Below are 72089 nucleotides of genomic sequence, written 5' to 3' on the forward strand. Positions count from 1 at the left end.
TATGTATGTATGCACGTATGTAGTCTATGTATGTATGTATGTATGTATGTATGTATGTATGTATGTATGTATGTATGTATGTATGTATGTATGTATGTATGTATGTATGTATGTATGTAAATGTATGTATGTATGTATGTATGTATGTATGTATGTATGTATGTAAATGTATGTATGTATGTATGTATGTATGTATGTAAATGTATGTATGTATGTAAATGTATGTATGTAAATGTATGTATGTATGTAAATGTATGTATGTATGTAAATGTATGTATGTATGTATGTATGTATGTAAATGTATGTATGTAAATGTATGTATGTATGTAAATGTATGTATGTATGTAAATGTATGTATGTAAGTACGTACGTATGTAGGCTATGTATGTATTTGTGTTTGAGTGTGCGTAGACCACACACTCTTAATAAATCATCTCAAGTGCTGGTTATGTGTGTGTAAAAGTTTGTGTTTCTTTTGTGTTTGAATGTTTGTAGTTGCATCTTTATTGTTCTAGTAAATAGGCTGAGGTGGACAATTCTAATCAAATTGAATTTCCATTTGTTTGGGGAAAAAAACAACTATCTTATCTTATTTTATCTTATCTTACGATTGGCTATTTCCTCAATTTCTAAGCGCTAAATGTCCGGGGGGGGGGGGGGGTAGAATCAACTGGTCACTGACAATTTATCACTAAAGTTCTAACATAAAGGTTTGAGGATTTAGTCCTAGCAATGTCAAAATTAAACAAATTCCAAGATGCTTCTAGAAATCACAAAGTGTCATATCTTTGAGTAAACGCGGTGTTTAACTGCGTTGAGAAACGACAATGGGGCGACTTCAAAAGAGAAAGTGCTAATCTGATTAGAAGACCCAACAAATCGATAGGTCAAGGTAGTCCACCGTCCACAAATGTGACAACGAACATTTCATGGTCAGGAAAGTCAACTACCTGATAGGTAACATCAAAGAAGTCGGTGTAACAAGGAACACACAGGTAGGTTAGAGGAGGGGGAGGGCGGCTTGAACGAGAAAAGTGCGCACTTGAAATTGTGGAGGGTTAATTAAGACGAGCAGACGAGAGAGAGAGAGAGAGAGAGAGACAGAGAAAGAGGGGAAGAGAAAGGAGAAGAGATGAATAGTGGATTATTTTATTTTGTTGTTGAAAGGGAGCTAATTAGTAGTGAAGTGTGTCATGCGGCTGATAAGACACGAGTAGACTCAAAGAAGTCTTGATCAATGGGAGGGTTGGCTATTTGGGTCTTCGTTTGATACTTGAGAACCTTCGCACTGCTAATCTCTGTGTGGTGTGTCATGAAAAGATGTAATACGTGCTAGAAGCGTGACACGTTAAAGTCATGTGTCAGAAAATAGGCCTTGATAGAGATTCTTAATCCTCTGACTGAAATGCGAAAAAGTTTTAAATGAAAAGTTTGATGTATATATCTTTCCAATGGAAGTAATTGAACTTCATTCTGTCTTTTTCTGCAACAAGCAAAAGCTTAGAGACCACCTAGCAAGCAATAGCAACATTATATACTTTTAAAACGTGTATTCAACCTCACCGGATAGTCGTCATGAGGTATACATAGACTTACACAGAGACCTTGTGCTAATCAGCAGCGAAGGCTTGATAATTATTACGAAATGTAATAGCTCCCCCTTAGGATGCCGCCCTTGGAATAGTGGCTTAGCAAGAGAGTTTGGGGACCCTGGGAGGGGTGGCCTCTTTAGAGGCACCTGTATTTTGACAGTTGACATCATGGCATGAGATAATGTACTTAATAAATATATTTGTCTAATGTGTGGAATACATGCAACGTGGTCACTGTTTCAAATCACAACATGAATAGCAAGATAATATGGCACTGGCATAATATTTATTGCAAAAGAAATTCGGACACTCGTTCGGACGCCCCCCTAATCAAGTGTGGGCCCGGGGGATTTTTTAAAATTTGGACCCCCTCCACCCACCCTTTCTACAACACTGCCTTGGAGGTAGATTAGGATGATTAATGTGAGCCAATCAATTTCTCACAGAGCTCAATAATTGCATTATTCAGGTATAAGAACAGGAATGGGCATATAAGTAAACTCGTCAGCCTCGAAGCTTTCTGCGGTCGCACACTTTGTACAATTCTTAAGCGAAGCCTGGCGGGAGAAGTCACAGACGTTAATGGCACAGATTGTACTGTACCATTCAGCATTGTCTAGAATCGTAAAACCAACCCACGCCTAATGAGCTTGCAACTAGTAGGCTTTACCGTGGACTCAACTCAAAGAAAAACAAGGTTACATAGTTTGTGTGGAAACGCAAACTCCTAATAGGCCCCCAAAGTGGTCCATTCAGGCCGGTAAAAAAGGGCAGGTTTCAATATTGTCAGCATGAATACCAGAAGCTAAGAACTACAACCACCACAACTCTGTCTCAGCCAATACAAAAAGAAAAGAACAGACGTGTACGTAGCGATAGTGTAGCCAATACAAAAAGAAAAGAACAGACGTGTACGTAGCGATAGTGTAGCCGATACAAAAAGAAAAGAACAGACGTGTACGTAGCGATAGTGTAGCCGATACAAAAAGAAAAGAACAGACGTGTACGTAGCGATAGTGTAGCCAATACAAAAAGAAAAGAACAGACGTGTACGTAGCGATAGTGTAGCCAATACAAAAAGAAAAGAACAGACGTGTACGTAGCGATAGTGTAGCCAATACAAAAAGAAAAGAACAGACGTGTACGTAGCGATAGTGTAGCCAATACAAAAAGAAAAGAACAGACGTGTACGTAGCGATAGTGTAGCCAATACAAAAAGAAAAGAACAGACGTGTACGTAGCGATAGTGTAGCCAATACAAAAAGAAAAGAACAGACGTGTACGTAGCGATAGTGTAGCCAATACAAAAAGAAAAGAACAGACGTGTACGTAGCGATAGTGTAGCCAATACTATTGTATAATTAGGCCGACGGACGCCATGATACCACAGGATACGGAGATTTATTAGTGTTATTATTATTATTATTACATTGATAGTGACTGCTGGTGTTTTGGACTTGCCTTTTCGCAGGGTTTTTGTCTAGAGAGGGTTTGAGCCCCTCGGGCCTCACATGGAGTTTGACGACAACTTTGGGTGTGCCTTTTTAATAAATGTAACATTTAGGCGAATTCAGTTGCTCTGCGCACACATGTGTAATATCGTTCTTAAAGTGTTACTATTTAAAAAGAGATCTTATCATTAGTAATATTTTTATTAGAGTTGACGGGCGGATTGGGAAAGAGGGGGGGGGAAGAAGTGAAACAAAGATGATTGTGTTCATGTGTATGTGTATGTGTGTGTGTGTGCATTTCGTCTAGGAGTTGAAGCTTAACAAGGTAGCGTTTATTCGAAAGAAATACCATAGTTAAGTATAGTCTAGTAAAAGCATTATTAAATATCTGATAGTATATCTAGTATATACTGAGTGGGCACCCCTCAAATCCCCCACTTTTTGGAGTCGCCTCATTTTAAACACGTTCTAAGCGCCTTGTAACTATTGGTAATTAATGTTTGAATAGATCATTAAGTCTAGTTGAAAACAGCAATTTAAAGAAAAATTAATTCTGAACATTTGTAAGAGTCAGACTTTAGGCAATGTAACAAAGCGTCAGAGGCAAAAAGTCCCACCCACCCACCTTTTTATACTATCTTTCTCTTCTTAACACATGTATACAAAGAAAAAGGCCCCCCTTACAATTCATTAGTTACCATTGAGTTGGGTAATTGAAGTCATTGGTAGGTCGACAAGATGGTGCTTCATGTTCAAAGACATGGCGTTATGTAAAGTGGGTGTCTGGGGACGGGACGGATGGGGGGGGGGGGAAACGTCCTTAAAATAAAAGGGATGGGGCAAGTAATTGGGCAAGTCGAAAGATGTTTTAGGTAGAAAGTGGAATGGGATGAGACGGAAGGTCTATGTATGGAATGGGATGGTGGGGGGGGGGGGGGAATAGGTATTTTGAAGAGAGGAATGCATTTTGTTTTTAATTTTCTTTTTGTAGCCGCAACATACGACTTTTTATTCTTTTCATAATACAGTATTAACAAAATACTTTATCTAGGCCAATTAACTTCCATTTACGTATTTATGGCCTGCTACACAATGAAAGTATATACAGACATTAGACTCAATTGTTTCATATTAACAAAATACCTTATCTAGGCCAATTAACTTCCATTTACGTATTTATGGCCTGCTACACAATGAAAGTATATACAGACATTAGACTCAATCGTTTCATACAAACATTTCTTGCCGCCAACGTTTCAATTCAATCCAACTTTTCATTTTGGATTTCAGAAAATTGGTTCATGCTGCATCTGTGTTGGGGGACCTTGTGGTCAGAGAGCAAAACTACTCTGCTTGTGACACGCCCATTAACGTGGTAGATATGGTATTAAATCTACAACATTTGTGTGTAAAGGGGGGGGTGAGGGGGGGAGTAGGTTAAATGAGCTAATTAACTGTGAGTCTCATTGTGAAAGGGGGTGGTCAACTCACATAGAATAATGACGAAGTCAGAATGAGCAAGGCGGACAACTGGACAACAACAAGGTGTAAAGGACATTTGAAATGTAAGCTTTGATCTTAATGATGGCGAGCTTCGAGCGAGTGCTGTTGTCATGGTTACACGAGAGTAACCTGCTCCAGCACACAAACAAGCCTCTTTTCTTAGGGCCAGGTGCCATAAGAGGTCATTGAGCGAACCAGTCCTGAGTACAGGTAGACAGCTAAGTTTTAGTGAAAGGAATCCAACTGTATGCTCAACATATAAAGGTCTAGATCTGTTGTGCATACACCTGTGATAGTGGGTCCCAGGTGAGAAGAAAGAAAGTACAAGTTCTTGTCGAAAGTTTTAGAGAAGTATCGTCTCTCTCTTCCTTCTACTCAGACAGATGTTGTTTTTTTATGTAATCTCTTTCCATTAAGATCGAAGGCCACCGATTATTTGTAGAGTTTCACCAACTCTGGCTACCATTAAAATTACTTAAGCTATTATTTTGTGTTAGGTATTTAGAATCACTGTCCCTATTTACCAAAACAAAAGGGCTAAGAAGAAACGCAATATTTGGAACCTAAGACAAGGGACATAACCGAATTTAAAAAAAAAAGGAAAAAAAAGGGACAAGGGACTTGACCAAAGTAATACTATAATAGCGTAGGAATGTAAAGAAAAAAAAAAGAACATATTCTATTTTTTTTTCATATCAGTCACAATGATATATAATTAGAAGCTTGAATAGTTTATTTAATCCGGACATTACGTGAATTCGGACACTTGCTGTTTTTGTGATCATTAAATCTTTATTTTGATATTTAATATAAAACTAGAGCTCTGTTTAATGTGCTTGTCCATTTTCCAATGATTCTAATCCTTCCATTTACATTTCTTTTTATGTAAAAAAAAGAATTTCAAATTTGCAAGTAAGACTGTTATTATTTTCCTATGTTAACCGGATGACTTTACCTCTTCCTAGGGTGAAGGCTATATATTTTGGTTGGGGTTAGGGTTAGGGTCTATACTAATGAGCCCGACAATATTTATTCTGGTTTTGAAGCTGATTCATAAGCTATGTTGTTTGATTCCATACACAGAAAAAAAAATAATAGGGTGTTTTTATTAAATTACGATTTTCTTACCAAAATTTATTTCGGACAGAGAGTTTTGGACATCAATGTTAATGATCTTATATATATATTATAGAGAATAAATGGGCAAATGTTTGGAGTGAGCTTGGTACATTGACACCTAGATCTAGACTATTCTAGACCTACTAGATAGATCTAGATTATTATAGAGAGAATATAGAGGATTCAGTTAGGCAAGAATAGCTATCCTAACCTGTACTATACTACAAAAGATCATCTGTATTAGACATTTATTAAATTAATAAACAAAAAACACAAACATCCAACACACATCTAATCATGCAAACATAAATAAGTCTAAAAGTCTGTAAAAGTCACTATGCCAGTGACCTAATTTTGGTAGCATAAGTGTGTTCATATTTTTATTTTTTGTGTTTGTATTTATGCGTAATTAAAAGACATCTTAATGATTTCATGTGAGGGGCCAAGCCTGGGGATCTTAAAATTTAGTTAATGTCAATATAAAATTAAAATCTAAGTTTAATGATGCCTAAATATAGAGACTGTCTGAAATAAATTATGGTGTCCGGAATCAAATAATGTGGGTCAAATTTGTCTGAATTAAATGAAAACACATGGCCTCTTTGACCTTAAATTTAATAACAAATATAGGTTAGGGGTACAGTACAGATATAAGTAGTCATCCTTATTCTCCTTAAACTAAAGAAGATTTTGATACTTCATTTTCTTTTCTATGTCGAACCATTGATTTGTAACCATTGTTAAATAATACGCTGTCAAAGTCAAACTATAGGTGTCCGAATAGCATAAACTACTCTACAATTTTTATACATTGTATAAAAAATAATAGTTGTTTGTTGTTGTTTTTTAGCCCATAACACTGTATTATATGAAGTAGGCATACCTTTAGTGATTAATCACAAAAAAGATGTAGTAATCAAATGTCAAATGTAGGAACTTTGTGTAGATGAATATTTCATGAGCGTTAATGGAAAACTAATTCATCGATATTTTTTTTTAACTGAACAGCAAATCAGTTTAATTACCATTAAACAGAATCGTCCATGTGTATATGTCAAACAAGGTCACTTTAATTACCGATAGATAGATTTGTATATGTTTTAAAATTCAAAGTCTCTAGATGAGTGCCTACACGCGAAAGAGTCTTTATACATGTGTCATGAAAGAAGCGTTTGTGTGATGAATCTATATTTTATAATGAAATGAGAGAATAGCTAAAACAATTTGTCAAGTTATGACCAAATAACTCCTCGGGCATTTACACACACACACACACTCACGATGGGTTTAGACAGTTGGTGAGCAAGACAGGAGGTTTATAAATTCCTAGATGGCCAGACAGTCCCAGACTACACCATGCTGCCGTGTTTCTTGTCAAGTTTTCTAAAGCGTGGATTGAAATCTTGTATAAAATCTCTTCTAGTCTTGGCTTCATATTTTAAATTCCTAAACAAAAGCTGCACGCATTTGCTCTAAAGTTTATTTATAAATAAATTGAAGATCCGAGTTGAGTTTGGAGCTACAAGTTGTACTCAATATGGCGCAAAGTGTTTAGTTTAAATTCTTGGTTAAAATTATTTTGTGTTTTTAAAGTCTTGGTTGAACTATATGTGTTTAAAGTTTTGATTTAATTATGTGTTCAGTTTAAAGTCTTGGCTGTATTATGTGTGTTTAGCTTAACATCTGTGTTTTAATTTTATATCCTCTAAAATCTCGCTCTTGAGAATCTCTCATCAAGAAATACAACCAAGCTACTCTTTTGCCTAAGTGATATGTGGCTGAATACAGGGCTATATAGGCTAGTTTGAGGACCACCTCGTGTAAAGCCACACCCACTTTGAGGACTGACACCAAAGCCAAGAATATCTTTACGTAATACATGGAGCTGGAGTTCAAAGAAAGGGTGCTTGACATCTAAACCTCTCTACTCAAGGTGAGGGGTGCTTGACATCTAAACCTCTCTACTCAAGGTGAGGGGTGCGTGACATCATGATTTCTCTACTCAAGGTGAGGGGTGCTGGACATCATGACCTCTCTACTCAAGGAGATGGGTGCGTGACATCATGATTTCTCTACTCAAGAAGAGGGGTGCGTGACATCATGATTTCTCTACTCAAGGAGAAGGGTGCGTGACATCATGATTTCGCTACTCAAAGTGAGGGGTGCTTGTCACCATGACTCCACTACTCAAGGTGAAAGTTGGACAACAATGATATAGGAAAGAATTAATTCAATGTCGTAATTTTATATTTTTTTTTAAAGAGAGATTCTACCTAGCTCCTCAATCGCATATTCCATTTTAGGCAGTGTGGTGTTAGAGTGGTAAATCGTTTGATTTCCTAACCGACGGGTCTCAGTTAAAATCCTGGTGAAGACTAGGAGCTGGACTACGGGATTCTGAGGACGACCCTGAGCCCACCCAACACAATTGGTACCTGACACATATAGTCTTTTTGTTGGCCACGTGACACCCTCGTTAACCTTTGGCCATAGAAACAAATGAGCTTTGAATCTCTCAGAGATAGCAAGGTCTGAAAGGGTTACCTTGACCTCTTGACCTTAAGCAGCCTCTGGATATAGACATTGCATTTACTGACATAGATGTGTCGAACAAGACAGCGCTCTCTCTCTCTCTCTCTCACACACACACACACACACAAATAAAGAACTATCGCTAACCATTTGTCTACATTAATTTTATTCAATGCTCTCTGGGCATTAAGTCATCCACAATACTTTAGACCTTTAATAAAAAAAAAAAGGGTCATCAAGACATTCAACTGACAACATAAATATTCACATACGCGACATTTCAGTAGAGGTGCAATGCATATTACTTTAAAAAAAACATTCATATTTTTCAAAAAATACAAAAATATATAAATCACCAATAAACATCATTGATGCCTTGAAAATGTATCACAAAGTTATGGAGGTTTTATATGCAATTTGAGGAAACGGGAGTAATTCTCCAACAAACATTAGACTTCTGCTAAACCAATTTCCGACTGTTCGGAAATGTAAGGAAAAGCTTTTCTAGTAATGCTCTCCCCTTCTTGTCATTGCTTTTTATAGTAAAATTGCTTTGCGGTTACATGAAACATACAGTATTGAGTTGCACAGAGGGGAAATAACTTATTTTTTACTTCAGTCAAAACAGAGTTACAAGCTAACTGCTTTCATTGAGGATATACGTTGATATATACAATGGACAGGCCTACTATTTTGCCGGTTTCCGTATAGTACTGGAACATTTTTGTCGATCTAAAAATAGAACTGACCTTGCGTCTCATCACCACCAAGAGGCTAGAAAGACGAAAAAGATCTTGATATAAGTTGTATGAGGCAAGCGGTTGAAACCCAGTGCAATATATAGCCATCGCTACAGAACAGGACAGACCTTTTAGGTATTTCTTTAATATAGGCCTACTTGTGAATTATTTGTATTCAATCTTTTGATGGTATATAATTCTTTTTTTTTTTACTTATTTTAATTTTATATAAACTATAACGCAATTTGAATAAACAAGCTTATAACTATGTGCTTTACAGCACCTGATTTAAATATATCGTCTGGATTAAGTTACAACGTAACTGGATTGTGTGATATGGGCTATATACAAAGTAATGCCCTTATACAATAAATACTCCCTAGGGACATTTAAAAATGACACTGAATTAATTTTTTAAAATATACAATGAACACTCCCTAACACATAAACAGCTGAGCCTGAACGAGTAAGTGAAAAAAGACCTAGATCTAGATATTATTTATACCCATAGGACACTAGGACAGGGGATGTGGTATATAGAACAATGAATTCAGTGATAATTATATACACATAATAGTCTATATTATAAATGTACTTTGTCTGCCTAAGACACATTAAACGTTTGTTGAGCAATAAAATAGATACTTTGTTTAATGAGGTTATTCAAAAGTTTTAAAAAATATATAAAATCAGGGAGTGAGAGATGCTTAGAGAGGGAAAGAAAGAGAAAGAGGGGTAGGGTGAGGGAGAGTAAGAGATGGGGAGGGAGGAGGTAGAGAGAGTGAAAAAGACAAGGAGGTAGAAAGTAGAGAGAGAGAGTGAGTGAGAGAAGGAGATTGGGATGGAGAGAGAGAGAGTGTGTGTGTGTATATGAGTGTGAAAACCAATCGAAGATATTTATGTTTCCTTAAAAAAAATGTTTTGTGAAAAAAGAGAGAAGGAAGAAAGAAGAGAGAGGCAAGATAAAAGAGAGAGGGAAAGGAAAAGAGAGAAGGAAGACAGGAGAAGGGAAGTGAACTATATTTGTATGTAAGTGCAGATATTATGCATTGCTGGACATTAAAAAAAAAAAAAAAAACTGCTGATAAGTAGATTCATAAACTGCATCAGATGCGAGCCACGAGTTATAAATATTTAAAGTTCAACTCGATCCTCAAAGTCAACGTAGAAGACTGGCTCTTTTATAAGTTACTGCTGGGGTTTCAAACAAAAAATGTTTCTTATAATGTTTTACAAAAAAAGAAAGTTTTTTTTTAAATGTTTATTCCAGGAGGTGCTTTTTTTTTAAACTATAAGAAAGTTTTTTATTTAAAAAATAAACATAAACTTTGTTTCATCTCACCCAATACATAAAATTAGAAAAATAATATAATCCATTACTGTTCAGCACATTAGAGATTTCAGCACACCGTCCCCCTTTTTTTTTCTATTCATATTTTATTATGTCATTAGTGAACTAGGTTGGGTCACTATAACTTTCTATTGCCTGGTGTGACGACACACAGATCTAAACGCGGAAGTCTAGACTACGCAAGTGAAAACATGGCGTACATCCCCGATACTGAGCACAACGATCTGATCATTCAGACAAAAGTTGAATGATGCCATCATGCTGAGTCTCTGGGCCTGGCAGCATCCGACCACCACTGAAAGTCCATGTCCTCGTCCTCCCCGCCTTCTGGTCTGGGCATGTGCTTCTGAAAGGTGAAGGCGAACCCTTTCCTGCTGATGGTATCGTCCGACCGAAACCTGATCAGCACAGACGAGCCCCTGGTGACTATGGGCTCTGGAAGCTCTGCGTGGCACAGCTTTTTATGAATGCCGTCAGTGTCTCGCGGGCCCTCGAAGATGATGAGGTAGTCGTATCGGCACTCGTTCTCGGACTCCAAGCTGAAGGAAGTGAAGGTTATAAGGATATTCTGGCCGTCCTTGGCCTCAATCAGCCAATCGCATTCTTCCTTATTGCGGTAGTTGTGGTCTCCGAAAGCTGCGTGGGAGACAATCGTCTGCGGCGAGGTCGTGGCTTCCAGCGTGGCCCCGCAAACGGAATCGTGGGCTACCTCGAAGCCTTTCCGCTGCACGGAGGCGTCAGAGAAGAAAACCATGAACATATTGTTACCGCTGGAGATGACCGGATCAAGTAGAACAGCTCCGCAGAAAATGCCGAGCTTGGGAGCGTTTCTGTCCTCGCCATCGAAAACGGCGACGTGGTCGTACGTGCACTCCTGGTGGGGCTCGACCTCAAACGATCGAAATATGAGCCGTATCCTGTGACCAAGGACGGTGCTGAACTTCCAAACGCAGTCCGACTTGCTGGGATAATACTCGGGATAATTCGGGCTGACGATGGTTCCGTTCAGAGCTTTGATGTCAAACTGGCAGCCACCTTCTTTGCATCCGTGCAAGTCTTCGTGAAGGGAAAACCCGCTGTGACACGCACAATGGTAGCTCCCAATGGTGTTCTTGCAGATATGCTGGCACCCCCCATTGTTAACAATGCACTCGTCTTTGTCGGTCATGAAGGTGGCGGTGAAGCCAGACTTCTGAACAGAGTTGTCCGACTTGAACTCTATCCTCAGCGTGTTGTGCTCGGAAGTGACAGGAGCTGGGATGATACTCCCACAGAAGACCTCGTGGACTTTACTGTTGCTGTTGTCGCCTCGGTCCACGCTGAGTGAGTCGTACTCGCAACCCTGATTGTGCCCTTCTATGTCAAAATGAGTAAAATTGAGGTTGATCTTATGATCGTTGGGGGCTACAATCTTCCACACGCAGTGCTTGTTGGGAGGATACGGCTCTGGGTAAGACGGAGATGTTATGGTTCCGTTCTCAGCGTAGATGTAGCCGCCGCAAGCCTTTTCGCACCTTTTGCCGTCGGAGTGCAGCTCGTAGCCAATTTTGCACTCGCACCTGTAGCTGCCCAACGTGTTGATACACGTGTGGTCGCAGCCGTGATCAGAGCCTTCACACTCGTCCAGCTCCTTCACAAACCGCGCAAAAAACCCAGCTTTTGTCACAGAGACGTCGCTAAAGAATTTCACATACATATGCCTACCGGTAGATCGTATATCTTCTGGGATCTTAAAGCCACAATATTTACCGATAAGAGGGGAGCTCTCGGTTTGTCCGTCTCTCACCTCGAGATAGTCGTACAGGCAATCGTCGTGGTTTTCAATCTCAAAAGACTGAAACTTGAGGGCGACGCTGAGACCCTCGGAGACGGTGATCTTCCACACGCATGCTTTCATTGGCCGATAGTCCTCGGGATAGTTGGGGCTCGATAAAAAGCCTTCGTCTTTGACGATGTCACCTCCGCATATGGCTTCATACTGGGCTTCGAACCCGTTTCCTAATCCAGAACGTGATTTGTACTCTATCCACATGCGAGTGCCGGAAGTGAGTGTCTCTGGAACACTGTCCCCACAGAACCTGCCCAGCAGTGGCGATTTTATATAATGTCCGTCTCGCACTTCCAAGTAATCGTTTTCGCAGCTGTAAGATTTCGGTATATCCAGTTTCGTGATGTTGAGTACAATTTTTTCTCCATGGGTGGCGGAGATTCGCCACTGGCAAGTCTCACTCTGGCCTGGTCTCGGGGCGTGACTAAACTTATCCTTAGACTCCTGCAGCGTCCTTCCACAGCTGGGGCAGTTGTACAATTTGTTAGCTTGTCGTATATCGCCTGGGCTGAGTCGGACACGTTGACCGATCTCTGGTCGAACAGTTACTCCTGGCTTTTTTGTAGGTAAGATCGTATCCAGGTATGTGCTGCGGCCAAACGTGTTTCTGGCGTAGTGCATGATGCTGCCGTAGTCGTATGTTTCTCCGAGGGAGTTCACGTCTGCTGATGTCAGCTTCTTGAAATTGTAATCCTGACCCTGCATGACATTTTTGTATAGAATCTGCACGTGCTGGTCCCTGTCAGGTCTGGTGTGCTCGTGCCAGAACCCAACAGCGTGGCCCAGCTCGTGGACGACAATGCCAAACTTGTCGCAGTTCTTTCCGATGGAGATCCCCTGAGCGCCATTGCCTCTCCTGCCCACGAAAGAGCAGCATCCGCAAGACCTCTCTGTAAAGACGATGTAGTTCTCATCCTCCGGCTCTTTATCTTTGAAAGTGATGCAGGTGTAGTTCTCCCAGTGCCTCATGGCGAGCTGGAACAAAGCTTTGTTAGCAGCCGAGAAGTTGGACTCAATAAGGAAAGGAATCACTCCATAGTCCCAGAGTCTGTCTTTCTTAGCAGTGGCAGCTCTTCGCGCTCTTGACGCCTTGGACGTTTTCTTTGCGCTGTGTTTCTTTTTCCTTTCATCCGACAACTTTTGCAAAGCTGAAATGGACATCTCACTATTGACTGATCGTTTCTTTTGGAGCTTGTTTATCTGTTTCTTTAGCTGCTTAAGCTTGCTTCTCGTCTCTTTGATCTTCCCTCTGAGCTCAGCCCTATACGTTTTACAGTCTTTCTTTGTTTTCAATGGGCATTTACCTTTCAGCTCGGCCCGCTTTTTGTGCAGGCTGTTTTTCAGAGAGCGCATGTCGTCCTCGAGTTCTTTCAGCTCGTTCTTGTCGCCAGTGTTGGTTTTTATTTCTCCAGTGTGAATTACTGGGTCCTCAACTTGAAGGTCGTGATCGGATTCGTTGGAGCTTTTCAAGAGCAGCCCTAACACGCTTCTGTACTCCTCGTCTGACATGGCTATATCACCCAGGTAGCCGGACGCCTTGCAGGGGTCCAAAAACTGTTCGTTATAGAAACCACGACACATAGTGGCAGACAGGAAAACTACTAATGTGACGGCTATACATGTCACAAAAGAATTTGACCGAGACATTTCTCGTTGTTGGTGATGCTTTCCCTTGAACTAGTTCACACAACTTTGCGTCTCAGTTACTGTTCTTTGTGTAGGCTTTCAGGCTTATTATTCAGCGCAGTCAAAATTCATTTCAAGTCTTCACCTTGATCTTCGGGAATGTTCTCGACTCAATTTGAACTGTTGAATACAAAATGTAAAAAAAGATATTAATTAAACAATCAACTATAATCAAAGAAAATAACAGCTTTACAACTAAAACTTGACTAAACATTGATGAAGGCATTTTGTGGAAGCACAAAGCTTCAGTATAAATACACTTAATATTATTAATACAAACTTGCCAGATGGATGAGTTCCTAAAAACATTCCCTTTGTTGAGCTTGAGATGTGAGTAAGACCTAAGGACTGCCCAAGACTAACCTACAGCGATGCCTGCAAGCGAGACAACTCCAGGCATCCATGAAAGTATGTGGAAGGAAATAGCTCAAGACAGGACAGCATGAAGACAGTGTTTTGTGCTGGTACGAACCTCGCCGAGAGCAAAAGAAACGAAGCGCACTTAGAAAAGAGAAGAAAAAAAAAAGCTGCCCTATCAACTAGCCCTAAAACAGAGACATTCACATGCACGAACTGTGGCAAAATTTGCCGCTCCAGAATTGGCTTGACTAGCCATACCAGATTCTGCCCCGTCTCAAGAAGAAACTAAAACCAGTGACTCAACAGGGCGCATCCATTGTCTTCACAGAAGGAGCCATATGTCACTAAATCTAAAAGCATGTCATAAGTCTGAAGAGAGAAAGAGTCCTTGTAAATTTATCTCCATTTTTCTTCTTTTTTTTTCCCACCCTATATTTTGTTACTAAAAAAAATTTCCTAAGTGTCGAGCCCCACCCCTCCCTCCCACCTTCCATCTAAGGCTTAGACCATAAGTCACTGCACGGTCTTGCTCTGACTAAATGCTGCATTGGGTGTACATATGTTTGACGTACTTTGAATCATCTGTATCTAAAATGACAGACAACTAACACAAACATCAAGACAGTTTGTATATAATGACGTCATAACTTTTATATTTTTTAAAGACGATCATTAGGAGGAAAAAAAAAAGATTTTTAAAAGTAAGCGTGTCCTCGTGTGTATTGTGTCCTCTACTTCTGAGTCCATTGTTTTTGTGTGACTAGTTTAGCAAATGGAAAGAGAAGCTGAGCTTACATGTGCTGTTGGCTTACATGTGCTGTTTGCTTACACGTGCTGTTTGCTTACACGTGCTGTTGGCTTACATGTGCTGTTGGCTTACACGTGCTGTTTGTATAGACTAAACACGTTGACATCAGCGACATGATATTTTTCTTTTTTATGTACAGGCTTAGAAGGCGATATGAGATCTTCAATCGACCACCGGCAGACAACGGTTTTGTTTGTGTTTGGTGGTAACAAAATATATGAATCATGTCTTCGTCTACTGTACAAGACTATACTCCTCTGTCATAGTCGAACAAGCCTTTTATGTTGTTTTTTTTTAAATGTTCCGATGAACTATACAAGCATTTGAATAAATATTATTGGTCAACTATAATAAAAAGAGATCCTGGCGATATAAATCTAACTCGCACAATTCTATTTCCTATGTTCTTAAAACGCAGTGAGCACATGCCGGTGTCAACATAGACAGTTCAGTGAGAACAAAATACACACACATGTGGTTGTGAAGTCTGTAATAGTGTAGGATAACACGAGAAAAAAAATGCGGTGTGATTTTCTGTCGTATCACCGCCACACAAACCACAAGATTGTAATTCTGTTCTATTCCGTGAACAGGTTGATATTTATATCCAGCCCGCAGACGTCACAGCTAGGCCTAGTAAGACATGAGTACGTTGAGTGAAATAAAATATGGATATCTGGCGTCATGATACGTCTGCTTCTGCTTCGTTAGTACAGCCACCTTGTTCCCCCCCCCCCACCCACCCTCAAAACCAAAACCAATGCAACCATCCTTGAGATGTAGCCTTGATGTTGTACGCTCTCTCTCTTACGCACACACACACAATCACTGACACACACATGTAGACGATATATCCTGTTCACATTAAGTCGTGTGTTTATTATATTCCAGAGATCGTGGTTCCACCAATGCCAGCAGACTTTAGGGTAGGTGAGCCATCAAATGGAGAGAGAAAATCTGGGGGGGGGGAGCTATTTAGGGAGGGAGGGGGGAGTAATGGTGAGTCTCAACTCACCATGTAAAAAAATTATCAGAGAGAGAAGAAAGGAAGAAAGATGAAAGAATCCTGAGGGTGATAAAGGGAGACCAACGCCTCTGCCAGAACGATCAGTAGCTCAGCGCTAAATGGGTTGTTTCCCTTGTCTCTGACACCCTGGTATGTCAGAGGCTAGACTAACATAGTGGCATATATTTGGTTCATACACACTCTTACAAACGCGCACCCAAATACACAGGTTGCACAAGAGTTGACACGTCTGTTACCCCAGAATGTGCTTTTCAGGCAAAGTGCGCAGGTATTTTGTTCTCAGGTCTAACCCAGGTACCCAGCCGAATGCACCTATTTAGTTAATTATCTTTCTCGTATTTTAAGCTGGTTTTAAGTGAGTTCTAGCTTAACATAACCTTGAACATGTTTTAAAAAGTCCACGAAGTTGCAACGTAAATACTGTCGGTTACTACATTGAACTTTGTAATTGCCAAATGGTTAAAGTATAACATTGTTGTATCAATTTTTATAATAAATCAGAATATAGTGTACCATGTAATAGGGCATGTAATATACATTGTAAGCATGGGTTGGTAACAAAGAAGGCCTACAACTTATTTACAAAGGCCTTAGAAACCAGTGTCGTTACCGGTCGTTGACGCTTACAACCAAACTGCAGGTAGACAATTAAACCGTTGTAGGCATAGTATATCTAAACTAATAAAACTTCAAATAACTTGAAGAACATAAACTAAAGGACAGTTTATTTATAACCTAAACAAAATCAAGTTGATGAGAAAGAAAATACATGTAACTAGACATAAGTAATAATATCATTACACAAAATCTAACTCAATAGAATAACGCAACTTTCCAGTTTCACGTTCTAGAGTCGCCTCCTCTAACTAAATCCAAATGACGATGGTGCCAATGCTTCCTCCCTTGTAAATCTTTCCTCTAAATAAAGTCCTGATAGAGTTTATTTCTGGTCGAATACTTCGCGCCTATTAAGGAATATCGAGATAATGAATTTGAGTTGATTCCTTGTCAGAAGCCTTGTTTACAAGACGTGTAAATAATCTAGCCTCGAATGAAATATTTAAATTATATTTTATAGTCTTGCCGTATCTCCAAGTACTGCTAAGAAAAGTTCAAGTCGTGGACATCTACGAGCAGGACCGGCCTTAGACAACTGGAGGCCCTAGGCGAAAAATAAGCAATAAACTAAAAACCTTCCTGTACCTATACGTAAATCCAAAATAAGTTAAAGTTATAGAGCGCCGATAGCACCAACATGCTTCATGGAAGATTCATAATCACATGACTCAAATAGCGTTTCGACATTTCACCAAAAGGAAAAAACAAGGGTCCTCTAACATATATAGTCTGACAAGTAGATTTAAAGATTCGTGAATAAACCTTGAATTATAGTACAGACTCACAGCGAGGCTGGTATCTATAGAGTACTGCTATGTTTGAGGCTGGTATCCATCGAGTACTGCTATGTTTGAGGCTGGTATCCATCGAGTACTGCTATGTTTGAGGCTGGTATCCATCGAGTACTGCTATGTTTGAGGCTGGTATCCATCGAGTACTGCTATGTTTGAGGCTGGTATCCATCGAGTACTGCTATGTTTGAGGCTGGTATCCATCGAGTACTGCTATGTTTGAGGCTGGTATCCATCGAGTACTGCTATGTTTGAGGCTGGTATCCATCGAGTACTGCTATGTTTGAGGCTGGTATCCATCGAGTACTGCAATGTTGGAGATCTGATCCATGATCTACATTTGTTCTCTAAAAAATATTCTCTTTTCCTGTGCGAGAGAGAGAGAGAGAGAGAGAGACATAAATGGGGGAGTGGGAGAAAAAGGCAGAGAGTGAGAAAGAGAAAGAGGGAGGGAGAGAGAGAGAGAAAGTAAAAGAGAGTGAGAAATCGAGAGCGCGAGAGAAAAAGATAGAGAGATAGAGAAAGTGAGAGAGCGCGAGAGAGAAAGTGAGAGAGGAGTAGCTGAGAAGAGGTGCATGGTTCAGTGAACCCCAGAAGACGATGTGACCTTGATATTCAGATCACTGTGAACTTGGTGCTGCTTGTAATTAAACACAGAAATAAAATTAAAAGTTTGGCCGTGTCCAGTATATAACTTCTGCGCCCAATCAGTTTCGTCATGTCTGCATGGATGAGTTTGATGTCGATGTTACTATGTTTACACATGTATGAATAAAACGTTAAAAAAAAAAACTATTTGTGGCTGCTAGCGACGGAGAGTAGTGTTGATGCATTGAAAGATTTTAAAAATGTTTTAAAATATTGTAGGAACAGCACTCCGCCTAGGAACCAAGGAAGCGAGATGGAATAATCGCTATTCAGGTTTTTCCTTAGTTCCTAGGTCGTCATGGCTCCCTCTGTTGTCAAGCGGTTTGTGCGGATCACATCATTCACATGGCAGTTGAAGCATAACCAGGTAATCTGTGACCTCTGCACCTGCCCTATAGATCGTCATTTATCGAATGTAAAACGTTGTCTCTTGACAAGTTAGTATCTCTTCGTTTCAGTAACGTGATACATGGATAATAAGGCTTGTCTTCGAGTCCGAAAATTAATGAGGTATGCAGTATTTCCCGTGGCTACGCAGCCCCAGCTGTGACCTACATATTTTGTCACATCCAGGGCTATCATAAACATTGTCCACCGTGGTCGATAAATATTTTCTTTTCGCCGTCTGCGTCTGTCCTCGGCAGCGGATTTTCTTTTCACCGTCAGCGTCTGTCCTCGGCAGCGGATTTTCTTTTGGTCTCAAATGTGTATCCCGCGGCCTTCGTGAGTGACCTCCAGCTGTCTCGTTCTGAAGCCGCATGCCACCATGTGCTCTCCTCTATGTCAGCTAAGGCAAGTTGGCGTCTGGTCTTTAAAGAGTTTCCATGGGGCACCTCTGTTACGTCGACCACCTTTTAGCTCACCAAAAAAGAGTGCCTTTGGCACACGTTCGTTCACCATACGGGATACGTGCCCTACCCTACTGTCGGATCATAAGAAGTCCCTCTATATTGTCCATACCGGCGTTCGCAAGGACATCGCTGTTTGTAGTGCGGTCTTGCCACCGTATATCCCTGATGGAAGGAGAGCAAGCATCTTTGGTGAAAGCGTTTAAGTCGTCTTAGTTGCTCAGACTGGAGGCAATAGAGTCTCTATGCGTGCAGTCAAGATGTAAGAGAGATTCAGCAGAGGCAAGTCATTGTACAGTACATTTCTAGATTGTTTTTACTATAGATAGAGTAGAGATTATTAAATAATTTCCCATTGCCCGATCATCGATCTCACTGTGTAGACACTTTAGAACAGTGTTATTGTTCGTAATTCAATTCTCTTCTGTCTGAGTGTGTGTGTGTGTGAGAGAGAGAGAGAGGGGTGGGATGGAGAGAGAGAGAGAGAGAGAGTAAAAGTTTTCTTTTAGTCTATGGATCTCTCATCATTTCCTTTATTAGAAATTTCTCTAATGGACAACTATCTAACTTTCACTTAGTGACTTCTTGGACCTAGGGTAATATAACGGCAGAATTAGAGACGAGGACCCTAGCCACGGAATGGAGTTGCTACAGAAGGATTACAGGTACCACCTACCAAGACCGCATCACAAAGTGACCATTGGGCCCCACGATGAGCTTCTGACCAATGTCAAAACTAGCGAGCTACGACTGTACAGCCATATCACAAGTTCCACAGGGCTCTTGAGGACCTTCCAGCAGGAAATTGTTCTTGGGAAAAGAATGAAAGTCGGTGGGTAGACAGCACCAAGGCCTGGCTATGAACGTGACGCTAATGCTGGAAAAGAACAGAGAGGAATGAAGGAAAGTGGTCAACAGATTATGACCCAAAAGACTAAGGTACAGGAAAGGTGAATCTGGGATAACACCTACAAATCTGTGTAAAAAAAAAATCTTATTTTTTCGCTTGAAGCTTGAAGCCAACTAGTACCTGATTTCTGCGTTTCCTTTTTAAAGTAATCTATCGACATTTCATATAATTCAATAGGACACTGATATCTTATCTTAAAAAAAAAACAGACGTTACTTTTAAAAAAAAAGACGATGGTTAAGTCCTACGCGCTTCACTAGGTCCTAGGTTAATGCATGTTAATCAAGTCAGCAAAGTCGTTGGTTTTTCTGTCTGACTCAGGCAACCCATTCCATGCTCTAATAGCACTCGTGAAGAAGGAGTTTATCGTTGCTACATATATTAGGCTACACGAATAAAAAAAAAGGTTCCCAGCTAACAATTACAACCTAATCCCGCACTTAGCTTTACGTCATTAGCAGGCGATGTTGTTTTTGTCTCCTTAAGATGGTCCCCCGCTGTTTTATCACCATGGGAACCCAGTTGTTTTCGAGACTTTAGCCTCGTTCTCGTGTGTTATGTGGGGGATTAGTAAGTTTAAGTTAAAAGAGTTGCAAGAAGAAATTTGTAAGCCAGGCTTAGTTTAGGTATTAAGTGTAGCGCCAGGCCTCCTGGGCACTCAACAAATGCATAAAAGTTATTTTATTATCAGTTAATCTCTCTAACATTTCTTATCGTATCTATCTATCTATCTATCTATCTATCTATCTATCTATCTATCTATCTATCTGTTCCTCTGTCTGTCTGTCTATCTATCTATCTCTGTCTGTCCGTCTGTTCCTCTGTCTGTCTGTCTGTCTGTCTATCTATCTATCTATCTATCTATCTATCTATCTATCTATCTATCTATCTATCTATCTATCTATCTATCTATCTGTCTATCTGTCTGTTCCTCTGTCTGTCTGTCTGTCTGTCTGTCTGTCTGTCTGTCTGTCTATCTATCTATCTATCTATCTATCTATCTATCTATCTATCTATCTATCTGTTCCTCTGTCTGTCTGTCTGTCTGTCTATCTATCTATCTATCTATCTATCTATCTATCTATCTATCTATCTATCTATCTATCTATCTGTCTGTCTGTTCCTCTGTCTGTCTATCTATCTATCTATCTATCTATCTATCTATCTATCTATCTATCTATCTATCTATCTATCTATCTGTCTGTCTGTCTATCTATCTATCTATCTGTCTGTCTGTCTTCCTGTCTACCTACCATATCACTTTTGAGATTATGTAACATACTATTAAGCTACAGAAAGCAATGGCAATAGACTCTTAGGGTAAAAAGACGAGCCTTAAACACTAGTGAAAGACTATAAAGTTCTAGACTATCGTTTCTCGGCCTTTTGGCTAAGGTCAAAGTGTAGACTATCGTTTAGAAACGTAGACGACCACGTCCTGGACCCAACCTAGGACGGCAGAGGGGGACGACGTGGTGATATCGAACTTATGAAAAAAGTAACTGGTCATTTTATCCTCTGACCTTATTTGTATTTACATGACAAAAGTTTCTTGGAACAAATCAAACTTGTATGATTTCAAATTGGAAAATTAGACGATTACTCTCTTTCAAAAAGAGTTCTGTTTGGTTTTTCGCTATCAATCCATGACAGACAATTGGATATTCTATCTTCAGATTTAACATGTGGACATGACCAAGACATATTCACCGGTGAACACCAAACCATTGTGACTCAAGGTTTCATTGTACTTCACAGGTGTCGCCATTGTGACTCAAGGTTTCATTGTACTTCACAGGTGTCGCCATTGTGACTCAAGGTTTCATTGTACTTCACAGGTGTCGCTATTGCTTCTTCTCGCTTCCTTGCTGTACGGCGCTGAGTTGCTGCCTGAATCTGGTCACGAAGAGATGTCCCTGAGGTCGCAATGTTCTGCTGCAAATTTAGTATTGTGAGAATATGTCCGAGTCAATTATTGAGATAAGTGTAGAAATCAACAGACACACACGCGAGCGCGCAGAGATAACATTGACGAGAACACAGCTAGCTGATAAAGGCTTGAACGTCATAGATACTTTGAGGTCTTACAAAAACAAATGTGGACCATAAGTGACGTCATAGCTCGAGACATTGAGCTTGTAGCATAAGAAAGAAATAAAAACTAAAACAACAAAAAAAAAATATTTTGTTTAAAATACAATACTTATAAGAGCGATACTTTTTCTCTTAAAAATATTTTGTTTAAAATACAATACTTATAAGAGCGATAATTTTTCTCTTAAAAATATTTTATTTAAAATACAATACTTATTAGAGCGATAATTTTTCTCTTAATAGCTAATGAATGTTAGATCTAACTAAAAACAAATGGATTTTATACCCCGCCCTATTGTTTCTGACGGTTGTTGACTTACAGCAGCAAAGTTCTGGTAGACAACTAACCCGTAAGGAATAAAAAAAAAAAGCTCTTAATTTGCAGACCTTAGACCTTGTGATCAACGTAGACCAGTGATAATGTCAATATGGCGACGCAGTATACTAGATGAAGCCGACAGGACTGGAAAGAGCTTGGAAGCCATAAAAAAAAACTAGCAAGAGACCGTGGAGAGTGGCGTGTTTTTGCTGAGGCCTTATGTTCCATGAGGAACGCAAAGGAATGATGATGATGATGATGATAGTGTCCACAATAGTCCAGAACTAAACAATTCTCAATTACGTAAATAGATGAACGTGTAATACTGGACTTTAGCTAACTTATCTTCACAAGTCGATTTGATGCTTTCATAGACAGAATGAAATCGATTAAGTTAGCAAAGTGTTACTTATGAAATTTTAATTCTGGAAACATTAAAATGAGGTTAGCAGAATGAAGTCAATAGAATGAGGTCAATAGAATGGAATTAAAATCAGCCAATAGAATGAAGTCAATTTGAGCATGTCCATAGAATGAAGCAGCTAGAAAGAAGACAATAAAGCGGAGTCCATACAAACAAGAAACATTTTTTAAGCTACTTTTTTTTAAACGAAGCTTATTTAAAGTGTAATTGTATCAATTAGTTTGGAGAAAGAACGTGTATATGTGTGAAGGTTGCCGTGATCGATTTTTAAATGTATTTTTTTTTAAATTAAAAATGTACGACTTGAATTCGAACTCGAGGGCTCAAACTTCCTCAAGCCAATACACTAACCACTATGCCAGCGAAGTGCTTATGAAAACTGAAGGTTTCTTAGCTATCTGTTGTTAGTTTAAAACGTTTAAGCAGCAAAGTATAAAGGGCACTAATTCAACTTATACAGCCACATAGGCCAAGTACAATTTCTTTCCCTTCTTCAAGACCAAACAAAATAATAAATTACCAATAATTAATAAACTAATTATTTTTTTTACTGATCATTGTTTTGTCAGGTAAAAAAAAATAATTCTGCAAAATTTTAACTTGATCGAGAATGGGTGTGGGAGAAATTACGTTTATCAGACAGACAGACAGAGGGATTTATTAGCTTTGTAAAAAGTCAATAGAATCTTTGTCGAGATGAAAGTTAAGCATGAGATTTTAGGGAGGCGCGGTGGCTAAGCGGTAAAGTGCTAGGCTTTCGAACCGAGGCCCAGGGTTCGAATCCTTGTGACGACTGGGATTTTTAATTTCGTCATCTTAGGGTGCCTCTGAGTCCACCCAGCTCTAATGGGTACCTGACATTAGTTGGCGAAAAGTAAAGGCGGTTGGTCGCTATGCTGCCCACCAGACCACCCTCGTTAACCGCGGGCCACAGAAACAGACGATCTTTACATCATCTACCCTATAGATCGCAGAGTCTGAAATTTTCTTTTTTTTTTCTAAGATTGTAGGCAGCAGAAACGACGTTCCTAACTCTTGTATTTACCACCAAACCTTTAACAGTGTCCTTCGTATGCACGCCGATCCTGCTTGAACTAGGAACTTTGACCAGACCTTGGTCTTTCGCCTGTTTATCAACAAATAGTACCGGGATAGAAGAACATTTAAAAAAAAAGGAATCTGGGGAATAGTTTGGGGGAGGGGGGTAGAAGACATTGGACAAGACTCTAAAGCCGCTCCTTCCATAAAGAACCAGAAGGCTAAGGTCGGCTCCTAACAGGACACAAGACGAGGGTACAGTGTTGTTCCAGCCTGCTGGAAGTTTATTTACAAAAGCAAGACGTGAAATGTGAAACACGAAAGGGGGGAGGAGATATATGTTTACCGCGGGAGTGAATGTAGGGGGAATATAAAACAATGGAGAAACAGTTAGCTGTATGAAGCGGGGGAAACGGGAGCACTCCCTGTTTTTTTTTCTGGCACCCACACCGTGAGTATGTTATGTGTTTGGGCATTATTGACCTGCGAACTAGCCAGCGTGAATGTAGCGCCAGGACGTGGTGACGTGATGAGATGAAGGTCACACAGACGGGGAAGGGGGAGTGTCTGGACCACTAAGTAAACAATGGTTAGCAAGCCAATATTTACCACACATTATCTGAGGAGCTCCTGGAGCTCTTTTATCTCTAGGTCTCTTTTCTTGTCTTTTATATGTTGCACTTGCGTTGAGGTTTGAACGATTTTATAATGTATACCTCGCATACAAGGGCATACAAGAGCAAAACAACTAACAAAGAAGCAATCAAAAACAACAAACAAAGAAACTATCAAAAACAAAGAGACAAAGAAGTAAATGCCCAAATAAAATTAACTTTAAATCAAACTAAATCTCCGTTGTAACTTATACTAAACTTGATATTTCCATTTTTAATGTTAACGCACACTTCTACAGAGTCAGAAGGTTGTCAAAAGATGTCAATGTCAATGGATCTCATTCACCAAAACGAACGGTCACGTGATAATATTGATAAAACGACGTAAAAAAACTGTCACGTGATAACCATTATTGATTAAAATTAGATCGCAATTTGTATAGAAGAGATAGAGAAGCATGTGGCCCCATGTTGTTGGTTTACGATTGGTGAATAAAGTCCATTGGTTCAAGGCAAACAAAAAAATGTATTCAACTATTTCAAGCGGAAATTTGGAACATAATTGCATGGATGTTATAGAGTTCTATGGCTGTTAAAGTGGATAGAGTTCTATGGCTGTTAAAGTTGATAGAGTTCTATGGCTGTTAAAGTTGATAGAGTTCTATGGCTGTTAAAGTGGATAGAGTTCTATGGCTGTTAAAGTTGATAGAGTTCTATGGCTGTTAAAGTTGATAGAGTTCTATGGCTGTTAAAGTTGATAGAGTTCTATGGCTGTTAAAGTGGATAGAGTTCTATGGCTGTTAAAGTGGATAGAGTTCTATGGCTGTTAAAGTTGATAGAGTTCTATGGCTGTTAAAGTTGATAGAGTTCTATGGCTGTTAAAGTTGATAGAGTTCTATGGCTGTTAAAGTTGATAGAGTTCTATGGCTGTTAAAGTTGATAGAGTTCTATGGCTGTTAAAGTTGATAGAGTCACGCTAATAATGTCAAGGGCTCATTCCTCAAACTATTACTATTTCTCAATGACAACTCAAATAGGAATGTAAAGTTATTTATTATCAGAACATATAACAGGAATCGATTATTTTCAATTGTATTACTTGTTATATTGTTTCATCATTAGTTGAACAGCATTGATCACTAATAGATTTAAAAAGTGGCTGAGGTTTCTTTTAAATAAATGTCTGTCTTGAACAGGATTTAAGTAGTTTTTATTTGTTTTTCGTTTCATTGTTCATCCTGGTAATCAGGGGAAGAAAAAGGTGGGGGATAGTTGATAGGCTTGATAGATTGGATAAACTTGATGAGCTTGATAGACTTGCTCGTATTCGATTTCCCATTCTGTAACTGGTATATTCATTCTGTAACTGGTATATTCATTCTGTAACTGGTATATTCATTCTGTAACTGGTATATTCATTCTGTAACTGGTATATTCATTCTGTAACTGGTATATTCATTCTGTAACTGGTATATTCATTCTGTAACTGGTATATTCATTCTGTAACTGGTATATTCATTCTGTAACTGGTATATTCATTCTGTAACTGGTATATTCATTCTGTAACTGGTATATTCATTCTGTAACTGGTATATTCATTCTGTAACTGGTATATTCATTCTGTACTATCTCATTAAGAGCTGTTCGCTGAGGTGGCGTAGCTAGAGCTTTGGGGGCCTAGGGGGAGGGGCATGACATCTTTAGGAGCCCCTGCATTTTGACATTCAAAATCATGGCATGAAATAATGACTTCATAAATATATAACTTAATAACATATAACCCAAATTACTCCCTGAGAGTAACCAAGCACGGAAAGAGTTAATCTGTGTGGAATACATGGCTTATTAGTTCATATACAATGTCATAAATAAAAAATGTGGACACTCGTTATGGGAGAACATTCGAATTTTGACCCCCCCCCTCCCCCTTGCTAAGATACGCCACTGGTTCGTTGAGTGGTAAAGCGCTTAGCTTCCGAACCGTGGGTTCTATTCCCTATGAATAGTAAAGACTGGGATTTGGAACTTTAAAATTTTTTAGGACGCCCATGACCGTCTAATGGGTGCCTGGTGAAAGTAAGTGTGGTTGACGCCCCCTTTCACCGACGACCATTAAAAGCATATAACATTTATGTGTCCAAAAGATTGCAAAGTCTGAAAAGGGGACCCAACACTGTCTCTCCCGGTATGTCAACGTTTAGAGGTACAATGTTATTTGCTCATATAAAACTGTTTATCTGTTTCTAGTCCGACGCCACCATTGTATTTGTATTACATTAATTAAATTAAATAATTAATTGAAGCTCCCTTGTTGACAACTACGAAATTTTTTTAAAGCATCTGGGAAAAAACATAGAAATAGTTTATGTCTGGTACATTTTGTTGATATTGATATATGTTATTAAATTGAAGCACCTGTTCTTTCTAGCCTCCCCTTGTAAAGCACTTATTTTCTGTAGTTTTTGAGACCAAGCCAACTAGGATAGAATACAGTGCTCAACAGCCTAGATTTAGGTCACGTGTTTAAAAAAAACCAAAGTAAACGGGCCAAAAAGGAAAACAAAATCGTTAATGAACGTTGCTTCATTAGCATGGCTAGGAGGTCACGTGGACCCGGAAGGAATCGTCTGCCAAATTGTTAGAAAGTGTCTCTAATTTGTAGCATACATACGCTGCAGGTTCAGACCAAATGGGATCAATGCTATCATCGGATGTACAGTTTAGACCTCCATGGCTCCATCTGGCGGTAGCCAGGGGAGGGTAATGCGAGCTAAAAGGAGGTAACTGTTTATAAAGGAAAAAAAAACATGATTGATTTAAATATCATTGTCTCATATTGATTTTGTCTATGGCTCTAGAAAAAATCAATATGTCTCCGAGATAATTGGTTTGCTGTAGTTTAATTAGTTTCCAAATAAATTAAATTATCATTTTCACCTTTTTTTTTAGGTCGTGTGTTTCTTGTATCACGATTTAGCACAGAATACAGACTTTATAGACAGACTATTTGGGATACAAAAAGGGCATTCAGGGCACTGTTCTTCTTACATACAAAACAGATGTCTACTAAATATAAGTAACTCTTGAACGGTGAAGTTCTGAATCTGGCTTAGAAATAAGTCACACATACACAAAACAACACATGCACATAAACACGTAAACAAAACAACTCAAACACAAGTATAGGCAGATATTTAAAAAAAAAAACACAGCAAAAGACAAAATAACAGAAACACATAAACAAAACAGCACATACAAAAATAAACACAGAAAAAAACATCTACACATGCACAAAACATTATCCATTAACTCCTGCACTGCGATATCCTTGCGTTACATCGACATCAATATAATATACAATAAAGTAAAAAAAAACAATTTCCGCTCTCTGATTCGCCTAGTCAGTTTTTCAATCAAACCGGTTCTGTTTATTAAGAACGTGAGCATTGCGAAGTGAAATACATAGTTAGACAAATTAAAATGATCACAGCGGATACGTAGGGTTAAAATGAACGGGAAACATAGTACTGAAACAGATTAATAGATCAACATAAGTACAAACAAAATTAAGACAGGGAAGACAGAAGCAGGAGAAACCACAATCAGAATATAACACAGATAAGACAGAAAAAAACAACACCTCAGAATATAAGACAGAGAATAAAGAAGCAAGAGAAACCACAATCAGAATATAAGTCAGAGAATAAAGAAGCAAGAGAAACCACAATCAGAATATAAGACAGAAACAAGAGAAACCACAATCAGAATATAAGACAGAAACAAGAGAAACCACAATCAGAATATAATACAGAGAATAAAGAAGCAAGAGAAACCACAATCAGAATATAAGACAGAGAATAAAGAAGCAAGAGAAACCACAATCAGAATATAAGACAGAAACAAGAGAAACCACAATCAGAATATAAGACAGAAACAAGAGAAACCACAATCAGAATATAATAGAGAGAATAAAGAAGCAAGAGAAACCACAATCAGAATATAAGACAGAAACAAGAGAAACCACAATCAGAATATAAGACAGAAACAAGAGAAACCACAATCAGAATATAAGACAGAAACAAGAGAAACCACAATCAGAATATAAGACAGAAACAAGAAACCACATCAGAATATAAGACAGAGAATAAAGAAGCAAGAGAAACCACAATCAGAATATAAGACAGAGAATAAAGAAGCAAGAGAAACCACAATCAGAATATAAGACAGAAACAAGAGAAACCACAATCAGAATATAAGACAGAAACAAGAGAAACCACAATCAGAATATAAGACAGAAACAAGAAACCACATCAGAATATAAGACAGAGAATAAAGAAGCAAGAGAAACCACAATCAGAATATAAGACAGAGAATAAAGAAGCAAGAGAAACCACAATCAGAATATAAGACAGAGAATAAAGAAGCAAGAGAAACCACAATCAGAATATAAGACAGAAACAAGAGAAACCACAATCAGAATATAAGACAGAAACAAGAAACCACATCAGAATATAAGACAGAGAATAAAGAAGCAAGAGAAACCACAATCAGAATATAAGACAGAAACAAGAGAAACCACAATCAGAATATAAGACAGAAACAAGAGAAACCACAATCAGAATATAATAGAAAGAATAAAGAAGCAAGAGAAACCACAATCAGAATATAAGACAGAAACAAGAGAAACCACAATCAGAATATAAGACAGAAACAAGAGAAACCACAATCAGAATATAATAGAGAGAATAAAGAAGCAAGAGAAACCACAATCAGAATATAAGACAGAAACAAGAGAAACCACAATCAGAATATAAGACAGAAACAAGAGAAACCACAATCAGAATATAAGACAGAAACAAGAGAAACCACAATCAGAATATAAGACAGAAACAAGAAACCACATCAGAATATAAGACAGAGAATAAAGAAGCAAGAGAAACCACAATCAGAATATAAGACAGAGAATAAAGAAGCAAGAGAAACCACAATCAGAATATAAGTCAGAGAATAAAGAAGCAAGAGAAACCACAATCAGAATATAAGTCAGAGAATAAAGAAGCAAGAGAAACCACAATCAGAATATAAGACAGAAACAAGAGAAACCACAATCAGAATATAAGACAGAAACAAGAGAAACCACAATCAGAATATAAGACAGAAACAAGAGAAACCACAATCAGAATATAAGACAGAAACAAGAAACCACATCAGAATATAAGACAGAGAATAAAGAAGCAAGAGAAACCACAATCAGAATATAAGACAGAAACAAGAAACCACATCAGAATATAAGACAGAGAATAAAGAAGCAAGAGAAACCACAATCAGAATATAAGACAGAGAATAAAGAAGCAAGAGAAACCACATTCAGAATATAAGTCAGAGAATAAAGAAGCAAGAGAAACCACAATCAGAATATAAGACAGAAACAAGAGAAACCACAATCAGAATATAAGACAGAGAATAAAGAAGCAAGAGAAACCACAATCAGAATATAAGACAGAGAATAAAGAAGCAAGAGAAACCACATTCAGAATATAAGACAGAGAATAAAGAAACAAGAGAAACCACAATCCATGGGCGTAGCCAGGATTTTTTTTCGGGGGGGGGGGGGTTGGGAGAGTAGATTTTTTTTCTCTCCCCCCCCCCCCCAGGAAAAAAATTATATGTATTTATGTGTGTGTGTGTGTACATAATCTTTATTATTTCTGACCCTTCATTCTTTCGGAAGACGTTTATTGTGCCCTAGAATAGGTTCTTCCATGAGTTAGTGGAAAAATTCCCCGCCATTACTAGCATGGGGGTTTGTGCCCTAGAATAGGTTCTTCCTGTAGTTAGTGGAAATATTGTTGACTCCCCGTCAATGTCAGCAAGGGGATCTGGGGGAGCGCTAGGAGCTCCCCCAGCGTGGGACGAAGCCCCGCCGCCAAGCACTATTTCTGATATTGAAATCCAACAAAATGCATATTCTGAGGTATCTACAGTGCATTTTCCTGCTATTAAAAAGTTCTATTTCAAAAACCTAATGTGCTATTCTTACTGACTTAGACCCTCCCGCGCCGTTCGGCCCATTTGCTGTTAAGCTGTTTCCATAAAATTGTAGATTCCCCACCATTACTAGCAAGGGGGTCTGGGGGAGCGCTAGGAGCCCCGTCGCGAAGCACTATTTCTGGTATTGAAAGCCAACAAAATGCATATTCTGAGGTATCTACACTGCATTTTCCTGCTATTAAAAAGTTTTATTTCAAAAACCTAATGTGCTATTCTTACTGACTTAGATCCTCCCGCGCCGTTCGGAGCATTTGACGTTAAGTTGTTTCCATAAAAATCTGTCACTGGTAATGTCTGAAGCCTCTTCCCACCTGCTATGAGGACCTCCATGAATGATTGGCGTCAAATTGTACTAGGATATCATTGCAACTCTTCTTATGCGTAATTCATTTTGTCGGAGAACATGTCCCGCAAACCTCATACGTCGCTCTCTCACAATCTTACTAAGGGGTCGACTCCCAGTTCGGCATTGGATTTCCTTGATTTAGACCCGATCTCTATAACTGACTCCTAAAATCTGTCTTAGCCATCTTTGTTGAGCCACATTTAGTGTTTTTCAATTTCGGCAGATGACTGTACACTGCAGTTTATTAATGGAGCCCTGCCACTGGTAAAAATGTGTAACCTCTCTTGAATACGCTCTTGGAATTAAGTGACTGTAGTTTGCTTTAGATTTTATATCGAAAAGAGAAGTTTTATCGTCAAAATCATCTGTTGGGGGTTTTCCACCTCAAAATGCTCTGTAGAGGGATCTTAAACTCAAAACCATCTCGAGGGGTTTTAAACTTTTAAAAAAAGCCATCTGTAGAAGAGGGGTTTAAACTCAAAACCCCCGATTGGATTGTCTACCCTCAAATAATTTTAGTGTGTAATTTCCTTTTTTTTTACATTGAAGAGGTATTTTTAGTATCAAACCTCTCTGAATGGGGGTTTAAACTCAAAACCCCTTTTAGCTCATAGCATTTTGAGTGCGTAATTTGCTTTTTTTCTTACACTGAAGATGTATTTTTTATCCTCAAACCCCCCTGGCGAGGGGTTTAAACTCAAAACCCCTTTGGCTACGCTCATAGATTCTAGAGTGAGTTTTTTATTTATATGGAAGAGGTACTTTTGTGCTTCAAACTCCACTGGACGGGAGTTTAAACTCAAAACCCCTTTGTCTACACTAATAACATTTTTAGTGCATAATTTGCTTTGTTTTTATTATTAAAGAGGTATTTTTTACCTTCAAACCCCGCTGAAGTGGGGGTTTAAACTCAAAACTGAGTCAAAACCCATGTAGTTACACTCATAACATTTTGAGTGCGTAATTAGCTTTTTTTTTTTATATTGATGAGGGGGTTTATCATAAATTTTAGAGGGGGTTTTAAAATCAAAATCTTCCTTAACTGTGCTCTTGGAATTAGGGGATTTTCGTTTGCATTTTTTTGTTTTGTTTTGTAAAAACCCCAGGTAGAGGGTTTAAAACTCAAAACCCCTGGTAGGGGTTTTTAAATTCAAAACCCCTCGTAGGGGTTTTTAAACTCGAACCTCCCTGGTAGGGGTTTTTAAACTCGAACCCCCCTTGTAGGGGGTTTTAAACTTAAAACCCCTTTGGTTGTGCTGGGCAAGTGATGGTTTAGTATTAAAATCTCAACTAAAATAAACAAAATCAAAGCAAAAATCAGTCACTAAATTCCGACTCCCCGCTTCGGGGGGGGGGGGGGAATTTCATTTCGGGGGGGGGGGGGTTGAACCCCAAACCCTCCCCCTGGCTACGCCCATGCCACAATCAGAATATAAGACAGAGAATAAAGAAAGAAGACAAACCATAATGAAACCTATAAAAAAAAGAATGTTATAAAACAAGGGAAGTTATTTGTTTCTTAAATCTCTTGTACTTTAACAGAACTCTTGGCTTCGTTCAATTATAGAAACTAACCATTTACAAATGAAATGAAAGGAAGTAGACACGCTTACTGGAGACCCGGAGACCATCATTGTTTGTAGACATTGGGAAGTGGCTCTGATTTCCTTATGACAAAAGATATTTTAAAAATTAACGAATTTCAAGGACAACTCATTTTTTGTTTAAAAGACGTAAATGATTTATTAAAAAATTTATTGAACATATTTGACCCTTGATAAGACGTTCTGGGACCATTGGGAGTCCCTAAACCAGAAAACGGAGTCTGGCCAATTGTATTTTGGGCAACTCTGCAATATGTCCTTGAAATGAAAAAAATTAGAATAGTTACCTAATCAATAAACTTTATCGATTTTTATACCTAACTAGAATTGTTGGAACTTCTGTAGACACGTTGGAGATTAAACATAATGCCTTGAACTAAGAATCGTCAAAAGCACTGAACATTAATCCTTTTGACTACAGAGAAGTTTTTAACTTGATGACGTAAAATATGAGATGGGGGATTTGTTCACTAAAGAACACACAGATAAAAATAGTTTATTGCAGCAAAGACGTGCTACATCGCTAATATTAATGTGTATTCAATGAAATCATTATTAGTAGGTTTTTGTTCAATGTCAGCCTGGCCTAACTGATGTTACTGACCATTGATGTTTTTCTCTAAAAGGTTCATCTCTCATACAAGGACTCAATAAAGAATTATTTCCGTGTGTTTGAAAGTTTGAGTTTCTCAATTGTTTATGGTGGAATTGTTGTACCTCAATTATATGCTATGAGACTCTGCTTATCAAATGTTGTTTTAAATTACATTCGACTTATATACCTACTAAATACATTCTTTCTCTTTTAAAACAAAAGTCAACCATTTATTCTAAATTTAAGTGGCTTGAATAATGGAAAATCCTTCATTTAGTAATACAAATATTTTTTCTTAAATTCTTTGGAAAATGAATAAACCACTTGCATGAATATTTTACGTCTGCGACGTTGCCAATTTTAACCCCCGTGTTTTTTTTTTACTATCAATAGTGAATAATTGTAGATATAGTTTAGACATCGATAAACTGCTTGCATATTTAATTTTTAAAAATTAAAAGATTTGAATTTAGAAAAAAAAAAGTAGCCGTAGCATCAGAAATTGTAACATCTAAAATATCATGATATCGGATTTTCGATAACTTTTCTAGTTTCTGAGATATAAACGGGACGAACAGACTGACGGACAGATATTACCAAATAAAAACTAATAGCGCTTTATCCCATTTCGAAGCCCTATAAAATAGAGATTTTAAAAAAAAAAAGGTTTAATGTCTTCTCAAAGAACTTAAACATTGCAGGCGTTTCTTTAACAGAGATAATTTGATCCTATATGTTTTCCATATTTTAATCTAGTAAGCGAACAATGATTCTCTGCGCTGACTGAGGCAAAATATGTAGGTCGCAGATGGGGCTGTGTAGCCACCGAAGACAAGCCTTATTATTATTATTATTATTAGTCGTGCATGTTTATTAGAGACTTAAACTCAGCCTGGTCATGGGTTTTCCTAGCTGATTAAGGCAACCCATTTAATGCTCCAAGATTACTATGGAAGAATGAGCATTTATACATATTTGTCCAAGAATATGGGATAATAAATGTGCATTTGTGTCTTTCTAAGTATTCTGTTTTTGTTTTTTTTTGTTTGTTTGTTTGTTTGTTTTTTTGTAGTGGTTTCCTGGGTCGGGTGTATCTTTTATAAATAGGGAAGTGACATTGGCTTTTTTTACAGTCCTTCGCTACTCTACCGCGTTAAAGTGATGCCCTCCCTCCCCACCCCCACACACACAATCGAAACTTGTTTACTGAGCACTCTATAGCATGAAAGACGCACTATTTAACATTTTTAAATATATATTCTTTGTAAAATATCTAATAGAACATGCCTTTTTAAATATATATATTCTTTGTAAAATATCTAATAGAACATGCCTTTTTAAATATATATATTCTTTGTAAAATATCTAATAGAACATGTCTTTTTAAATATATATATTCTTTGTAAAATATCTAATAGAACATGTCTTTTTAAATATATATATTCTTTGTAAAATATCTAATAGAACATGTCTTTTTAAATATATATATTCTTTGTAAAATATCTAATAGAACATGTCTTTTTAAATATATATATTCTTTGTAAAATATCTAATAGAACATGTCTTTTTAAATATATATATTCTTTGTAAAATATCTAATAGAACATGCCTTTTAGGGGGCGGCCCATGTAGACCACGATAGCATGACGCTCACAACCCCCCCCCCCCACACACACACACACACACAAACACTCAAACACACACTTGTTTTATTGTGCACTTGTCCCATTTCTATGTTACAAACTGGCCGCTTCCTTTTTGAAGTAGCACCAAGTCACATTTCTGAATGAACGCTCCAAACGCCGTTAGGTTATTGGGTTCACTCCCTTTGCGTATTTTATTTCACAACTTTCTAAAGGGAAATGAGAAGGTAACTCCATTGAAAAGTTGATTACAGGCAAAAAGTCGGTCAGTGGATCTCAAACTTCAGATTGCAAGATTTAGAGGGATGAGATGAAAACTCAGCATGCACAGAGAAATCTTTTTTTGTTTTATTTCAAGTGAACCTTATCATTGGGGGAGTTGCCGGTTAAGTCAGGGTTACAACTAATGGCTTTCAAATATTTGTTTAACTCCATCAAACGTATGGTACCCATTGAAGCTGAGCTGACTCAAGATGATCTCCTAAAATTTAATTCAGTCTTTATCAAGTTCATAACCCCAAATCCTTTGGCTCGAAAGCCCGAGCTCTACCAAATGACATCATCAGTTCCCAGCCTGTGGGAATTAAAAGGAACAACTACAAATAGTTCAATCTAAATGTCTTATTGAAATCAGCGGGTCGCAATGTGTCAATGGTTTAATAAAAGAATTCAAAAGTTCTAGAGAGTTCCAAATAGTCGCTGCAGTAAGTGAGCTAAACCCTTGATAAGACATTCTGGGACCATTAGGAGTCCCTAAACCATAAAAACGGAGTCTGGCAAATTGTATTTTTAAAATGGATTAAAAAAAAATTACTTGTACAGTCTGTAGCAAATTTGTATTGCCTTTTAAAATTGACTATTTGATCCCATTGACTTTCAGCTGCTATTTTCTTTTTTTTTTTTTTAACATTTTGAATTGTTATTTTCTATAACCCGTCAAGGATGTGTGTGATGTTTGTGTGATGTGTGTGGATGTGTGTAGGATATGTGTGTGTTCACTCTATTAGATGTATGATGAGATGAAACTCTATTCTCTAGCTATCGAATGCAAACACGAACATTCAAATAAATAAGACAACTTAATTCGTTTCATTACTCATAAGCTGAAATCGCTTCAAAATCCTTAAAACTAACTTTTGGATCAAAATGAAATTAAATTATAGAACTGATATAAACTACTTTAAGTGAGAAAAATAGCCTCGTCTATTCTTCGATAAGATTATCTTTTAAACTGATTCCACTCAAAAGAAAAAATCTCCGTCGGTAGGCCTAAAAATACTTATGAGAGAGAAATATGTATGTATTTATCGAGATTAATTAACGCACAAGAAATTACAGAGACCTGTAACTTTATTGAGGTCAGTGACAGTAAAACAAAGTATGTCTCAATGACAAGAGACCATCAGACAGAGGGACACTATTAAAATAACTGCCCACCAGTTTGAAAATATTGAAACGATCACATATCTAGGAAGTAAAATACATTCCAAAAACATCCACTAGAGATAACCGAACGAATAGCAGGAGGCAACATGACATTATAGAGCACCCACCAGTTACCTAAAAACACAAAAATATCATGTAAAACAATAATATATATATATATATATATACAAAACCATAATAAGAATAGTAGTCATGTAGGCAAGAGAGACCTGAACATTGACAAAACAACAACAGGACTTCTGCTAAATACTTGGAAAGTAAAATTCTTACAAAAATCTTTGGTGCTAGACAAGATGATAATGGATGGACTACAAACGTTAATCCTACGATAAAATACCAATTATATGAAGACAGAAACAAAAAAAAAAAAACAGACTTCGTTGGGCAGGTCACTTTGAAAGAATGTCAGAGAACAGAGTAGCAAAAAATAGTATACCAACAAAAACCAAAAATGCAGGCGACCAAAGGCAGACCACGAATAAGTTGGATTGAAGATGTAGAAGCACAGATCTACAAAACTTAGATTTCGGGCATGGAGACAGAAAGCTAAAGAGGTCTGAATGAAAGGCCCTGAAAGCCAGAGCATCAAAGCTGAAGCTCCACTGGGATGAGTGGATGAAGGCCATGAAAGCCAGAGCCAAGAAGCTGAAACTCCACCTGGGGTGGGTGGATGAAGGCCATGAAAACCAGAGCCAAGAAGCTGAAACTCCACCTGGGATGGGTGGATGAAGGCCATGAAAACCAGAGCCAAGAAGCTGAAACTCCACCTGGGATGGGTGGATGAAGGCCATGAAAACCAGAGCCAAGAAGCTGAAACTCCACCTGGGATGGGTGGATGAAGGCCATGAAAACCAGAGCCAAGAAGCTGAAACTCCACCTGGGATGGGTGGATGAAGGCCATGAAAACCAGAGCCAAGAAGCTGAAACTCCACCTGGGATGGGTGGATGAAGGCCATGAAAACCAGAGCCAAGAAGCTGAAACTCCACCTGGGATGGGTGGATGGATGTAAGGACTCAGTCCTGGATTCAGTGCATGTGACCTGTAACAATATCCTGTAGTAAAAGCTAACATAAAACTTTATAATCCAAACAAATCAACAAACAATCCAACTTCCTGTTTTCCAAAAGTTGCCAGTGTTTACAAAAGCAATAGGTTGTCCGTCAGAATAAATTCAGCAGTGTCAAACGGTGCCAAGATTCTGTCAAAATGTATTCACTACTTCTTATATTCTCTTTACTTGTAATACATATATCCTAACGACCGCGCAGGCCTATTTTTTTATGTATGTATCATAAAACTATGGATGCCATACGCCATACACAATAAGTCTGGTCAGAAATCTTTCGTTTTTTTAAAGTACGAAACTCAATGCACTGAATGAATGCTAGCTCTATGAGGTTTTCCAGACGTTTGTTTTGAGAGTGAGGTAAACTCGTGCAGTGTAGATTACAACACAAATCAAATACAGGCTTAAAACAAGTAGCATACATTTTCGAAAGACAATTCCTCCTTTATAAACCAAAAGACACCTCACGAGAGAAATTACTTTGCTCTTGATAACTAATGAATGATAGATTCAGTGGCGTAGCAAGGCACTCATGGGTCCGGGTTCGAGAATATCTCCCCACAATACGACAAATTGGGTGTGTGACAAAAAATTGAGCAATCTGAATGTATTGGTACATTTATCAAAAGACATTTCAATGCCAGTGCAAGAATCGTACCTTTTTTTGTGTAAGTAATTATATCACTAGGTTTGATTAAGTTATGACTTTCTGCAAGTCTTAAAAGTTAATGTTTGTAGAACGTCTCAACAGAATCAAGCGACCTTTTTTTAAAATCGGTTTTCACAAAAGTACACTTTTATTTTCACTTTGGTGTCATCCAAAGTACTCACGTGGCCCCCCTTCCCAACTGGTCATGAGTCATGGTCTCAAGCGCAGTGAGCCCCTTCGCGCCATGGTGGTTATGCCACAGGCTGTGGGCCCCTAATGGCCGTGGGCCCGGGTTCATTCGCACCATGGATGCTACGCCACTGGATAGATTTAAGAAAAATATTTTTAAACCCTTTCCAAAACTGCCACCCCCTCCCTAAAAAGAGCATGTATAAATCTCCTCAGAGTGAAATTCTAATAGTAGACCAATAGATCCGGAAGTAGAAGACGGTGCGGAAATGTGTTTATTTTTTTTTTTAGTGAATCAATGTTGGAATACCCGTAGATGTAGGCCTACATGTGTTCAATATATAGAGAGTATTTTGACATCCAGACCAAAATTAATTTTAAAGATTCTATTGCAAAAAATCATAACAATTAAACCAGAGTTTTTTCCAGTATGGCCTAATAACTATTAATTCTTTTCCCAAAGATATACATCAACTGTCAAATTTCTAGGGAAATCGTTAGAGCCATTTTCGAAAACTCTGTCCCCAAAGTTTTTTTGTTTTTTTTTTCCGATGAAGAATTTGCGAACTAAATAGAGGACTTGTTAAAAAAAATGTAATGCAAATATATATATATATTATATATATATATATATATATATATATATTATTTCAACAACATTTCTAGTTTTTTTAAATATAAGTTATTTAATTATATGAATCTCGAATCAACGTAATTGGTTACGTAGTACGTTCGGTTTCCGACCAGCGGGTCTCGAGTTTAAATCCTGTTAAAAAATGGTACTTTTTAAAGGCCTTACAAATATATATACATATTACTTACCTGTAACGTAATAACTATATTGTATATAAAGTATTAACACCAAGGAAGTCTAGTCCTTACCTAACACTTGATGACCTTAAAAACAATTGACTACAGTCGATGGTGACGCTCTACCTTCTGGTATGGCCTAATCTTATATACTACAAGCAGTTGTAGAGAGACACGCAGATGATTGCGATAACTATACTTCATCCTTCTCTCTCTCTCTCCTCTCTCTCTCCCTCTCTGTTACTACGCGTGACACACTTTGATCCCCCCCCCCTCCCTTTTTCCTGTCTGAAGTCCCCCTAGTCTTCCAGGCATAAGTGACGTCAAGTTCCAAGACAAAGTCGGCTATCTGATACCGGAAGTCAACCTTGGGGTCATTGTCAGACACTCCCTTCTCGTACACACAACACACACACACACACACATTATTGTTCATCGTTGGCGCAGTTTCGCGATGTTCGTGAATAAAGGGAGATAAAACGACAAAACAAAAAAGGAAACAGGTCCGGACCGTTGCAGTCGTCAGCACGTTGTGGCTGTAACTGTCCACACCTTGATGTCAAGCACTCAGGCGAATACAAAGTCATTGTCTATGACGGCATTTCCTGACCTATTTAGTTACAGTTTGTTTTCTTTCTTCCCACTATTAGCTTGCTCATTTCGGAACATGAAACCCATGACACTAAGTTCTAATTTTCTTTCATTAAAAAAAAAAAGAAGCATATCTCATGATCTTTAATCAGCATGTGCAGTATTTCTCGTGGCTACGCAGGCCCTACTTTCTTTAACCTACATATTTTGCCTCATTCGATGCAGACAAAGTCATTGTTTTGTCGGGAGGGGTCAACATAAGTTCTCTAGTAGCTTTCTTATAGCCTACGTTTATAAGCTGTAGACACCTATACCTTTACTAAACACCTATACCTTTACTAAACACCTATACCTTTACTAAACACCTATACCTTTACTAGACACATATACCTTTACTAGACACATATACCTTTACTAGACACATATACCTTTACTATACACATATACCTTTACTAGACACATATACCTTTACTAGACACATATACCTTTACTAGACACATATACCTTTACTAGACACATATACCTTTACTAGACACATATACCTTTACTAGACACATATACCTTATACCTTTACTAGACACCTATACCTTTACTAGACACCTATACCTTTACTAGACACCTATACCTTTACTAGACACCTATACCTTTACTAGACACATATACCTTTACTAGACACATATACCTTTACTAGACACATATACCTTATACCTTTACTAGACACTTATACCTTTACTAGACACATATACCTTTACTAGACACATATACCTTTACTAGACACCTATAAACCCAGAAGAGAAGAAAGCCTAACAAAGGGAAAAAAACCATTAAAATCTTTGATTCAAGTTTATTTTATAAAACGTAACTAGCTCAAAGAGTGTACAATTAAATAGCACATTTCTGAAACAAAGCGACTTTTCAAAGTACCGGTCGCTAATTCTTCGCGCTAAGATTATTTGTGGATATTTGCTTCAGACAGTACAAGTAATTTACTTATTTTTAATCAATTTCTACTTTATCTTCAAATACTGTAGTAAACTAAACAATCATATTTTATTTTTCATAATGAGTCTTTACATTGGGGGAGGCCACATGCAAACGTGATATTACTGATACTCAACAATAATAAAAAATACAAAATATAAATTACAGTATATATATATGTAACACTATGTCTTCAGAATCCGTAGGCTTGGAAGATAAATAAATTAAACTAAAAAATAGTAATAGTTCTTAATATTAATAAAATTAATTCTTGGAGTGATAATTAAATTTTTTTAATAAAAAGTCACGCACCACAAGTTTATGTACGAAATTTCAGTTCCTTGGGATAATAAAAAGTTCTTAAAATAACGGATATAATAGTTAATTTTTTGACTTGACGAACACGTGACTTAACTGAGATACATCTCAGTGAATCGGGGGCGTGGGGGCTGAATGGTAAAACGCTTGGCTTCCGAACCAAGGGGTCTAGGGTTCAATATCGGTGATGACTGGGATTTTTAGAACGCCCCTGAGCCCACCCAATCGGTTAGGTCAGTCGGCCATGTTCTGGCCACATGACGCCTTGGTTAACTGTGGGCCTTAGAAACAGATGACTTTTACATCATCTGCTCTATAGATCGCAAAGTCTAAAAACATTTTTCATTTACGCATGAGTGAGTTTGTGAGACGATACGAAAAGTCGCGGAATAAAATGTCGTTGTGGTAGAGAGCAGAGTGTAGACCGGACATTTTCACAATTTAGGTCAATGCCTACCGCACAGAGGGCATGACCCCCAACAAAGGAGAGATGTCCATTTTCTGGACGCCTGCTAACGCTATTATCAGTTGATTAGGAGAGAGAGCTGCTTACAGAGATGGTGACACAAGCAAACTAGCTCAACAAGAACTTGGGAGGGGGAGATAATATAAAAATATCATAGTTTGAGTTGCTGTTCTTTACTGGTACCTCCCCCCCCCAACCTCCTCCACCCCACCTCTTAAAATAAAATAGGACAACCTGGCAACTTAATATGAATAAGCTTTGAAACTGTAAATGAATAGCACTTTTTTTTTTGGGGGGGGGGGAAGTTTACTTGTACATTTTTTGTCCGAGTTTTCAAAACAAGATCTATACCTTTTGTATTTTTTGTATTTTTTTTTTAATAATAGTCAATTAGAAATCATTATTAAGAATTAAAGATAGTAGGTTAATACCGAACAACCACGTTGGCAATACCAGCAGTGGATTACGTCCAATCCATTCTATCATCTCCCACAGCGTTAAAGGGATTGAGCTAGCGTGAGTCATCCATCTTTCGACTCAACAGACCGTGAAGTCGACTTCGCCACAAGTGAAATCGACCAGCAAAGTTCATTATCTCCCAGCCAGTAACTTAAAAAGTCGAACCGAGCCAAGATTTTGTTGTTGTTGTTGTTGGTTTGCTTATAGGCCAGAACGTAAAGGTTAGCAGAGGAAAGGGTTTTAAACATTGACATTTTCTACTATGTTCTTAGACTGTCTTCTTACGTTAGTGGGCCTATATCCGGTGCCGGCTTTACTACATGAGATACAGGGCTCATTGGTGTTCACTGGAAGTAGATTGTGAAGACAGAATCAAACTACACACAGACAAACGCAGGCAAAACCCATAAACGCACATGCATAATAAGAAACTATACACACACACACACGAACTCAGACACGGGTGCATTGACACATACACAGATATAAACTAGCACATACACCGTCAAAGTAATTGAGAAGAAAAATGAAACAGTGATTGGACGTTGTGTAAGATTGGCCTACGTGGATAACGAAACGAGGGTGTTGGGTTCAAATCCTAGACAAGACATTTTAAAACTTCGTACGTTTCTGATTTAGTGAAACTTTAATGGGTACCAGCATCAGTTGGAGGCAAAGGACTCCCAATGTATTTCATTTGCTTCAAAGCAGATAAGTCAGTGATGTGCAAAATACGACCAGCGGGCCATGTCTTATCACTGGCACTGTTTATCCACCCAGCCCCCTTTCATAGAAAGTTCTGCATTAAACTGGGGAAGATCTGTATCATTGGATTGCAACATTTTTTTTCGTTGATGAGGGTCCTAATTTGTTTGTCGGAAATTTATATGGCTCTTGGCTCATATGTCGGAAATTTACATGGCCCTTGAGTGCAGTTTTGTTTGGTGTGTCTTGAAGAAATTCTGACGAGCTCTTCCCCAGTTCCACCAAGTCTCTGAGATACCATTGAAACTTGCAGAGCGTTGACGTGGTCTCATTACCCAGTGACACCATTGGGAGGAACTAAACCGTCTTCCCCTCTCCTCCCCCCCCCCCCAAACCAAACGGGGCGTAGTGGCCGAGTGTTAATGAGAACCTAGGGATCACAGGTTCGGATCCGATGAAATTGTAAACGTCGGGATCATTAGGAAGTCTCTAGCCGAGTAACTGAGTTGGGGGAAAGCGAGGGCGATAGGTCGTTGCGCTGATAACACAACACTCTCGTCAATCCTCACAAGAGAAACAGAAGAGCTGTTAAAACAGAAATGCTATAGTCCTAACTTCTGTTTCATTTAAAAAATAAAAAAAAAAACACTGTGTCATAATTATAGGTCAGAGTCAGTCAGAATATAATTTTACTTGTATAGGCGCTACCTCTGTGTGTGTGTGTGTGTGTTGTGTGTGTGTGTGTGTGTTTTTAAATAGTGTGTGAACTATTAAAAGGTTTCGTTCCAATTAATCTCTTAGAACGACTTGTTTGTGCTCTTTAATTGTTCGGAATATGGTAACAGACAGGCCTTCAACCTTGAACTACTTGCACTGAACCTCTCACACTAATTTTCATTCACCCAATAGTCCCCATGTAGTAGCTTCTTGTACATCTACTCTCCCACCCCCATTTTTTTTCTCAATTAACCGCTCTCTCTCTCTCTTTCTCTCTCTCTCTCTCTCTCCCCTAGAAGACAATTTTTTTAATTCAAGCAACAGCGCGTAAGATAAGAATCAAACTCCTTCGGGAATTCCCTTTGAAGCTCAATGTGTCAATATTAGCCTAGACAAAGTCAAGATGCCTTTAGGTTGGTAGTAGACCCTGCTTGGATAGTATCCAGAGATCAGTCGCTAGCCTCTATCCGTTTTAATCTATTTCATAAGGTCTGAAGCGACACAATATCATTTTTATCTCCCGTGAATACTTTGCATGTATTTATAGTTTATGTTTTAAAGAGGACGCCCGAAACGACAAAGACCTAACGTATAGAGAACAACAACTTGTTTACACACTTGGATAGACACAAGAATAACAACACATTTCTAAACCATTATGCTGGGACAAAGACAAACAAGACCATTTTCAAGTTCCATTTGAATACAGATACGATATATTATTAACAACAATGTCTAGATTGTAGACTGTCAGTAACATGAATACGGACCTGATATTCCTTTTTTACCCCCTTTTTGTTGTTTTAAAGTGTATTTGTTATAAAGAGTAGCACGCCCTGTTGCGGTGATTAACAGTCGCATTCTTGTACTGCCAACAATGGAAAAAAGCAGCGCTATTGCAAACATCAAGTCTTGTGTCTATTAGGAACGTTCCCGATAAACCAAACAATGTCAAGGTCGTTAAATTGAAGGCCAATGTTGCCAACTAGATTCTGTTGGCGTTGAAGATCTTTATTGATTTTAAGAAACCTTTCCACACAGAATGGCATGGGACACTCTGGGCGACAATGGAAAAGTACAATGTCAATTAAAACATAATAAAAGTAATTCTAGAACCTCTAGAAGCAGGCCACTAGTGCAACGTACAACAACAGCAACAGCATGGGAGACTGGTTTAAACCGCCACAAGGCTGCCTACTTTGACCAACTCTTTTCAATATCTTCCTTGAAAGGATAACGGAAGATGCTCTCGTCTGTAAGCATTCAGGGGAAGAATGATTAACTTGCGCTTTGCAGACGACATAAATGGTCTTTCAGAGACAGACGGAGCGCTAGCTGACTAAATGATTCGCATAGACAAGACTTCCGCACATATCGTATGCAAATTAATGCCGAAAAAAACACAAATCATGGTTCTTTTCAAAGGGACATCAGTATTGAAGATGAAAAGCTGACATGTGTCAGTAGTTTCAAATATCTCGGAGCGATCGTCTCAGATGAAGAAACCAAACCTGAACTACTGGCCAGAATTGCACAGTCCATTGCAGCACTTGCAAAACTCAAAACAATAACTAAATAACAAAAAAATGAGCTACAAATAGAAGAGCTTAGTAACTTGATTCTACTATACCATAATATTTTTTAAAAAATACAACTTTAAAACAAGCAAAATATTTTTAAAATCCTTTTTTGGGGGGGCTTATCTAAAGGGGGAGAACTCCGTCCTTAAAACTATATTTACCAGTAATGTACAAGTCATTTCCCTTATTCGATATCAAACAAAATAATTAATTACCAATAATTAATTGATTAATTAACTATTTTTGTTTATTGATTCATGTTTTGTAAGGTACAATAAATAATTGTTTAAAGTACCGACTTGGTCGGAGAAATAGTGTTAACAATTATTTAATGGGAAACTAAACCCAACAAATTTAGCCTTACCTGTGAATACTGAAGTATTAGTTTCCCTTGTTGCTATAAAACAGAATAATGGATTTAAAAAGTGATAATGTGCCAGTAATTAATGGCCTAATTGGTTACTTTTTTTTATTCATTCATGTCTTGTCTAGGTCAGTGAATAATTGTGCGAAGTTTCAGCTTGATCCTAGAATGGGTGTGGGAGAAATAACGTGTACACGCCTTTTACCAGACAGACAGACAGATAGACATACAGACAGAGTGAGTTGATATACGCTTTGTAAAAGCTACAACTTATCTTAACACTTCTCTTATTCTGAACATCGAATACAACAAAAAAAGTTTGCAATTGAAAGTTTGTCCATCTTGGATGTCAATCTCAAACTGAAACTAAATCTTTTTAAACGAATTATGACATTATGAATTTTCAGGTGTAATGACATTTGCATTTCTTCCATACAGGCAAAGCCATGACACAATTGGAAAGTAACGAAAGTATTCTTGCTTGCTTCTGTTACGAGTTTTTCTTCCTCGTCAAATTTCATTACACCAACACCTCCTCGGGTAATTGAAACGCCCCAAGGATGATGAGGTAATTATCACTAAGGAAAAAGGGGGCGACACTGTTGGTGGTAAATGAAATGAGTTTTATTTCCTAATGTTGGGTTTCATATATATATATATATATATATATATATATATGAAAGATTGTATCGGATGTATTACTTCACGTCTGCTAGAGAGGAAGTGAAACAAAGGGAGGTCACTGAGACTAGACATCTGCTCTTCAAAGATGATTTTTTTAAAGCAGACGTTGATTACCTCACAGAAAGCGGTAATATTATAGTGATTGCATAATGTGTGTTTTCCTATGCTTCAGATGTTCACCGCCTTAAAAAAAAAAGTTTTTGTTTCCCATCTAAGTGTGAGAGACTGATGTAGAGACCCGGGTTTTAGTTCAAACCACATCTCTCCAAGGTCATGTGAGAGTCTTTTTTCATTTGTGTACATGCCTACGGCTTTTTTTAGGAGTTGAAGCGAGATGGTGGGGAATTGAACGGGTAGTACAAATTCATGAGTTTCCCACAGGCATACATACATACGCAGAAAGTGACAAACACACACACACACACACCCTGCTACACACCTACACCATAAGACCTGATATTTTTTTTTAAAGATTATATCAACTCACTCTGTCTGGTAAAAATGTTTGTACATGTTATTCTGCAACACCCAATCTCGGATCAAGATGAAATTTTGCACAATTATTTATTTTACCTGACAACACAAGAATCAACAAAACAAAATTAACCAATTAGTTAATTAACTATTGGAACAAGTAATTAATTATTTTATTTGATATCTCGAACAAGAGAAAGAAACTGAATTAGCCCCCTTTATTGCTCCCCCCCCCCTCCTTTTTGTTTTCCAGAAACAACACATAGTAATATAATATCTCAAAATAATTACAGCATATTATGAATAGTCACTAGCTGCTCTAATCAACAGTTGCATTAGTACTTAATAAACAAGATTAAAAGAGAAATTAAAATAAAACTTACACAAATTGTCAAAGAAAAAACACTACGAACTTTTGCATTGATGTAGACAGAAAAAGATCAACAAACATTAAAAACAATTCGTTCAATAGAAGCACCCTCATCCAAAGCTCACCTGAAACTTTCCCCTAGTCAATAGAAGCACCCTCATCCAAAGCTCACCTGAAACTTTCCCCTAGTCAATAGAAACAGCTAATCGACTGATTCATGTTGCGCTAGATGAGATAAAACGTCTCTCGCACACAATTAGCCGACAACAAAGGGAACAAACAGGAATTATGTTTTACAATGTAAGAACACGACATCAAACGTGATCAAGCAAATAATCACTTTGATTATAAATCTGATGATTACAGTGCGTCGCATGTACTTTGAATTTTTATCCTCTTTTTAATACGTATTGTTGTTTTTCTTATATATTTATACATAAAAGTTTTTTGAAAGTTTATTAGGAGGAAAAAAAAGAAATTTCGAGACTCCTTTTTATTCCAACATTAAGTTTTTAAAGTTGAGTACAGACTTTAAGGATTGTAAAGTGCTTTGGCGTAATGAAAATGTCAACACGCAGACTCAATTATTCGAAGTGAAAGTACACTGCTACGTTTCCGGCCTTGCAGCTAAATAGTCCTTAGTCCAGTGGTAGCCAACCTATGGGGCGTTGGGCGATTACAAGTGGCGCCTACCACCCCAGAGATAATACGAGTTTTTATGCAAATCCCTTCCACTACAACTGCTACATCAGTCTATTACCATACTATCATATAGGTATATGATTTTGATGGAAACAATTACACAGGGTGTGAGACTGCCAAACATGCCCAACCTACTATGTTTCTAGTGTATGAAAGGGAGTTCATGTTTGAGGGGCACGTCTGCATTAGAAGGGAAACAAATATATTGTTGCACGAAAACAAAAGGTTAGCTGCCCCTGATCTATACTATAGTCACTCTAGTGAACATACGATATATTGTTACGTATACATTATTGAGACAGAAAAAAAAACAAATATGTTTACTATCATAGACTTCGTTCAGTTTAGTCGTTACATTTCTTTCAACTTCAATCTTACAAGAACTAGACGCATCATAACTAATGAATGTTAGATTATATATATATATATATATATAGATATATATATATATATATATATATATATATATATATATATATATATATATATATATATATATATATATATATAGATAGATAGATAGATAGATATAGATAGATATATATAGATAGATATATATATAGAGAGAGAGAGAGATATAGATAGATAGATAGATAATACTTTAAAAATACTCGAATTGTAATCATAGATATAGATATATATATATATATATATAATATTTTTAAAATACAAAGCTTATTGTAATTGTAATTGTATTCCTTAGTTTGGATCAGTCATGATGAGTCATGTAATTACATTTATAATAAATCTAGACAATGGGAGGAATGGGTGTCGAAATCGCTAAATGTGTCAGCCCTAAACGGATGAAGCCAACTAGTAGCACTTTCTACGGCTATGAAATTATTTCGAAAAATGTATTTGATTAAAACAGTAGTACACTGTAGAGTCTGTGAAAGATTTGATTTTAAACACGACGCTCAGATGGCCTTTTGATAAGAGAATATTATAAAAAATTTAACAGTTTCATAAGTTCCATAGTCGTAGCCTATCCATGCGGCCCTTTCGGTGGCCCTACAGGCCCATTTGGGTACAAACTTTTTACCATGCAGACAGGCAGACAGACAGAGTTGATATTATCTTTGTAAAAACGACGGATTATTTTTTACCCCCCCCCCCATTAGCCCATAGAAAGAATCCTTGTTAAACGAATGTATAGATCTACTAGACTTTAGTATATTCCTTTAGATCAAGACTTAGAAGACAAAGCACAAAATTTTACTGAAAATCATTTAATAAGCTCTTCAAGGAATGCGGAAATAGCTGAAGATGTAAAGTCTTTTCAATATAAACATTGTCTCGTTGTCAATGTTTCCCAGTGCGGCCAATGATCTAGTAATTCTTTTCTCAGCGATATACATCAACTGTTACATTTAGAGCCGTTTTCAAGATCAGTTTCCAAGTTATAAAACCCGAAAGTTTTAACGAAGCTGAGTTAGAGGTAGAAAATCTTGGGGGAAAAAAATCGTTGCTTCATGAGACGTCACAAAATAAAGAGCCTTTTAAATATGGTGTTAACAGAGCTACACTCATGTCCTTGTAGGTTCCGGCTAATATAGTGGACTCAAAATACATCCACAAATGCGTGACATCTCGTTTACATCAGAAGAAGATAGAACTAACAACGCACAACAATCCAACAATACATGATACAGAAAACGTGTTGCTAGACATCCTACAGTCAAGTTATGCATAGCAACTTATCTAACTTGTGGTACTGAAAACTAGTCACTAGACATTGTATAGTCAAAGTTATGCATAGCATTGTATGATATCACACAAGGAAAGCATAAGACATGCAACCATGTATGAAGCATCCATCAGAGTAAGGATAGTCCCCCAACAATGTATGATACCCCCAAATGTGCTATAGAGCTTGACAAAGAAACAGCAGTAGCACAGTCAGCTCCAGATGTTTCTGCCATGTTTACATCAGCAGGAGGATTACACCGTCAACACTTCATGAACAGCAGGCAATAACAAACTCTCTCGCCCGAGGTAGGGGGGAGGGCGCCGACTCTGCCAGGATGCCGGAGCTAATTGTTCACCTGTTCCTTAACTCCCTCCCCTACTCCTCTCTCTCACTCTCTCTTACTTTTTCCCCAACCTGTTTACACCTGCACCTTTAAAGATGTTCAATTTGACAGTACAAGAAGAGTGACAGGGGCGTCGCTTGCTGGGGAGAAGAGAAGGAATAACGGTGGATTCGAACATTACTGTAAGTAATGGAAAATAATAATAATAAGGCTCGCTTCGAGTCCGAAGATTAATGAATGCAGTAATTTCCCGTGGCTACGCAGCCCCAGCCGTGACCAACATATTTTGCCACCTCAAAAGGGCAAGGATAACCATTGTCCGCCGGTGGTCTATTAAGATTTTCTTTTCGCCGTCTGAGTCTGTCCTCGGCAGCGGATTATCTTTTGGTCTCAAATGTGTATCCCGCGGCCTTTGTGAGTGACTTCCAGCTGTCTCGTTATGAGGCCGAATGCAACAAGGAGCTCTCTTCTATGTCAGCTAAGCTAGCACCTAAGCTGGTCTTTAAAGCCATTCCGTGGGGCACCCCTGTTACGTCGACCACCTTTTAGCTCACCAAAAAGGACTGCTTTTGGCATACGTTCGTCCCCCTTACGGAATAAAGACCTGTGAGGTGGCTACGAGCTATTGGTCTAAACTGCCCGTAGGTTGTGACGTTGCAGGTCAGTGTTCAGGCCTTCTCTAATGAGTGGCCTCACTTGAGCAAGCCAGAGACGACTCCAGAACGCCACAGTGAAAAGACGCGTTGTCGTAGTGGGTTAAGTTTTGTTGAAGTGACTATTTCCTATTATTACTAAAGTCTACTACATTGATTTCATTGCATTTCAAGTTCAACTTGTATATATTAGAAGCTACTCAAGTTATTTCAAGTTGTATAAGCTGTCTATCAGCAGTTTGGTTCCACAAGTCAACGACAGTCCACAAACAGTAGTGTTATATCACTACGGAACAGATACAATTGGCTGCGTATTAGCAGGAGATATGTTTAGTGATTCAGACATAGATCTATGTAGCGTGCGTGAAATTGTAAAGAAAAAAAAAAGAATGCTGAATAAATAAAATTTATGTTTTTTTTGAGAGTAGAAAAGAACTTCAGTTTGGGGTCTTTTCCAGTTTCTTTTCGTATCAAGTCAACCCAACGCATAGTCATTGTCAATTAACATTACGAACGGAAAAGCGTAGGCCTACTTACACGCTATATTTCTTAGGATGTATATTGATCTATGTTTGTCTGTCTGTCTGTCTATCTATCTATCTATCTATCTATATATCTATCTATCTATCTATCTCTCTCTCTCTCTCTCTCTCTATATATATATATATATATATATATATATATATATATATATATATATTTATATATAGATTATATTATATAGTCTATATATTTTCAGTGTAGGTGCATCTATCTAGATCTATCTCTATCTAGAATATATCTATACATGCATACACTTCTCACTATTTCTCTTGTACTGATATATATATATATATATATATATATATATATATATATATATATATATATATATATATATATATATATATATATTCTAGGAGGATGCCACACAGTTCATGAGACAAGATCACATCAACCATGTTATATTTATATTACGATTTAAAAAAAAAAAAGCCATTCCAAACCGACTGGTTTCGAAAAGATGATATCACACTATCACTAGCAACACACATGCTCATTTTGAAGTGCTCTATTACACCCGAGTCGATTACAAACAGAAAAACTAGGCCCAAGGTCTAGTCCTGATCTAAGCTATTTATTATATCACCCAAAGACGGGATGAAGAAATAAGAAAGGCGGCGCCGACTTACCGTTCTTGGTGTAACACGAAGTCAAGGAGCTTTTTCAAAGCGTTTGTTTCCCCCCTTTCTTCAGGGTATTGGTGTAGTCCACGTGAAAGTAGATCTAGATTTTGGTTACGCTAGCGACACTTTGTTCAAAGTACACAGTCACATCAGACACTCTCACTATCCGCGTCCTGACTGAAGGCAGTCCCGTTAGTAGGATCCTTCTCTCTCTCTCTCTCCCTCTCTCTCTCCACCTGATTCATAGAACCCAATACCTGGGACTTGAGAGGCTAGAACACACACACACATAAACAAGCACACTCAGACCACTTTTTTTTTCTTATTTTATTTATTTTAACTCTCTCTCTCTCTCTCTCTCTCTCTCTCTCTCTCTTCAATAAAATCCCAGGGTATACACACCGTATCGCGTCGCCGTGAACCTTACTAATGCGGTGCTTAAACTTTACGGCTAAGTTGTGTGTGTGGTGGAGAGGAGGAAAGATGGGGGGGGGGGGATCCCTTCGTCGCACCACCCCACGCTTCCCGTGCTGAAACAGGCGACAGGAGATTCGATCAAAGCTGCGGAGTAGACAATGGGCTAGAGACGACAGGGTATTGTCTGGGTAGTGCATTTAGTCACTGGAAGTTACTTAACTTAGCCTTTTGGAGTTCTAACTCATTTTTAGTTTGTTTAATATATACTAGTCGACCCACGGCGTAGCATACGCCGCTATTTTGCAGGGCCGGCCTTAGGCCACTGCAACCTATGCGAACGCAGTGGACCCCGAACTTTCATAGGACCCGCTCTAATTCTATGTGTAAATTATTAAATTAAACCATTTTATAACGTATAACAAATTGCCCGCGGCCTCCTGATTTACCAGGAGCTCCTGGAAATCTCCTGAAATTGCAAAATACATGAAAAAGTCCTGGAAATCTCCGGAAATTATTAAGATCTTTTGAAAACTCATACAAATCTCCTGAAATATATAGACAAAAAAAAAAAAAAACACGGCATTATGCAATACCCGTAATTGTGTGGAATCTGGTGAAAGAAGCTTCTCGCGCCTCAAACCAATGAAGAATTACTTGAGGTCAACAATTCTCGTAGATAGATTGAAACATTTGGTACTTCTTGCTATTGAGCGTGATCTATGTAGGAAATAAAACTTTTATGATTTACTGTATGACTACGCTACAGACAAGGCTCGTAAAGTAATTCTGTACGTAGTAAAGAATGAACAAAAAGCAAATACGAATTTATTTTCCAATACAAAGTCTTAATTTTAAATTATCATCCGTATCCCTACCAAAACTTGGCCCCGCAAAATCCGTTTCTCACAGGGCCCTACAATGGTTAAGTCAGGCCCTGCTATTTAGTGACGGGTGAATACAGAGTATATTACTTGTTCTCCCCCCCCCCCTTTTTTTTTTGCCGCTACGTGAGGTAGAAATAAAATAAAAAAGAGTGAACTTTCCTGGTCACAACGGTCTGTCCCTGCTATTTAGTGACGGGTGAATACTACTTGTTCTCCCCACCCCATCTTTATTTTCCTGGCGTAACTCTAGTTCGTCCGACTTGCAGAAATAAAAGAGTGATCTTTCCTTTACTTCTGCTTCTTCTCGTCCAAACTCTTGAGCCACGAAGAGAATTATATATATATATATAGATAGATAGATTGTTATGTTATTAACAAATATAAAACAAATATATTCATGCTTTATGTCTATTTAATATAATAATATGATCAACTAAACAAACATGTTATATTAGTCATTGAATTCTAATGGTCAGTTTGGGGACTGAACCAAGATTAATCGTTATAGTAGGCTTGAGCACAGACCTGTGACGTAGCAACCTGTGGTCAGTGGAGACCAATCAAGACCAACCGTCATAGAAGGCCTGAACACCGACCTGTGACATCGCAACCTGTGGGCAGTTTAGACCAATAGCTCGTTGCCACGTCACACGTCTGAATCGTTGAATAAATAATCGCAAATATTCTTCAGGTTTTGAAGCACAATAAAAATTATTTGAAATATAATCTTGACAGTGAATTTTTGACACGTAGCAAAATTAACAACCCCGATTTTGTTACCCCCCCCCCTTTTTTTTTTTTAAATTTACTTTGCAAAATATATTATTTCTAGTTAATGCGAAGTTTAAGTTTATTTTTAGCTTCCTGTCATTGGGACATCCACTCACGTGGCAAAGATATTTGAGTTTGACATAATATTCAACATCCTTTAAACCAAATGACGTCATTAATGAAATCAATCACTTTAACAATAGCTATTACAGCTGTCCCCCCCCCCCCCCCCCAAAGCTTTCCCCAATGAAACAGTATTTCGTTGCCAGTGGTAGAGAATTAGTCATCGCCCAACGTTCAATGGGCAGTGGTCAAGAAAAAAAAATAGCCGCTACGCGCAGTGAGCGGTCCAGTCTGTGACTGCCCATAAAGAAGTGAGAAGGAAAGGGAGATAAAGCGCACGCCCCGAGACGTGTTACAAAAGAGTTCAATTTCCCTGTGGCGTGTGATGGTCATCAAAGACATAGGGGGGGGGGGGGGACAGCAATGGACTAACGTTGACCGATTCATTTAGCAGAGAGGGACGATTGGGCCAGTATGACTGTGGTTGGGAAAGGTCAATAGGATAGGTAGCTTGTATATCCAAGACAGTTATACTACTACACTTCTGAAGTAACGTCTGAAATTTATTAGATGAGATTAGCATGCATGACTAGATTGATACATGAAACGCATATGACGTAATTATCTTTCTTGTTACGTAACGTCTGTAATTTATAAAATAAGATTAACATGTATGGCTACATGAAACGCATAGGACGTAATTATCTTCTCTTTTGAAGTTAACGTTTGTAATTTATAAGATAAGATTAATATGTATGGCTAGATTGATACATGAAACGCATAGGACGTAATTATCTTCTCTTTTGAAGTTAACGTTTGTAATTTATAAGATAAGATTAATATGTATGGCTAGATTGATACATGAAACGCATAGGACGTAATTATCTTCTTTTGTTACGTAACGTCTGTACTTTATTGAACGAGGTATCTGAGCGGTAAAGCGCTTGGCTTCCCAACCCGTTGTCCTGGGTTCGAATCCTAGTAAAGACGGATTTTATAATTTCCCAGCTCTAATGGGTACCTGACATTAGTTGGGGAAAAGTAAAGACGGTTGGTCGTTGTGCTGGCTACAGAAACAGACCTTTACATCATCTGCCCTATAGACACAAGGTCTGAAAAGGGAACTTTTTACCCCTGAGCAACTTGACATAATAAAACTGTGCGGTTAGAAATATTTTTACATTTGTTTTTTTTTTTAGCTTTTATCTTTCTCGGTGTGCTATGATCCTATAACTTGTCTGGACCAGTTGGGAAAGGGGGAGGGAAGAAAGGGGTATCTTGGTGAATGGTTACATGATCGTTTTTAATTGCATAAAAATGTTCACTTAGGGTTCAGGAGTCCTCAAGGAACTAATTCAACGTATACCATTACATCTGTCAAATGCGATTTCTTTCCCTTGTTCAAGATATCAAAGAAAATAATTAATTACCAATAATCAAATTGGTTAATTTATTTTTCACTGATTTTTGTTTTGTCAGGTAAAACTAATAATTGCGCAAAATTTCCAACTTAATCCGAGATTGGGTGTAGGAGAAATAACGTGTACAAACTTTTACCAGACAGACAGACAAACAGACAGGGTGAGTTGATATAAGCTTTGTAAAAAATACACGTCTTGCTGTCACTCGTCTCTCGCTTGTTCTCCTCCTCTTCAACAGTCTACTCATTCATCTGAACAAGACCACCTCGTGGTTTCATCAGAATCTATTCAGCCTACTCAACCCAAATCATCCGCTCACCTTTACGTAGGGCTACAGCAGAAACACGCACTTACATTCTATAACACAGATGGTACATTTCATTGGACGAGATCTGGGCTACTTTTTATTGACCACAAGAAAAATATTCTATTATTAGTACTATTGCAGTATCACTAACTCACAATGTTAAAAAAAAAAGCTAAATGAAAAAGAACACATATAAAATGTATGCTTGTAGGCCAAGGAGAGGCGTAGCTAGGGTGGGGGGGGGGGAAGAGGGGGGAGAATTTGAAAATCCCCAGGGGGGGGGGGGCCAAATGAGGCTTTTTTTACGTTAAAAATTAAATATTACGCAAAATACAGGGGGCCCCAAAGAGGTCAAGCCCCCCCCCCGGTCCCCAAACAATGGACAACTCCTAGCTACGCCCCTGGGACCAAGATTGAGAAAAAACTGTGAAGAGCAAAAAAATAAATAAAAATAGCAAAAAAATTGTTTAAAACCTGGCCTATATTTAATGAAATTGCATCAACTATTTTGAGTCATTATTGTAATTAGTGTTAGTGACTCAAAATGTAACCTAATAATTGCAATACTATTTAGGTTTGTCGTCCTAGGTGCGATCCAAGAGCAATATTAGAATTTATCATGTCAGTGTATGTGTATTGTCATCTTATTGGTCATGTCAGTGTATGTGTATTGTCATCTTATTGGTCATGTCAGTGTATGTGTATTGTCATCTTATTGGTCATGTCAGTGTATGTGTATTGTCATCTTATTGTTCATGTCAGTGTATGTGTATTGTCATCTTATTGTTCACGTCAGTGTATGTGTATTGTCATCTTATTGTTCATGTCAGTGTATGTGTATTGTCATCTTATTGGTCATGTCAGTGTATGTGTATTGTCATCTTATTGTTCATGTCAGTGTATGTGTATTGTCATCTTATTGTTCACGTCAGTGTATGTGTATTGTCATCTTATTGTTCATGTCAGTGTATGTGTATTGTCATCTTATTGGTCATGTCAGTGTATGTGTATTGTCATCTTATTGGTCATTTAGGTTGACCTTTATTTCGGATGGAACTTATTAAAATGGCAATATTGATAACTGTACACAGTTGCAATACAGATAGCTGTACACAGTTGCAATACAGATAACTGTACACAGTTGCAAAACAGATAGCTGTACACAGTTGCAATACAGATAACTGTACACAGTTGCAATACAGATAACTGTACACAGTTGCAATACTGATAACTGTACACAGTTGCAATACAGATAACTGTACACAGTTGCAATACAGATAACTGTACACAGTTGCAATACAGATAACTGTACACAGTTGCAATACAGATAACTGTACACAGTTGCAATACAGATAACTGTACACAGTTGCGTAAGGTACTCTCCTGGTCATGTTACTTTGCCATGTTGACATGTGTCCCATTCGCGCTTTCATATAAGTAAGTTTTTTTTTTTTTAAAAAGAAAAACATTACAACTACTTTAAAAAAAAAAAGAACGTCTTGTATTTTATTTTGTAATACATCTAGACTAACAATAACTAATACACGCGATTACAAATATTTTTATCATTTGTTTTAGATTTCCGCAATTTCGTGCTTTTAGCTTTCTCAGTGCTCTATGATCCTATATATCACTTGTCTGGACCAGTTGGGAGGAGTCGGTGGAGAAAAAAAGTGGATATCTGTGTGATCGCTTTATAAGTGCATTTATAAAAAAAAAAAAGAATTAAAAAAACTGAATTCGAACAACCTTTTTACCAGACAGAGTGAGTTGATATATTAGCTTTTTAAAAATCTATAGAATCTTATTATCCTTATTTCATATGCTAGAATAATTTCGTATTTGATTCTTCTTCCCTGTTAGAGCATGGAACTGAGTTGCCTGAGTCAGACACGGAAACCAATGACTAAGCAGAGTTTTAAGTCTCTAATTAACATGCATGACTAGATTAACACATGAATGCGAGTAGGACGTAAATTATCTTGTATTTTGAAGACTCGTCTGTAATTTATCAGATAAGATCAAATCTAATAAGATAAGATAAAGAAGCCCAAATTACAATCACAGTTAAACACATACACACTTTATATTCCGATTCAGAACTCTCCATATATAGAGATTGAAAATAAAAATAGGGGGGGGGCGAGAAAAAAATACTTTTAAAAGCCTGAAAAATCGCTGACGCCCAAACAGCATAGTATCCCTCGTCTAACGCCTCAGCCTCAACCCTTGAAGACGTCGGAGTGACGTGTTTCCAGCCTCACTCGTTCGGACTAGGGGCCGTGCAAATAAAACCTGAGAAGCGATGGCCCTCGTCTTCCTCGACCATTCAATGGCCCCACTGTGCTGTCCAGATCTGTTTCAATAGTCGCATGTCCACTCCATCAGATCCTCCTCTCAATTAAGTCTCCGTCCCTCCTGATGTGTGTACGCGTGAGTTAGTCGGTGCGCGTGTGCGTGTTTGTGTGGCGATGAGAGTAACAAGAGGCCAGAAATAGCGCTCAACCTTCAAAGGCTATCTCACCCCTTAACAGCCCACACCCACCGATTATTCACACTTGAATAGTCAGTTCAGTATTATAGAGTTAAACTAGATAGTTTTAAGTAACTTAATTAAGATAAGTATCCACAGTGCTTGAGCCTGTTACTCTTCCGCTTAAAAAAAAAAAAAAACACATTGATAAAGTTGACAAGGTCCAAGTATAAAGACGCCCAATGATAAAGTTGATATAGTCCAAGTATAAAAAAACGCCCAACGATAAAGCTGATAAGGTCCAAGTATAAAGACGCCCAATGATAAAGTTGATATAGTCCAAGTATAAAAAAACGCCCAACGATAAAGTTGATAAGGTCCAAGTATAAAGACGCCCAATGATAAAGTTGATATAGTCCAAGTATAAAAAACGCCCAACGATAAAGTTGATAAGGTCCAAGTATAAGACGCCCAATGATAAAGTTGATATAGTCTAAGTATAAAAAACGCCCAACGATAAAGTTGATAATGTTCAAGAGTAAAGACGCCCAATGATAAAGTTGATAAGGTCCAAGTATAAAGACGCCCGATGATAAAGTTGATAAGGTCCAAGTATAAAGACGCCCAATGATAAAGTTGATAAAGTCCAAGTATAAAGACGCCCGATGATAAAGTTGATATAGTCCAAGTATAAAAAACGATCAACGATAAAGTTGATAAAGTCCAAATATAAAGAAGCCCAATGATAAAGTTGATATAGTCCAAGTATAAAAAACTTCCAACGATAAAAGTTGATAAGGTCCGAGAGTAAAGACGCCCAATGATAAAGTTGATATAGTCCAAGTATAAAAAACTTCCAACGATAAAAGCTGATAAGGTCCGAGAGTAAAGACGCCCAATGATAAAGTTGATATAGTCCAAGTATAAAAAACTTCCAACGATAAAAGTTGATAAGGTCCAAGAGTAAAGACGCCCAATGATAAAGTTGATAAGGTCCAAGTATAAAGACGCCCAATGATAAAGTTGATATTGTCCAAGTATAAAAAAAAACCAACGATAAAGTTGATAAGGTTCAAGAGTAAAGACGCCCAATGATAATGCTGATAAGGTCCAAGTATAAAGACGCCCGATGATAAAGTGGATAAGGTAAGAGTATAAAGATGTCTAAAGATAAAGATATATGGCTCCTTCTGACAATGGATGAATGATGAATTATTCGTTTAAATAGTTTCTAAGTCCGGGCAAAAGCTGTTTAGAGCCAAGTATAAAGAAGTCGAACGATAAACCTGTTTAGACCCGAGTATTAAGATGCTCTATGATGAAGCTATTCAACTTCAAGCATGAAAATGTCCAATGATAATGCTATTTAGGTCCAAGTATAAAGATGTCTTATGATAAAGCAGTTTAGAACCAAGTATAAATATGCCCAAAGATAAAGCTGTTTAGGTCAAAGTAAACATATTTCCAACAAAAAAAAAGCTGACGTCTAAAGAGCAGATAAAGTTAACGGTTTTGAGAAGTTTCATAAATCTCTGAAATACAAATTTTACCAAATAGGCTACTGGACAGCTGGGCTAAAAGTATGAATTCTCTCATCCCGATTAGCCCTCGGAGTCAGTATAAATTGCGCACCACACATAACTTTCTAGTAAGCTGTTGTCGGAATCGCATTCACCTATAGGTAACAAGCTATAGCATAAGACTCCCAAGAAATATTATTTAGCACTGACATGTATTATCTGGACTTATAAAGAGCACCAAAATGGCCCCACATCCCAGATAGCTTAGGGCCTTTGTAAATGCGGGCACTGGTCGTTGCTAACAGAAATGAGAGAGCACATTGCTCAAATGACCTTTACCTTTATACCCTGGTGTTAAAAAGAAAACTCATATATCTTAATTTGAACCATTCAGGGGCGTAGCTAGGAATTTTCCATCATTTGGGGGTGGGCTTGAACTCTTTGGGGGCCGCTGCATTTCGCGAAATATTAAATATGTAATGTAAAAAAAAAACACTCATTTGGGGGACCCCCTCAAGTGGGGGCCCTGGTGGATTTTAGAATTCTCCCCCTCCTCCCCCAACCTAGCTACGCCACTGGAAAAATTTCAAAATAACGAGAAAGTGATGTGCCACTTTGTTCACAAATGTATGTAGAAGAAACAAACGCATCACAGCTCAAGTACGGTACAATTCCATTTTGACCAGATTTTTTTGCATGAATATCTAAAATCTAAAGTCTCTGTGAAGAATGGGATTTTGAACCCAACTCTAATGGGTACCTGACACTAGTTGAAGAAAGTATACGCCACGTGGCAACCTTCGGTCATAGAAAGAAATGACATTCACATCATCTGCTATACAGATCGCAATGTCTATAAAGTAGTATAAAGGGGGTGTGTGTAATAGATCTATATCAACAGACGTAATTCAGATAGTTGCTTTTATTTGCTAAGGTGAATAGGGAAATACTTTCAGCAGACAAATAATAATATTATTAAATAAATATATTTAAGACCATTTTTAAAAAGGAAATAATTCAAGCACTATTCGCGACCTACAGATAGATCATTAGTTGGTCCAAACAATGATCCCGAGAATTCTAATCTGCGAAGGAAACTGGGAAAAGTTTATCATTGGAAACACACTAAAATCCTTGAACAATAAGTTCATGAATCTACCAGGACTCGATCTAGATACCTTCAGTCCAAAGTCCCAAGCTTTGTCTCTTGGCCAGTGACATTTCAAGGTTTGATGGAAACCAAAGATGTTAAACACGTCCATTTTAATCACAAACTTGTTCACGTGGTGGGGGGTGGGGCTCTGTCCGTAGTCAGCCTTCTCGTACCTTCCTTAAAACAGGTCTGTCTATCGGTTCTCTCCATCTTCCTATCTGTCACTCAACACCTTAGATTTCCATCTGCACTGCCTCTCAACAACCATGCTTCTTTCCCAGTGTCATTATATTTCCTCTAACAGGACACATGACCTCACTCCAGATTCTAGGGATTCTAGCACAAATCTTTAAACCTGGACTATATACAAAATGCCAGATGTTTTCTTGGAAAAAAAAAGTTTTTCTTAGACAATAAAGTATATTATACCATCTCAGTGTATAACCAGAACTCAGAACAGCTACAACTTTTCAGTGTATGACCAGAATTGTTTTTGTATAGCGCACTTTCATGCTTTTACCTTCCTCACTGTGCTATGATCCTATCAGTTGGAAAAAGGGGGGGGGGGAGGAGAGGGGTACCTGGGTGATTGCTTTTTAAATGCATTTATTTTAAAAAGTTGAACGACCTGATTTCGAACTCGAGAGCTAAAGCCTCCTCCAGCAAGTACACTAACCACTCTGTCAGGGAAGTGCTTATGAAAACAGGAGGTTTCATAGTTTTATATTGTTAGTTTCAAACTTTTCTCTCTACAAAAAATAAAGGGGACTAATTCAACTTATACCACCTTATCAGTCAAGTAAAATTTCTTTTCCTTGTTTGAGATACCAAACAAAAAAATAATTACCAATTATTAATTAATCAATTTTTTAAAATTGATTCTTGTTTTATCAGGTAAAAGAAATAAATGTGCAAAATTTCTGCTTGAACCGAGGATGGGGTGAGGGAGAAACAACGTGTACAAACGTTTTACTGGACAGAGGGAGTTGATACAAGCTTTGTTATAAATAAAGGCACTTGTTGTATGTATTGGCATAGAAAATAAAGAGATTTTACTTCATTAGCACCATGAACCACAATTCAAGGGGAACTTTACTTTCATACTACTTTTAGGACAAAATGCGAGTTTTTTTTTTAATCATAAAAAAATACATTTTTTTGAAAAATCTTATTATTTTCTAAGACTAAAATTGTAGACCTATTTGTAAATCGAATACAAGCAATGAAACTCATTCTGCTCATGGCTGAGGAGCAAAACTGAAAAGAATCTCAGACAGTGAAACTCCGACTCAGAGAGTCTTAATCCCCCTGTTGTTTGTCGTTGATTTGTAACTCTAAAAAGACTCTGGGACTCTAGACACTACAACTATACTGGTGTAGGCGTATTAAATTCTTAGTATAAAAAAACTAGAAATAAACTTGTGCAGACTTTTTTTAAACAAATTGACTATAAAATGTATTTATAAATCTACATTCATTCAACTTGAAATGAGATATAGATCTAGTAGTAACGGACTGAAGGGAAGTTACATTGAAACAAAAATCTACTTTAAAAAAAAAAAACTAGGTCCACTCTGTCCAAAGTCTCGCGTAGTCTCACTGAACTCTCACCCACGTGACTTATATTCACACTCATCACGACAGACCATCTCGTGGTTATACCAGAAACTCTACAGCCTACAAAATCAACCACCCCCCTACATTCCTCATGGTTACCTCAGACACACACACATATATACTCCATAACGTCTCCTTCCATATAGGCCTACACGAGCAAGGCCTTGTCCAAATATTTCACGCGACACCTATACTCCGTCATCAGTTATTGTCTTTAAAACCAACACACACAAAAAAAAACTTAGATAAAACACATGAAACATTCCATCTAAACAAATGAGTTTGATGACGATGATGGTAATGATCTGAACAATGATGTCACTGGCCGGTGTAGGATGTGTGGGGGATGAGTCAAGACAACAAAGCTTCCTGTCTGTCGGCTGTACAGACTCCCTTCAGTAAAGTGAACATTGGAAAATACACCAACACCTGCAGTTGTAGTATCTAATGAAGTCATTGTTTATTTTGATCCTGCAACGTAAACCTTGCAGTCTTATCCTGGTTGTATGCGTTGTAATCACCCCCATCCTTTTGTTGTTGTTGTTGCGTGTCTAGCTTTAAAGTAAAAGGACTTTCCTATTCCAACTTTTTGTTTTTACTTTTGTTGATGTATTTTTTAAATCAAGCCCAAACAATGAAATGCTTTTATATTAGAGAAGGCAAATCGCTTCTTTTTCACAGGCCTAGAAGAAAGAGAGAGAAAGACAGACAGACAGAATGGACAATTTTAATCGGATGTGGACATGAACTAAACATGAACTGTTTTTTTTTAATTCCTTTAATTTTCACACAGTAAGAAATAGATATTTATAGGATACCTAGTCTAATAAATTTTAATTTTCACACTGTAAGAAATAGATATTTATAGGTACCTAGTCTAATAAATTTAAATTTTCACACAGTAAGAAATAGATATTTATAGGTACCTAGTCTAATAAATTTTAATTTTCACACAGTAAGAAATAGATATTTATAGGTACCTAGTCTAATAAATTTAAATTTTCACACAGTAAGAAATAGATATTTATAGGTACCTAGTCTAATAAATTTTAATTTTCACACAGTAAGAAATAGATATTTATAGGTACCTAATCTAATAAATACTTTACAGTAAAATATTTTTTTTATCTCTGTTTTCATGTGCACACTTATTCGGGTTACTCTAATTAGTCTAATACCTTTTATTGAATTATTCAAATCATGAATAATACTAAGGCTTGTCTTGGAGTCCAAAGATTTAGGAAGAGTGCAGTATTTTATGATGCCATTCGGTGCTAGCTGTGACCTACATATTTTACCACATCTAGCACATATATAGCCGTTGTCTGCCGGTGGTCGCTTTAGGTTCTCTTTCCACCGTCAACGTCTGTAGATTTCCTTTTGGCCGCAAAGGTGTATACCACGGCCTTTGTAATAAATCTCCAGATGTCTCGTTCGGAAGCCGTCTGCTGCCAGATGCTCTCTTCTATGTCAGTGAAAGCAAGTTAGCGCCTAGGCTGGCTTTTAAAGCGTTTTCGGGGGGACACCTACGTTGCGCCGATTACCTTTCAGCTCGCCTAAAAGCACTGCCTTAAGCATACGTTCGTCCCCGTTACGAGACATGTGCCCTGCCCAGCGTAGCTATCGATTTATAAGCAGTCCCTCTATACTGCCCATATCGGCATTCGCAAGGACATCGTTATTTGTGGTGCGGTCTTGCCACCGTATGCCTACTTTGGTGAAATAAATATTAACAATGCGCACTCGCGCGCGCACACAAAGACACACAAGGATAATATTTATTCGTTGTAACCTAGAATAGGCTCTTCCTGGAGTGAGTGGACCCTCAAGAGCCCCCTCCCCAGGCAACGCCCATGCCATCAGATATTGTTGTCTCACAATCCACTCTTCAAGCATTTGCTAGCAACACTTCATCCACCCCTAGAGAGTTGCAACACTGATCATGATAATCCATCATATAATGTCAGCATTTAATACAATGATATAATTAAAATGTAACCCTGGGCACATAGGCATCATGGGAAGTGTTTATTTTGGGGATTGATCAGGAGGACACCAAGACCAGGTTTTATGTTGACTTTAAAGTCTGACCATTCGTTTATGGATAGCTGTTTCTGGATAGTTTTCAATTGTTTCTAGCATACAAATTTTGAATTCCAGTGGAATCGATTCCTTTCTTATGCTATTGTTTATTAAATGTGTGCTAATGATTGGTTGTTTGTGGTCCTGGATCTATATTCGAAAATTTGGTAATTTTTCTCTATTGTTGGGAGATGTACTATTAGGGCTAGCTCATCAATAATTTGGATAAGAGTTCTTTGCTTCTTTTGTTTCTTTTTCCTATTTCTCTGTGACAATATAATGATCATGCTTCAACCTTCTGTAACTCTCAATAGCCTCTAGGCTGCTATGTTCTGGCTATTTGAAATCTTTGCAATATACATAGTTGTAATATTTCTATAAAAAAAAACGTTTAAAATATAGTGGTAATCATTTTGCATGCAAATGACAAGTAGTAATAAAATATTCTAACGTTTACTGTTATCGTACCACTTCCAATGCCCATCATACAATAGTTGATCTTCATAACTTCATATCGGTGGAGAATCGTGAGAGAAACATAAATTTTAGATTGACATTCTTGAAACAAAAAATAATCAAATATGTTTTTCAAAGGTTTTTTTTTTAATCGATTCCTCCTTTGTGAAACTGGTGGTGGTCTGAAATTTCTCATTTTATTCTTTTCTTGTAATTATTGCAAGGGGTCTTTCCAGTGAGCTTTGCACAATCAGGTTCTTCTATGAACACAATCCAGCTAATGTATTCTAGAACTTTGCACAATCAGGTTCTTCTATGAACACAATCCAGCTAATGTATTCTAGAGCTTTGCACAATTAGGTTCTTCTATTACACAATCCAGCTAATGTATTCTAGAGCTTTGCACAATCAGGTTCTTCTATAACACAATCCAGCTAATGTATTCTAGAGCTTTGCACAATCAGGTTCTTCTATGAACACACTCCAGCTAATGTATTCTAGAGCTTTGCACAATCAGGTTCTTCTATAACACAATCCAGCTAATGTATTCTAGAGCTTTGCACAATCAGGTTCTTCTATGAACACAATCCAGCTAATGTATTCTAGAGCTTTGCACAATCAGGTTCTTCTATAACACAATCCAGCTAATGTATTCTAGAGCTTTGCACAATCAGGTTCTTCTATGAACACAATCCAGCTAATGTATTCTAGAGCTTTGCACAATTAGGTTCTTCTATTACACAATCCAGCTAATGTATTCTAGAGCTTTGCACAATCAGGTTCTTCTATGAACACAATCCAGCTAATGTATTCTAGAGCTTTGCACAATCAGGTTCTTCTATGAACACAATCAAGCTAATGTATTCTAGAGCTTTGCACAATCAGGTTCTTCTATAAACACAATCCAGCTAATGTATTCTAGAGCTTTGCACAATCAGGTTCTTCTATAACACAATCCAGCTAATGTATTCTAGAGCTTTGCACAATCAGGTTCTTCTATTAACACAATCCAGCTAATGTATTCTAGAGCTTTGCACAATCAGGTTCTTCTATAACACAATCCAGCTAATGTATTCTAGAGCTTTGCACAATCAGGTTCTTCTATGAACACAATCCAGCTAATGTATTCTAGAGCTTTGCACAATCAGGTTCTTCTATAACACAATCCAACTAAAGTATTCTAGTGCTTTGCTCAATTAGGTTCTTTTATGAACACAATCCAGCTAATGTATTCTAGAGCTTTGCACAATCAGGTTCTTCTATAACACAATCCAGCTAATGTATTCTAGAGCTTTGCACAATCAGGTTCTTCTATGAACACAATCCAGCTAATGTATTCTAGAGCTTTGCACAATCAGGTTCTTCTATAACACAATCCAACTAAAGTATTCTAGAGCTTTGCACAATTAGGTTCTTTTATGAACACAATCCAGCTAATGTATTCTAGAGCTTTGCTCAATTAGGTTCTTTTATGAACACAATCCAGCTAATGTATTCTAGAGCTTTGCACAATCAGGTTCTTTTATGAACACAATCCAGCTAATGTATTCTAGAGCTTTGCACAATCAGGTTCATCTATGAACACAATCCAACTAAAGTATTCTAGAGCTTTGCACAATCAGGTTCTTCTATGAACACAATCCAGCTAATGTATTCTAGAGCTTTGCATAATCAGGTTCTTTTATGAACACAATCCAGCTAATGTATTCTAGAGCTTTGCAGAATCAGGTTCTTCTATGAACACAATCCAGCTAATGTATTCTAGAGCTTTGCACAATCAGGTTCTTCTATAACACAATCCAGCTAATGTATTCTAGAGCTTTGCACAATCAGGTTCTTCTATGAACACAATCCAACTAAAGTATTCTAGTGCTTTGCTCAATTAGGTTCTTTTATGAACACAATCCAGCTAATGTATTCTAGAGCTTTGCACAATCAGGTTCTTCTATGAACACAATCCAGCTAATGTATTCTAGAGCTTTGCACAATCAGGTTCTTCTATAACACAATCCAGCTAATGTATTCTAGAGCTTTGCACAATCAGGTTCTTCTATGAACACAATCCAGCTAATGTATTCTAGAGCTTTGCACAATCAGGTTCTTCTATAACACAATCCAGCTAATGTATTCTAGAGCTTTGCACAATCAGGTTCTTCTATAACACAATCCAACTAAAGTATTCTAGAGCTTTGCACAATTATGTTCTTTTATGAAAACAATCCAGCTAATGTATTCTAGAGCTTTGCTCAACTAGGTTCTTTTATGAACACAATCCAGCTAATGTATTCTAGAGCTTTGCACAATCAGGTTCTTTTATGAACACAATTCAGCTAATGTATTCTAGAGCTTTGCACAATCAGGTTCATCTATGAACACAATCCAACTAAAGTATTCTAGAGCTTTGCACAATCAGGTTCTTCTATGAACACAATCCAGCTAATGTATTCTAGAGCTTTGCACAATAAGGTTCTTTTATGAACACAATCCAGATAATGTATTCTAGAGCTTTGCACAATCAGGTTCTTCTATGAACACAATCCAGCTAATGTATTCTAGAGCTTTGCAGAATCAGGTTCTTTTATGAACACAATTCAGCTAATCTATTCTAGAGCTTTGCACAATCAGGTTCATCTATGAACACAATCCAGCTAATCTATTCTAGAGCTTTGCACAATCAGGTTCTTCTATGAACACAATCCAGCTAATGTATTCTAGAGCTTTGCACAATCAGGTTCTTCTATAACACAATCCAGCTAATGTATTCTAGAGCTTTGCACAATCAGGTTCTTTTATGAACACAATCCAGCTAATGTATTCTAGAGCTTTGCACAATCAGGTTCATCTATGAACACAATCCAACTAAAGTATTCTAGAGCTTTGCACAATCAGGTTCTTCTATGAACACAATCCAGCTAATGTATTCTAGAGCTTTGCACAATCAGGTTCTTTTATGAACACAATCCAGCTAATGTATTCTAGAGCTTTGCAGAATCAGGTTCTTCTATGAACACAATCCAGCTAATGTATTCTAGAGCTTTGCACAATCAGGTTCTTCTATAACACAATCCAGCTAATGTATTCTAGAGCTTTGCACAATCAGGTTCTTCTATGAACACAATCCAACTAAAGTATTCTAGTGCTTTGCTCAATTAGGTTCTTTTATGAACACAATCCAGCTAATGTATTCTAGAGCTTTGCACAATCAGGTTCTTCTATGAACACAATCCAGCTAATGTATTCTAGAGCTTTGCACAATCAGGTTCTTCTATAACACAATCCAGCTAATGTATTCTAGAGCTTTGCACAATCAGGTTCTTCTATGAACACAATCCAGCTAATGTATTCTAGAGCTTTGCACAATCAGGTTCTTCTATAACACAATCCAGCTAATGTATTCTAGAGCTTTGCACAATCAGGTTCTTCTATAACACAATCCAACTAAAGTATTCTAGAGCTTTGCACAATTAGGTTCTTTTATGAAAACAATCCAGCTAATGTATTCTAGAGCTTTGCTCAACTAGGTTCTTTTATGAACACAATCCAGCTAATGTATTCTAGAGCTTTGCACAATCAGGTTCTTTTATGAACACAATTCAGCTAATGTATTCTAGAGCTTTGCACAATCAGGTTCATCTATGAACACAATCCAACTAAAGTATTCTAGAGCTTTGCACAATCAGGTTCTTCTATGAACACAATCCAGCTAATGTATTCTAGAGCTTTGCACAATCAGGTTCTTTTATGAACACAATCCAGATAATGTATTCTAGAGCTTTGCACAATCAGGTTCTTCTATGAACACAATCCAGCTAATGTATTCTAGAGCTTTGCAGAATCAGGTTCTTTTATGAACACAATTCAGCTAATCTATTCTAGAGCTTTGCACAATCAGGTTCATCTATGAACACAATCCAGCTAATCTATTCTAGAGCTTTGCACAATCAGGTTCTTCTATGAACACAATCCAGCTAATGTATTCTAGAGCTATTGCACAATCAGGTTCTTTTATGAACACAATCCAGATAATGTATTCTAGAGCTTTGCACAATCAGGTTCTTCTATGAACACAATCCAGCTAATGTATTCTAGAGCTTTGCAGAATCAGGTTCTTTTATGAACACAATTCAGCTAATCTATTCTAGAGCTTTGCACAATCAGGTTCATCTATGAACACAATCCAGCTAATCTATTCTAGAGCTTTGCACAATCAGGTTCTTCTATGAACACAATCCAGCTAATGTATTCTAGAGCTTTGCACAATCAGGTTCTTCTATAACACAATCCAGCTAATGTATTCTAGAGCTTTGCACAATCAGGTTCTTCTATAACACAATCCAGCTAATGTATTCTAGAGCTTTGCACAATCAGGTTCTTCTATAACACAATCCAGCTAATGTATTCTAGAGCTTTGCACAATCAGGTTCTTCTATAACACAATCCAGCTAATGTATTCTAGAGCTTTGCACAATCAGGTTCTTCTATGAACACAATCCAGCTAATGTATTCTAGAGCTTTGCACAATCAGGTTCTTTTATGAACACAATCCAGCTAATGTATTCTAGAGCTTTGCACAATCAGGTTCATCTATGAACACAATCCAACTAAAGTATTCTAGAGCTTTGCACAATCAGGTTCTTTTATGAACACAATCCAGCTAATGTATTCTAGAGCTTTGCACAATCAGGTTCTTTTATGAACACAATCCAGCTAATGTATTCTAGAGCTTTGCACAATCAGGTTCTTTTATGAACACAATCCAGCTAATGTATTCTAGAGCTTTGCACAATCAGGTTCTTCTATGAACACAATCCAACTAAAGTATTCTAGAGCTTTGCACAATCAGGTTCTTCTATAACACAATCCAGCTAATGTATTCTAGAGCTTTGCACAATCAGGTTAATCTATGAACACAATCCAGCTAATGTATTCTAGAGCTTTGCAGAATCAGGTTCTTCTATAACACAATCCAGCTAATGTATTCTAGAGCTTTGCACAATCAGGTTCTTCTATGAACACAATCCAGCTAATGTATTCTAGAGCTTTGCACAATTCGGTTCTTCTATGAACACAATCCAACTAAAGTATTCTAGAGCTTTGCACAATCAGGTTCTTCTATGAACACAATCCAACTAAAGTATTCTAGAGCTTTGCACAATCAGGTTCTTCTATGAACACAATCCAGCTAATGTATTCTAGAGCTTTGCACAATTAGGTTCTTCTATTACACAATCCAGCTAATGTATTCTAGAGCTTTGCACAATCAGGTTCTTCTATGAACACAATCCAGCTAATGTATTCTATAGCTTTGCACAATCAGGTTCTTCTATGAACACAATCCAGCTAATGTATTCTAGAGCTTTGCACAATCAGTTTCTTCTATGAACACAATCCAGCTAATGTATTCTAGAGCTTTGCACAATCAGGTTCTTCTATAACACAATCCAGCTAATGTATTCTAGAGCTTTGCACAATCAGGTTCTTCTATGAACACAATCCAGCTAATGTATTCTAGAGCTTTGCACAATCAGGTTCTTCTATAACACAATCCAACTAAAGTATTCTAGTGCTTTGCTCAATTAGGTTCTTTTATGAACACAATCCAGCTAATGTATTCTAGAGCTTTGCACAATCAGGTTCTTCTATAACACAATCCAGCTAATGTATTCTAGAGCTTTGCACAATCAGGTTCTTCTATGAACACAATCCAGCTAATGTATTCTAGAGCTTTGCACAATCAGGTTCTTCTATAACACAATCCAACTAAAGTATTCTAGAGCTTTGCACAATTAGGTTCTTTTATGAACACATTCCAGCTAATGTATTCTAGAGCTTTGCTCAATTAGGTTCTTTTATGAACACAATCCAGCTAATGTATTCTAGAGCTTTGCACAATCAGGTTCTTTTATGAACACAATCCAGATAATGTATTCTAGAGCTTTGCACAATCAGGTTCTTCTATAACACAATCCAGCTAATGTATTCTAGAGCTTTGCACAATCAGGTTCTTTTATGAACACAATCCAGCTAATGTATTCTAGAGCTTTGCACAATCAGGTTCTTCTATAACATAATCCAACTAATGTATTCTAGAGCTTTGCACAATCAGGTTCTTCTATAACACAATCCAACTAAAGTATTCTAGAGCTTTGCACAATTAGGTTCTTTTATGAACACAATCCAGCTAATGTATTCTAGAGCTTTGCTCAACTAGGTTCTTTTATGAACACAATCCAGCTAATGTATTCTAGAGCTTTGCACAATCAGGTTCTTTTATGAACACAATCCAGCTAATGTATTCTAGAGCTTTGTACAATCAGGTTCATCTATGAACACAATCCAACTAAAGTATTCTAGAGCTTTGCACAATCAGGTTCTTCTATGAACACAATCCAGCTAATGTATTCTAGAGCTTTGCACAATCAGGTTCTTTTATGAACACAATCCAGATAATGTATTCTAGAGCTTTGCACAATCAGGTTCTTCTATGAACACAATCCAGCTAATGTATTCTAGAGCTTTGCAGAATCAGGTTCTTTTATGAACACAATTCAGCTAATCTATTCTAGAGCTTTGCACAATCAGGTTCATCTATGAACACAATCCAGCTAATCTATTCTAGAGCTTTGCACAATCAGGTTCTTCTATGAACACAATCCAGCTAATGTATTCTAGAGCTTTGCACAATCAGGTTCTTCTATAACACAATCCAGCTAATGTATTCTAGAGCTTTGCACAATCAGGTTCTTTTATGAACACAATCCAGCTAATGTATTCTAGAGCTTTGCACAATCAGGTTCATCTATGAACACAATCCAACTAAAGTATTCTAGAGCTTTGCACAATCAGGTTCTTCTATGAACACAATCCAGCTAATGTATTCTAGAGCTTTTGCACAATCAGGTTCTTTTATGAACACAATCCAGATAATGTATTCTAGAGCTTTGCACAATCAGGTTCTTCTATGAACACAATCCAGCTAATGTATTCTAGAGCTTTGCAGAATCAGGTTCTTTTATGAACACAATTCAGCTAATCTATTCTAGAGCTTTGCACAATCAGGTTCATCTATGAACACAATCCAGCTAATCTATTCTAGAGCTTTGCACAATCAGGTTCTTCTATGAACACAATCCAGCTAATGTATTCTAGAGCTTTGCACAATCAGGTTCTTCTATAACACAATCCAGCTAATGTATTCTAGAGCTTTGCACAATCAGGTTCTTCTATAACACAATCCAGCTAATGTATTCTAGAGCTTTGCACAATCAGGTTCTTCTATAACACAATCCAGCTAATGTATTCTAGAGCTTTGCACAATCAGGTTCTTCTATAACACAATCCAGCTAATGTATTCTAGAGCTTTGCACAATCAGGTTCTTCTATGAACACAATCCAGCTAATGTATTCTAGAGCTTTGCACAATCAGGTTCTTTTATGAAAACAATCCAGCTAATGTATTCTAGAGCTTTGCACAATCAGGTTCATCTATGAACACAATCCAACTAAAGTATTCTAGAGCTTTGCACAATCAGGTTCTTTTATGAACACAATCCAGCTAATGTATTCTAGAGCTTTGCACAATCAGGTTCTTTTATGAACACAATCCAGCTATGTATTCTAGAGCTTTGCACAATCAGGTTCATCTATGAACACAATCCAACTAATCTATTCTAGAGCTTTGCACAATCAGGTTCTTCTATGAACACAATCCAGCTAATGTATTCTAGAGCTTTGCACAATCAGGTTCATCTATGAACACAATCCAGCTAATGTATTCTAGAGCTTTGCACAATCAGGTTCTTCTATGAACACAATCCAGCTAATGTATTCTAGAGCTTTGCACAATCAGTTTCTTCTATGAACACAATCCAGCTAATGTATTCTAGAGCTTTGCACAATCAGGTTCATCTATGAACACAATCCAGCTAATGTATTCTAGAGCTTTGCACAATCAGGTTCTT

The 72089-nt window shown here is 37.6% G+C and overlaps 1 protein-coding gene across 4 annotated transcripts; it reads right to left on the bottom strand.

Moving 5' to 3' along the window:
• Positions 1-8346: 8346 nt before the first annotated feature.
• LOC106078853 (bone morphogenetic protein 1-like) lies at positions 8347-51266 on the bottom strand. 4 transcript variants are annotated; one of them, XM_056026841.1, is made up of 2 exons: positions 50971-51266; positions 8347-13922 (listed from the first exon to the last, which is right to left on the bottom strand). In XM_056026841.1, exon 2 carries the CDS (start codon positions 13761-13763, stop codon positions 10545-10547), a length of 3219 nt encoding a protein of 1072 aa, XP_055882816.1. In that variant the 5' UTR covers positions 13764-13922; positions 50971-51266; the 3' UTR covers positions 8347-10544. The 4 variants fall into 4 exon arrangements, with proteins under 4 accessions (XP_055882816.1, XP_055882818.1, XP_055882817.1 ...); XM_056026843.1 differs by lacking the exon at positions 50971-51266 and adding an exon at positions 38774-38925; XM_056026842.1 differs by lacking the exon at positions 50971-51266 and adding an exon at positions 38714-38917.
• Between the last annotated feature and the right edge of the window lie 20823 nt (positions 51267-72089).

Source organism: Biomphalaria glabrata, chromosome 4 (assembly GCF_947242115.1).
Source record: "Biomphalaria glabrata chromosome 4, xgBioGlab47.1, whole genome shotgun sequence".
Lineage (NCBI taxonomy): Eukaryota > Metazoa > Mollusca > Gastropoda > Planorbidae > Biomphalaria > Biomphalaria glabrata.

Coding starts and splice junctions, on each gene's coding strand:
- LOC106078853 (XM_056026841.1), bottom strand. CDS start 13,763: ATGTCTCGGTCAAATTCTTTTGTGACATGTATAGCCGTCACATTAGTA.